A 72,089-nucleotide genomic window follows, 5' to 3' on the forward strand; every position below is an offset into this window, starting at 1 on the left:
GTTAATAAGAGACACTTCAGTTAATACACGAAATCTTGATAATTAAGCCAAGAGAAAGGAGTAATAATTTTAGAACATTACTCATCAGTTGATTCAGATTCTGAATCAGAATCAAAATCCTCTTGACTCTTCTTCCTTTTTTTGGAGACCATTCTGGAAGGCAAACAATCATTATTTAGAACATACTAAAGATATAAAATACACCCAAATGAATGCACAAGATACAACCAACTGAATGGACAATATACACCCAACACAAAAAATGAAATACACTCAACTTAATAAACAACATACACCCAAGTTGATAAACAAAATACACCCAAATGGTTTCACAAAATACACCCAACTCGATAAAGAAAATACACCCAAGTATGGTACTTACTTTTTTCCTTTTTTGCTGGGTTGTTTTCTTGGTGAATCCTCTGAATCTTCTTGAGTCTCAGACTCAGAGGTAGAACTGTCACTATCAGTTGTTTCTGTCTCCGAAGACGATGTTGAACTTGCCTTCCTTTTTTTATTTTTTTTATTTCTTTTTTTTTCTCTATTTTTTTCATTTTCTCACTTGTTTGCGCCATCTTTACAATCCCCTGAAACATTAGAAATTTTAGTTAGCAGCATTCAGGTAAATAAAATACACCCAACATATTATGTTCACTTACCAAATTTTCCTCTATTTCCGCACTCATTCTTTCGTCCAACTGCTCCTTACTCTAGTTGGCAATCCAGGGTTTTGGCGGTCTTTCAGCCCTCTTCTTGCCTTTATTTTTAGAAAGATGAAAATAAATTATCATCAGGGCAAAGAGGCAGCCATCAATTGCCTTTTTCTTTTTCTCCTTGTAGTCGGTTATGCCCTTGACGATAAAACTCAAAACATGCCCTCCCCAGTTTCTCTCTGTTATGGTGTCCATCTCAAAAATTGGGGCCAGGTGCACAGGCGAGATTTTGTTTATTGTCGTTGGTAAAAGGAACGCCATCTGTATATAGAGGATGAAAATCCTCTTGAACATTAGGCGATCCTGTTCGTTACCAGCGCCAATATCCATTATCTCATCTGTAAGACTTTTGAGGGTCTTACCCTGGAATCTTCTAAAAATTTCTTTGTCATCCTCAGAAAGTTCCTTATAATTGACTTTCTGAGGAAATAGATCTCCTACAAAAAGAAAAACAACAAAGTATGAATATCAGTTCAAATACACCCAAGCATCAACTAAAATACACCCAAGCGTCAGTTAATATACACCTATAATTTTTAGCGAGTTACCTGTTGCGTTGATGCCAAGCGCATCACCTATTTTTTTGGTGTTATTTTAAAAGAACCGTATCCGGTTTCCAGTCTGTTCTCCCCTAATTTGAAGTTGTTAGCCAGCTCCCTTAACACTTGGTGATGCACCCTTAGTGGTGGGATGTGCATCAAGCCACCGAATCCCAAATCCCTCACAATCGTTTTCTTCTCCTCACTCATGTTTCTAAATTTATCATTTAACAAATGTGTTGCACACTTAAGGTCTTTGGTTTGCTGTAAACAAAAATAAAATTATAGTCAAATATGTTTCTATTATATAAAACTGATTTTATCTAAGACATATATTTGTTCTTACATTTCTTCCAGGTTGGTTTCTCGCTGCCATTTTTTCTGAAATGAAAAATACACCCAAAGTTATCAGTAAGATACACCCATATATATGAGTCAGATACACCCATAGATATCAGTAAGATACACCCATAGATATGAGTCAGATACACCCATAGATATCAGTAAGATACACCTATAGATATAATTCAAATACACCCATATATATCAGTCAGATATCACTCAAACATGCATCAATATACAAGGTCAAGCAACATTACAAGGTCAAGCAATATACACCCATGGACAAGCAAATATAAGAACAGTTGCAACTGCTGACTATTACAGTATATCAGTTCAGAAAAATACACCCAACAATTTATGCCATATACACCCAAAAAATTACCTCATATACACCCACCAAACTACGAAATATACCCCCAAAAATTAGTTACCAGAAGAACTAGAACAATAAGAACAGTAACACCTAGAAGAACTAAGAAGAACATTGTAACATAGAACCAAGAATAATAGTAAAACCTAGAACAAGTAGAACATCATAAACTGTAAAATGAGACGTAGAGCAAGAAGAACAGTAAAACGTAAAACAACGTAGAAGAACAGTAAAACCTAGTTCTTCAATTTCGAAATGTGGAAAATATACAGGAATGGTAATGTAACGTACCTTGAGTATGATAGCTTTGTTTTCTCTGGAGATTCTTGATCGAGAGTTCTATGTTGTGTTGATGGAATTTTTGAATATTAGCGACGAGTTGTATATTTTCAGTATCGAATGATGCTCGAAAATGGAACGTTTGCTTTTTCTCTGAATGGCTTTGAGAAGTGGAAGAAGTGGAAGAGTCTGCCATTAAGGGGCGGTTTACGCGAAGCGTAACCGTTTGAGTGGAGCGCGTGTAAATGACACCCCATTCAATGCTCTTCTCTGCGCGTGTGGAATGTTTGTGGGCTGGGGGCTTGGATAACTTGTAAGGCCTTTTTGCTTGTATGTGTAGCAGGCCCGTAAAAAAAATTGTGAATTGAGATCAATCCAATTTTGCCATTTTCTTTCTATCCCTAATTTTTCTTTTGACATTTTCTTTCTCCATTCTTATCTCTTCCTTTGAACTCATCCAATAGAGTTTGATGAAAGGCTATTTTGCAAGATTCTTTCTTGGTGAACATAGTTGTTCCGATCAACGAGTTGGAAAGTAGAAGATCTGAATCCCTATTACTCTGTGACTCATTGATTTCTCAAAATGGTGAACATGGTAAACAGATCCTCCCATTGTAGAGGTCGTGGAGCTACATTGGCTTGCTCTCATTGCAACAAGCAAGGCCACACAGAAGATGTATGCTATAAGAAGCATGGGTACTCCTCCCATTTCTATCAACGGCAGCAACATAACACCACCATCAATCACGTGATCACTGAGAGGCATGATGATATACTCAGTGACAAACAATTCCAGCTCAATTGTCTCCAAGAGAACACTGGAATATCAAGATCTGGGTTCACTCCAGAGCAAAGATTTGCCTTGTTAGAGTTGATCAAAGACAAAAGTGTGCAGCAACAACCTCATAATGCAAAACAAATTTTGACTAATTCTATTCAAACTTCCATTCCAGGTAAAACCATTGCATTGCATTTTAATGCGAAAATTATGAGTATTATCACTCCAAAATCTGCACTATGGGTCATTGATTCCAGTGCAACAGATCATGTGACTTTTGACTTAAAAGATTTTGCAAGTTTTCAAAATATTGCTCCAATCAATATGATATTGCCAAATGGGACCAAAACTGTTAGCACCATCATTGGCACAATCACATTCTCTAAAAAAATTTTTCTCAAAAATGTTTTATACATTCCTTCTTTTGATTTTAAACTGATATCTGTGTCAAAGTTAACCTCAAACTTACATTGTCAACTGTTAATCAATGATAAGTGTTGTGAGATATAAGATAGATCCACATCAAAGATGATTGGCATTGCTGAGTGTATAGAAGGGTTATATACAATGAGTAGAGAACCAGAATTCTCTCACTTTTCCTCTCTTCCAACAAAGCAAGCTTCATTGGCGGCAACTACGACTACTACTCATCCCACCACACCTTCACACAGTGAGCACAACAACATTTGGCATCTTAGATTAGGACACATACCCATGCATAAATTGATTTTTCTGAAGAAGTATTATCCTTTTATAGATTGTATTGCTTTAAAACTTCCTTGTGATTCATGTCATTTTGCAAAACAAAAGAAATTATCTTTTAATCTTAGTACAACTAAAATAAAAGATTGTTTTGACTTAGTTCATATGGATATTTGGGGTCCTATTTCTGTCCCTTCCAATGAAGGACATAGGTATTTTTTTTACTATGGTGGATGGCAAGAGCAAATTCACTTGGATTTTTTTTTATGAAAACCAAATCTGAAGCATCACAATTGATTATTAATTTTGTGAATTTTGTCAGAGTACAATTTAAAAAACAAGTTAAGTATATAAGGACTGACAATGGGCCAGAGTTTACTCTAAAATCTTTTTTTTGCATCAACTGCAATTTTACACTAAACTTCTTGTGTAGAAATACCAGAGCAAAACGGGATTGTAGAGAGAAAACACCAGCATATTTTAGGTGTTGCTAGAGCACTGCTATTTCAATCAGGAATTCTACATTGTTTTTAGCAATACGCAGTTGCTCATGCCATTCACCTAATTAATAGGATGCCCAACACTAACCTGGATAATGCTAGTCATTACAAGCTTTTGTATGGTAACTTACCTGACCTTTCATATTTAAGAGTATTTGGTTCTCTTACATATGCCTCCACATTAACAAATTCAAGAACAAAATTAGACCCAAGAGCTAGAAAAACAGCTTTTCTTGGTTTTAAATTAGGAACAAAGGGTTTTCGACTTATTGATTTAAAATCAAAGGAAATTTTCATATCCAGAAATGTAACTTTTTATGAAACTCATTTTCATTTTTACATTCCACTAGCACTGACATTTTTGTGGTATCCATTCGTACTCCACAATGCATTGATCTTTTTCAATATGATACATCATCCACACATCATTTGCAATCACCCACACATACCACACTCACATATTCAAATGAACATTTCTCAAGCTCAATGCACTCACCAATTTCCTCACACACCATTGCATCCATTACCACACCACACACTAACAATGCACCTGTATCACAACACTCTGACATCACACATGACTGTATTACTAGAAAGTCTAAAAGAGTTAAGAAACCGCCTGCTTATTTGAAGGACTATCATTGTATGACAACCCACAGCTCACTCTAACAACTTTGCCAACTCTAACTCTTTATATCGTATCTCACAACACTTGTCATATGATAAACTAACCCCAAAATATAAGTCGCTTTCTCTAGCCATTACCTCAAATCAAGAACCTAGCACTTATGAGGAAGCGGCTGCACATGAATGTTGGAGAAAGGCAATACAAGATGAATTGACAGCTCTAGATCAGAACAGAACTTGGTGTCTCACTAAACTCCCAAAAGACAAGAAGGCTGTGGGTTGCAAATGGATTTTTCGGGTAAAATTCAATCCCGATGGCACCATAGAGAGGCACAAAGCGAGACTAGTTGCAAAAGGATTCACTCAAGTGTAAGGAGTAGATTATGGTGATACTTTTAGTCCAGTTGTCAAAATGACTACCCTACGAGTAATGTTAGCATTAGCAGCGGCAAAGAAATGGCATTTGAAACAGCTGGACGTCAACACTGCCTTCCTTCATGGATATTTGGACAAGGAAGTTTATATGAAGATTCCACCCGGTTTGCCTGTGTCACAACCAGGTTTGGTTTGTAAATTGTAAAAATCTCTATATGGGCTTAAGCAAGCAAGCAGGCAATGGAACATTAAGCTCACTCAGACTCTTGTGGATGCTGGTTATAAGCAGTTTTTTTTATGATCATTCACTCTTCATCAAGAAACAATCTGAAAGCTTCACTGCCATTCTAGTATATGTTGATGACTTGGTTTTAACCGGGAATGACATTGGTGAAATCAATTTCATCAAGCAAAATTTGGATGACAAATTCAAAATAAAGAATCTTGGTGATCTCAAATACTTCTTGGGAATGGAAGTAGCACGCTCTAACTCTGGAATTCACATTTATTAGCGGAAGTACACCATGGACCTTCTCAGAGATTTTGGTTATCTAGATTGCAAGCCTCTCTCTACCCCATTTGATTAGTCAGAAACTCTCAAAGGAATCAGGTACCATTTTAACAGACAACACTGTTTACAGACAGCTCATCGGCCGACTCCTTTACCTCACAAACACTAGACCCGATATCTCTTATGCTGTGGGACGTTTGAGCCAATTTTTGGACTGTGCAACCACTTCTCACCTACAGACTGCTTTTCACATACTCCGATATTTAAAAGGCCGACCTGCAACTGGTCTCTTCTTCTCCTCTTCTTCTAATCTGCATCTCACTAGATTTGCCGACGCTGACTGGGCTACCTGTGCTGATACTCGTCGCTGATGCGTGAGCATCCTTCCTATCTTTTCCTAGTGAATTTGCATTTAATTTGTTGAGTTTAATCAAGAATTAATTATCTTTTAGCCACTACGGATGCTACTTTAAGTCGTGTACAATTCTGTTTATTTTAGGTAGCATTTGGTTGGATTTGATAGAGCTTCTGCAGAAAAAGAGAAGAAGGCTATATAGGACAGGAATGGCTTAAAGGATGGAGAAGAAGCTTGCACAAATGGAATCAGCACAAGAATTAAAGGAGATGACAGCGAGGAGAGACGCGTGCGCGTACCTGACGCGTGCGCGTGATTTGGAGATTTGCTCAGCGACGCGTGCGCGTATCTGATGTGTACGCGTGACACGCGAAGAAGACCATCGATGCGTACGCGTGACATACGCCACGTGCAGAAAATGCAGAAAACGTTGATTATTTAATTAATTCTGATTTAAACTTTATTTTATTTTTAAAATAGGAAAAGATGTTATTTTAGTTTTAGAAAATAGATTTTAAATTAATTAGGATTAGATATAAAAGAGAAAAGAAACTTCTCTTCTGGGGATCCCAACATTAGTTAACTTTTTATTCCACCTCAACCCAATTTACAATCCTAGTTTTTCACTCTGAACCATGAGCAACTAAACTTCCACTGTTAAGGTTAGGAGCTCTGTCTATTGTATGGATTGATACTATTATTTTTCTATTTTAATTCACGTACTGATTTATATTTCAAGAATTGTTTTCGTTCTTTATCTTATGAATTTGGGTGGAACGGAAGTATGACCCTCTTTCTAATTGAGTTCTTGTATAACTTGGAAAAGCTCTTTACTTGAACAACAGCTTGAAAATAATTTCTCCTAAATTCTAATTATCTGGACTTAACGGGATACGTGACATATAATCCTCTTATATTTGGGTAATTAGGATTTTTGTGGCATAATAACTAGAATTAAACTTCACCCCCTAATTGGAATTAATTGACCAAGGAATTGGCGGTTGATGAATTTTAGAGGAGACTAGAAAGGTCTAAGGAATTAGGGTCTAGTCACATATAGTTTGCCATGAATTAAATCTTGCATGATTAGAATAAATTAATAAGAAAAGTCAATCCGAAAAATAGATAACTCTGAAGCCTTAACTGCCTTCTCCATATTTTATTCACAACTTGTTTACTGCTTGCTTTATTAATTTTTTGAATTTACTGTTTAATGCTTTTGAACTCTCAAACACTATTTTCTTCTTGTCTAACTAATTAAATCACTTAACCGTTGTTGCTTAATCCATCAATCCTCGTGGAATCGACCCTCACTCACTTGAGGTATTACTTGGTACGACCCGGTGCACTTGTCGGTTAGTTTGTGGTTATAAATTCTGCACCATTCGCTCTGTTTTTGGTTATTGTTTCATGCTTGGGAACTCTCTCATTAGCTGGAACAGTAAGAAGCAAACCACAGTTGCCAAGTCCTCTGCAGAAGCTGAATATAGGTCTCTTACTTTTGCCACTTGTGAAGCTATTTAGTTATCTTTCTTAATGGATTTCATTGGTTTGTCGCTTCAAAAGTCTATCATTTTATTCTGTGACAACCAGTCAGCCATTCACATTGCCAATAATTCCATCTTTCATGAAAGAACCAAACACATTGAAGTGGACTGCCATATTGTTCGTGAAAAGTATTTGTTTGGTCTCATTCATCTTATGCTAGTTCGTTCCAATGATCAACTTGCTGATTTTCTTACCAAAGCTCTGCCACCGGGTCCTTTTCTTGCTAATGTTTCCAAGCTAGAATTGTTAGATTTACACAATTCTAGCTTGCGGGAGGGTGTTACCTAGATTATTTCTTTATCAATAATAGGCTTACCATTGTAATTATTTTTTTAGTGAGAGTACATAAAGAGTACATAGTATATAAGGTGTAATAACTCAACAATGAGAAGAACTTATTTCTCTCCCTCTCTTAATCCCTTCTGGTTCATCAAATCATCAACATCACAGCTTGAACAGCTTAAGGCATGAGATTTTCTTCAACTATCAATCATTAAAATTATTAAATAATCTACATTACTTTCAAATATATCTATCTATTAACTATTGTTATTGCTGCTAAATTTGTCTTTTGTTGGTGTTGCAAATGTCTAACTTTGCAGTACCTGTATTTAACTATGGTGGGAGGCTTGGGAAGGATAGTAATGGGGTGTTGCAGTATGTGGATGAAAAGGTACATAAATTTCTTCTAACAAACTTAGATTTAGTGAACTTTTTTTATCTGAAAGAACTACTAAAGAGTTTAGGCTATGCTGATTATGCTGCAATATACTGGTTAGAACCCACAACTCGAAATTTAAAATTTGGACTTCATGTGATTAAGGGAGATTCTGAGATAAATAATTTGAAAAACAGTTTCTTGGCAAGTGACTGTCTGGATTTTAATTTATACTTTAAATACCCAGTTGGTGAGTTTTGCTATGTTAACAAGGATTTAGGTCAAGCTGCCGGTCAACTTAATGATTCTTCTTCCTCATCCTCGTCTGGTGAAGATGACGAGAGTTCCGAGGATGAGGCATACAATCCTCCTTCAGATGCATGCGATGAGAGTAGTGACACTAATAGTGACGAAGATAGAATAAAGTTGAGGACGTCTATTAAAAAGAAGGTTGATGATGGGAAAGATGATTGTGGTAATGGGAAGGGTGGTGCTGACGAGAAGGCTGCTGGAAATGTGAACATAGACAAGAAGAAGGCCAATTCAAATAAATATGCTGGGAAGAGAAAGAAACATGCTAGGCCCAATTTTAGTCATAGTAGAAAGGGTAATGTTGGAGTTGGTTCAGGGGGCAATATAGGCGGACAACATACTGGGCTTAGTAGTTCTAAGGCCCAACCTAATTCTAGATAAGATAAAAGTGTGTCAAGTCACACTAAGGGTGTTGAGCCCATTATAGAAGAGGTTGATTCTGAAGAAGAGAAGGAGTATGTTTATGAGAGTAAAGCATTTGTCTCCCCTATTTCATTAGATGATGAGAGAGGTAATAAACACAAATGGCCAGAGCACAAAACCAGTTATGGCTATGGAAAAGTGTACTTTGAGTTGGGTATGGAGTTTGACACAATGGCTGAGTTCAAGGAGTGCTTGAAGGATTACTTTGTTTATGAGGGAAAGGAATGCCGATATATTAAGAACGAACGAGAAAGAATTAGGGTGACGTGTGCTGAAGAAGGATGTCCATGGTTAATCTATACCTTATATAATTCTAGAGATGGTTCAAAACTTTTGTAAATAACCATACGTGTGGGAGGGATTTTGGTTCTAATCTGGCTTACCGCAAGTGGGCTGCAAGCAAGTTGGTTAAGGTTTTGGAAACTCGACCGGACTTGACACCAAAAGAGGCTAAGGTGCACATGGTTGAAGAGTATAATGTGCAATTGCATGACAAGATGATTGCAAGAGCCTTGAAGGCTGCAAGGGAACAAGTAATTGGAAAAGAAGGAGGACCAATACGGTAAAATACAAGACTACTTGAGTGAGCTGTTAAGGAACAACCCAGGTTCCACTGCAATAATGTGGACAATACCTCAACCAGAGGGTCTGCCACTGTTTGATAGGCTTTACATCTCGCTTGAGGCTTGCAAGCTTGGGTTCAAGGCTGGTTGCTGGCGGTTGATTGGCCTTGATGGATGCTTTCTGAAAAGATATTATGGTGGACAACTCCTATCTGCAATAGCACAAGATGAAAATAATCATTTCTTTATTATATCTTATGCAGTGGTGGACAGTGAAAACACTGAAACATGGAAGTGATTTTCTAACAAGGTTGAAAGAAGACTTGGTTGATGTTTTCAATGAAGAACTGAATTTCATCTCGGACCAATAGAAGATAAGCATTCTATAACATGCTAAAGAGTATTATTAGTGAACTTTATTAGTGAAGTTTATTTATGATGCTTATGGTGTTTTGAATTCTGTTATAATATGTTTTAAATTTTGTTATCAGAGTATGATTCGTGAAGTTTATTTATAATGTTTATGATTTTGCTTAATTCTGTTATAAGAGTTTATTAGTGAAGTTTATTTAATTGTGTTTATAAGAGTATAATTAGTGAAGGTTAGTTATAATTCTGTTATAATGTGTTTTGAATTTTGTTATAAGAGTATGATTAGTGAAGTTTAGTTATGATGTTATGGTTTTGCTGAGTTCTGTTATAGGATTTTATTAGTGAAGTTTATTTATGGTGTTGCTGAATTCTGTTATAGGATTTTATTAGTGAAGTTTATTAGTGGAGTTGTGAGGAATTGAGATGCTATATTATGTGAAAAATGGCCAATCACAAGAGAAAACTAGCTAAATACAATGGTAAATTGACTTCTGTGCAACATATTAAGCTGGAACAGATTATTATGTCTGAAAGCAACAAGTGAAATGCAGTATGGAGTAGAGATAATGACAAAATTATCTATAAAGTTCAAAGAAATTCCCACAAGCTTTGTGTAAATCTCAAAGAGCACACTTGCACATGCAATGTGTGGCAGCTCACAGGTAATTCATGTATACTATGCTATCATTAGTTATATTAACTATATATATACCTATTCATTATGGTCTTTGATTTGTTAAAAATGTATGTAGGACATCCATGCAAGCATGCAGTTGCTACAATTTCTAGATTGAAAAACATGGGATACAAATCAGAAGACCTTGTCGATAAGTCACTGACAATGGATGCTGTCCAAGCAGCATACTCTTGTGTCATCCAACCAGTAAACAGTGAGAAATATTGAATCCCCAGTCCCCACAGATTGTCAATAAATCCTCCCTTCCCCAATCGTACGTCCAGCTGGCCGGCCAAAACTTAGGAGGATGGAATCTCTTATCGAAATGGTGATTGGAAATAAAGTTAAAAGATCGTGCTAAATAACTTGTAGTAAGTGTGAAGAGAAAGGTCATTATCACAAGACTTGCAAAGGTGCACCTAAGGATCCAAATTGGCAGTCAAAGGCTAAAAGAACAAAGAAGGCAAGCAAGACTCAATCAGGAACTTCCGTTGGAGCTACAACAAACAAGCAAGGACAACAACATAATTCGATGGTTGCATTTGTTATTTTTTGTATTCTATTTTTTTAATTTTGTTAATTCTGCTAGATCTGTTATGTGTTGTTGATTGCAAATTGCTAAATCTATATATTATATTTGCATCATCATTTTCAGGCAAAGGCAAAAAAGAATAAGAAAAAGATATCAAAAGTGACAGCCTCGCCCAATGCAGATTTTGTTGAAGAGATTGATTTATCTCAATTTGCATCCCATAATGATGGACCTGTGAGTATGTTGTTGTATCGGGAATGGATCCTCTCAATTGTTAAAAAAAATTGAGAGTGTAAAGTGTGATCTCTAACCCTTTATTGTTCTCTCTCTCATATTTATTTTTGGTCCCACTTATAAAATTATTGGTGGAAGATCACACTTTACTCCCTCAATTGTTAAAAAAAATTGAGAGGATCCATTCCCGTCCCTTGTTGTATCTGGTGACTTTAGTATTGCTCATTTTTTATGCTGAAAATGGTTATTTTATCTTGTGCAGGCTACTCAGCAAATTTTCAAACCTCCTGTTGGGTTCCGAATAAAACAAACCATTGTGAAGCCTCCAATACCACCCCCTCAAAACCATCTAGAGCCACTTGGAGCAGCTACCTCAAGAACATCCGGCAGCTTGTTTACCTTTATGTCAACACCTGGTTTTAGGCCTCCAACTCACACTTGAGGAGATTTATTAATGGATTGCAAGCACCAAGTGAAGACTCATATGTATTTTGCTGGTCTATAAGTCAAGTCATATGTAACTTATGAACTCAATTAATTATCTTTTGGTTCATTAATAGTTGTAAACTTATTCGCTGGTATATAAGTTAGACAACCAGTAATTTAGAGACATTATTTTGCTACTGCACAAACAATCATACTTTGGTGCTGAGTTTATTATAACAGATTATGAAACTATTTTAAATTGTGCTTATAGTTCCATCTTTACTATCATATAGCACATATGAAAATCATATTGTAGAGACTTTTTTTAGATTGATGAAACATATATTTTAGATTTAGCTTACAATGATTGTATATCCAAATTTTTATATATTCATCCATCAAAATATGTGATTACACATTTGTAGTATAATCTAATTTCTTTCAATAAATATCATTTCAGATTAAAGTGATAGCAAATTCATTAACATAAAATATAATCTTACACAGGTTTAGTTACATCTTAAAAGCATTACAAAACAACATAATTATCACAAAATGTCACAACTAAGGTTATGACAATTACTTAGAACATGTCCTAAAGACTAAAGCAATTATGATATCAATTATACCCAAAATTATAAGCCTAAAATATTTGAAGTAATATCATTCTATGTTCTACCTCCTTCATCCTACTACCTTGAGATCCAATTTTGATTTTTCAAATTCAATTTCATCTCTAACTCCTTCATTCTATGTTCTACCTCCTTCAATCTCCTTTTTATTAAAATAGCATTTTTAGAAGTAATATTCTCATCAATATTTTCTTGAACTAATATATTTAGCCACTTGAAATACTTGCAATGTGGGATGAGTGCTTGAAAAATTAAAATTTTCAATTGTAAAAATACAAAAATTATATAAAATTTTTAAACGTAAAAAATATACAAAAAAAAAGTATAACTTCATGCAAAAATTATAAATCAATACTTACATTGTAATTAGGGCATCTCAAGAAAAACCTATCTGGATTAAGTTTTGTACAAGATTGGAAGAGAATCGCATCAGTGTCACAGTGACATTTTGGAGGCATAAATTTCTTCTTTCTTGGCTGCCCAACACTTCCAGAAGAAAAGGTGCAGCTCCTACTCTCTTCGCCAACACTATAACCACACAGCGTGCGACTCCTAGTTTCTGAAGAATAATCTCCATGGCTCATGGTGGTAGCACAGTTAGGGTTCTACATAAGGAGGAATGAGGACGAAGCACTTAGGGTTGCTCATGTTCTACGCAAATAAAACACGAAGTTCTATTTTAAAAAATTGTCAGAGAATGGGTTGGGTGATTTATTAATATGTCAATATAGGCTGGCACTTAATAGACATATCACCATCTTAACGTGCCACGTATTCACGTTTCATTAACTCCAAAGATAGATTATTGACGTAGGGGCTAATTTGTCTCACGAAAAAATTTACCAGGGACAAAAAGTGGTTTATTTTTTTCTAAAAATCCGTTGTCCTTCGAAAAAATTGTCAAATATCAAATTGGGTATTCACTCTAATATTAATTTTGTAATTGAAAAAAAATAGTATATATATTTTTTCCTCACAAAAAAGTAATAAAACTTTATTTTATGAGTAAATATGTAAATTGATCCAAAAAATTTTAGATTAGATATTTTAGACCTCAATAAATTTTTATTTTCTAAAAATTCTTAAAAGTTACTATCCGTAGTGTCTCCCTTCACTTTTAATCAATTATATGCATATTGAACAAATAAAATTTTAATAAATTTATTATAAGATAATTAGATCCTTAAAAAAATATAATCCAAGACAAATTAATTTTTTTTAAACGATCCAAAAATCATTCTGTAGAATAAAAATTTGTTAGTGGCGATAGGCCAAAGATTAACAAGTTACTACATGTAAACAAGATTCACATATTCAAGATTTGTTTAAACAGATTAGTGAACTAACTACTAAATTAACTCAATTTAATTATAAAATATAAAATTTCTTAAAATTAATTTGGATATTTATTTATTATTTATTTATTGCCCATCAATTCATAGTAGAAAATCATTAACAAGCCCACCAACCACAGCTCCACTTTCCGCCTCAACATTGTCTTACTACCATCACCCCGATAGCCTCGTGTTTTTCAAGAAAATAAAAAATAAACAAAAAAATAAAAAAAATTTCTGAATTATTCATTCTCAGCAGTCAGCACAAAATAATTAACGAATTATTGGAGAGAAACGAGGAAAAAAAAATCTCAAGTCTCAACACGAATTAGAAAATCCCATATCTGTATAAATGTTTTGTTTTGTTAGATAAAGATTGGGCACTGGAGATAGTGGGCCAGAATAATTGAATGGGGGTTGATAGAGTGGGCTATGCACGTTGAGTAGAGTGGGCTTCAAGAGTAGGTAATCTCTTCTCGATGAATGGATAGATGAATGACACGTAAGCATTTCTTCTTACCACTTCCCTTCCAACACGCTTCTCTCTCTCCTCTTCTCTCCTCTCCTCTTCCTTCATTCCCTTCTTTGCCCTAATCAACAATCTCAATTCTCAGATCTCTTCCCTCCATTTCCAGTAAGCTTTCTCTCTCTCTGTCTTTTTTATCTCTCTAACTTCTTGGCTGAGTTTTCTTTGCGCTCCTAAATGCTTACTTTAATTTCTCGTTAGTTCTTTCTAAATTGCCCTTATTCGCTTCTTGTTTGTTTTCTTCAACTGTTGCTCCTCTTATTATGATCTATAATATAAGATAATCTATTTTTTATTTATTTGTTAGTCTTTTCTGTTGGAAAAAATTATGTATTTTGGATTTTAGCTTTCTTTATTGGGGTTTCCTTTTTGGACTATGCTAGTGCTGTTGCAACATTGATGTTTAATAGTCCTAAGTTATTCTTACTTACCCTTCCCTGTTGAAGTGATACTATTTTAGGGTTAAGCTGGGAGTTTTTTATATTAAACCGTTGCTGCTTTCTGTGATGTAGAGAAAATAAATTGACTCTATTTTGGGGTTTTGCATACTGGATTTGATGTGCATAGTAAGATGTTTGAAGAGTCATGTGAATATGCAGTGTTTTCTATTGAATAGCTGAACCTGAAACGCCTTTTACCCGCCTCGAAGCCTCCACAACTTGTAATCAACCTACATACTTATGTGCTTTAGATATCAGCGAAACGTACTTTTAGGAGCCATAGGTTTTATGAGTTTTCTTCCTAGAAAGTTTTGTTGATGTCACACTTGAAATGGGCCATGATTTATTCTGGAACTCTGATCTGATGTGGACTTTCACAAAGTCTTGGTTGATACAAGGGTATATGCTTGTAAATATTGATAAGGTACACACTGCTTCCAGTTGTTAAATTGGAATGATTCTTTTAAGTATTTAAATTGCTGAGAATTTATGCTTCAATTTTTTTGTTGAAAGGGGTATCTTCTTATGAAAGCAAAAGAATATGTATGTGGTTTTCTTTATTTTAATTTATTTTTATTCTTAAATTATTGATTACTTATCTACACCTGAGGTTTTGTTGATGTGGTGTTTTTTTGGTGTAGTATGTGATCCTTTGGTAGATTTTGTTGATAATTTTATTGTGAATATCAATACAACAACAACAAAGCCTTATCCCACTGGGTGGGTCCTGCAAACACATGAATAGAAGCTTCTCTGATTTATCAGAGCCAGGTTTCAATGAAGGCTTCTTGGTTGCCCTGGCTCACTTTGGAGCTATGCAAATTGCAAACATGCTTTTGAGAACCACTGGCACACACCCACAGAAAAAATGTTTCCTAGAATTAGGTTTGGCTTACTGATTAATCTTTAATGGCTATATTTTCGAAGCGAAGTTTTGTCTGGTTACTTTTGGGGTGTTACGAGTATATGTTCTGGCTAAGCATACTATGGAGCTGATTTTAGATTGGATTAAATTTCATTTACAATTCTAATGGCAATGTTCTCTATATTAGGTTTTTTTTTTTTTTTTGGGGGGGGGGGGGGGGGGATCACTTTATTCCTTTAAATAACTTTTCCTGGATGTTGAATTTCATCAAACCATTGAATTGGAAGGTCTGACTACTTAGATCAGGTTAAAAGTTCATAGAATTTCAAAAAGGTTATGATTCTTGGTTATTTGGCTATAATAATGTTTTTAAAAATTGAAATAAATGTCAAATATTAGATTATATATCTTTCAGTGTCCTTTTCTAAAATTTTTGCAGTATGCTTGATCTTCAAGATAATATCACATGACTTAGCAGTTATCTTTCTCGGCTTCAATGTTTTTAAAACTTTTTAAACAAAATAAGTGTACAAGAGCTACTCTTGGATTAAATAAATCCCTTCCCTTCAGCACGCATTGAACATCTGTTCTCTAATCTGAATTCTGACTGCTGTTATGTTGGGATGTTATAATTTGACTTCTTCCTGTTGTCTTTTGTGGGAGATGCATATCTTAGCTTCTGTTTGAGTTAATGGTTGTTCTTTTTTCTTTTTTTGGTTCCCACGGGGGGCTAAGCCTTCTGCTTTAGTTTCTCTCTTATAATTATGAAATTCTCTTTACCTTTTCTCTTTTGAGTTAAAAGATAAGAACCTGGAGCATAAACAGTCATTCTTAGATTTTAGAAGTTCATTCTAATAATGCCATGGACCTTTACAGGTGCATCGCATCTTAGCTTTTTGACGTCACAAATTGTAGATACTTTGATACTCAATATGGAGCTGAGTACTATTAAAGATGCATTTGATCGTGTCACAAAGAAGCAAAAGTTATCTAGTGCGAAGACTCAGGAAATGCTTGATCAAATCAGACAGGAAATTGAGAGTGCTTTAGACAAGATGCAGTCAGCCAATAACTCGGACCCTGAGCACAATTATAAAGCTGTCCTCAATGAGCTCAAGGCCAATTTGCTTAAAATTGCTCCCCTTAGCCAAATGGAAGGCACACAAAAAGAGCTAAATGTAGCACTCAGCAAGTATGGGAAGCTACTTGAGAAATATTTCAATCCTGATATATCAAAGGCTTATAGAAATATTGATGTTGATACACATACGTTAAACCAAATAATTGCCAACCATTTTTATCGCCAGGAACTTTTTGATATTGGTGATCATTTTGTGAGTGTGGTTGGAGAACCAGAATCTGCTTCCACTATGAAAGCTCCATTCCTAGAAATGTATCAAATACTTGAAGCCATTAAGAACCAGAACCTGGAGCCAGCCCTAAACTGGGCTTCAATGAACTCTGACAAACTTGCTCAAAGTGGATCTGATATTGTGTTGAAGCTTCACTCTATGCAATTTGTAAAAATACTTCAAAATGGAACTAGAGATGAAGCTCTTCATTACGCCCGAACTCACCTGTCTCCTTTTGCTTCCAGTCACATGGCTGAAATCCAGAAGCTCATGGCCTCCCTCCTGTGGACCGGAAAACTTGATCGGTCTCCATACCATGCATTATTATCTGGATCTAACTGGGACAAGTTGGCCGAGGAACTTAAACGGGAGTTCTGCAATCTCTTGGGGCAGTCATACAACAGTCCATTGAGTGTGACTGTAGCAGCAGGGGTTCAGGTTTTGCCGCCTCTCCTTAAATTTATGAATGTCATGGCAGGGAAGAAGCAGGAATGGCAGACAATGAATCAGTTGCCTGTGCCAGTTGAGTTGGACCGGGAATTCCAGTTCCATTCTATTTTTGTTTGTCCTGTCTCAAAGGAACAAGCAACCGAGGATAATCCGCCAATGTTGATGTCCTGCGGCCATGTCCTTTGTAAGCAGTCTATCTTGAAGATGTCGAAGAATCACACAAAGATGTTTAAGTGCCCTTACTGTCCCTTTGATATTGATGCTGTACAATGCAGGCAGCTATATTTCTGATGTTGAATAATTTGTATGAAACTCTGTTGTACAACTGAATCCACGTGTTGTTGAATAGTTCCGTTAAAGCATGGGCATTGGCATGCCAGTGTTTGGTGACTGCAAAATGCCATGCCAAATTGTGATGTCTGTATGTCTGTATGTCGAATAACATTTGTTGTAAATAGAAATTCTTTCAAGTTGGTTATGTCCTGCAAGTTCTTAATTTGAAGTCACCTCTCTCATATGGTAAAGCATTGATACCCATAAATTTGACTTTCCTATGGTTGGACGGTCATTTTATGTGTTCAATAAAATACCATAACGGGAAAATCTCACACACCCTAGATAGGTGATTTGTGCTTGATATACGTTAATTATTTTTACCAAATCCACTCAAGAATGTAGTGGATTAAGCCTAATAATTTTGAGCAACTTGTGAGGGATAACACAATTGAAGTTTATCTTTCTGTTAATCTGTCTTTTACTTTAATATAATATATGTCAGCTAAAGTTTACAAAATATTTTTCCTCTGTTAGGCGTTAAAATATCCTTTTTGCAATGATTCATGAGGCCAATGCAATACAGATGGAACATGATCTTGAAAATAATGTTGAAATCCACGTCAAAGAATAGCATAAAAAATTAAGTATACAGTGTAATGACTACATAGCTTACTCATATGCTAATTTTATGTTTAAAACAAGACAGCTATCCAACGTTCTCAACATTTTCCTTGATGCAAATTCAGTCTAACTTCTGTGGTTCACTAACAGGCTGGCTGGGCTAGATTAGTTTGACTAGTTAATTGACCTGATTAATATATCAGTTCTTTTTTATTTGTACGGACAGCACATCCATCTATGCTTAGATAGAAGAAGTATAAGCTAAGAGTGCACCTTTATTGGGATTTACATGATAGAAAATACTCCTTTGAGATGCACAAATGAAAGTAAATGCAACAACTCAGGAGGGCCATTTTATAGCGTAAACAAAATTAAAGAACTTTATAGAGCCATGAGTGGTTCCAACTTTAATTTATTGTGCCCATGATATAATGGGATCCTCATCTCAATTAATACAAACATGTAATGCTGTTGTCAATTCTTTAATATCTTATTTTCTTTTCTTTTCCCTTTTGATTCTTTATAAGATTTTCCGAGTACTATAATAGGGGAGTGGATCCTCTCCAGTGAATAAAAAACTGGATGGTGTGCAGTGTTTAATCTAACTATTCACCACATTCTTTCTCTTATTTATTTCTGGTCCTACTATTAAAATCAAAGGTGAGAGATTGCACTATATTTTGTGAAGTGTTGAAAAAACTGGAGATGATCCATTTCCCTATAATAGTTTATGAGTAATGCGAAACAAGAATGATGATGGGATGTTGAACAGTTCGGAGACAAGGAAGCGAAGATGATGTTATAGTGCTAGCAAAATAATATCTAAAATTATTTTATATATCATAATATTTATTATTTTATATATAATATTTGTAATTAAATGTTTATTATATCTAAATTATATAATTATTTTAGTAATAATTAATAAATATTAAATAAAATAATTTTAAATCGTTTGAATTAATTTTTTATTGTCTTTTAAATATTATCGTTATAATAATATAATTACATGCCATGAGGAATGAGGTGGGATTTTGATTTGAGATAAGGATGCTGGTGTTGATATTCGTGTTTTTTTTTAAAGCGTATGAAAAAGTAAATACCTTTTGAAATACAATGATTAGCACCATATTAACTTATTAAGAATCCAAGGGACCAATAACTATAGATGTGGATGTGGGTGTTTAATATTTACAAGATATACCTAAGCGCAATACATCTAAGTGAGAAATTCAAGAGTTTTTTACTATCACATAAGTGTAATTTTTAATATCGGAAATGTTTGGTAATGAAAAAGAATTAGTCAAAAATAGTAAAAATTTATTTTATTTAATATTTATTAATTATTATAAAATTAATAAATATTAAATAAGATAAATTTTGATTTTTTTTTGTCTTTTTAATATTATTGTTTTTAATACTAATGAAAAAGTTCTTAATCTATAAGATTATTTTAGAACCAGAATATGAATTAAACTATTTTTTTTAATTTTAAAAAAATTATTGTAAATAAATATTATGTTAAGTGTATATCAAAATTAATTATTAGTATAAAATAAATATTAAAATATAAAATACATATTAAAAATAAATTAAATTATAATGTAGCTATAAAAAATATATATAATGACTAATTTTAGTATACACAATATTTTTGTTAAATTTTGTTAGCATGTATTTTAAGAATATATTTTAAAAATATTATAAAAAAAAAACAATTTACTAAAAGTAATTAAAAAAGAAATTTTTTTCAATTTTCAATTTATTGAATGCATTAAAATAAATAATATATTACTATTAAAGTACACCTTTTAAATACATGATAACTAAATCCTAATTTGATATATCATTTTTTACTTTTACATGCTTCCATAGTTCCATCATCTCGTCTTTTTTGCTTTGCCTGAGATCCGTGTCACAAGTCGGATCCCAAAATTTTCCCATCAACATATGTCTTACTGTCAAAAACTCCGTTGGTGACGGAAAGCAAAACAAAGGGAACGCGTTATCGACATTGATGATTTGTCGCACAATGTAGTACCCTTTTGCTCCTTTTCTTTGTAAAGGGTCCACACGTGACACCGTCAAAACTTCATGACCAGATAAGATAAGTACTTCCAATAAAGGTAAATATACTATACCAATGAAATACAATTTGGCACAAAATCGACATACTCAATAGAAGGAGAATGATTAAACGAATCGAAGGGACATACTTGGTGGCATGCATGCATCTTATCTTCATACATAACCTTGTATTTTCGTTTATGAAAGAAAGAATGAATCTCTTCTCGTTAGTGGAGGATGTACGTTCTCCTTTAATTTCCATAATTCCATCACATATAGTTTTAGTTGCTTGCCATAATTTTGTATTTTTATCAAGTAATTCTGTAATTGTTAGGCACGAAGGAAGCAAATAAAACCGCACTACTGCACTAGCTTATAGTGTGCTATAAGCCACAAAACATGGATATAGCACTAAGAAAAATCAAGATGACAAGATCTTTACATCTGTACTTTCAGTATACGATGCAGATTCGGTTTCAAACAAAATCTCAAATTCAATGGGCTTAGATAAGAAAAATAATTTAAAAAATTCCTATGCCAAATTTCTTAAAAGGAAAACAACATCAATTCTGAATTGTTCACTCCGTAAAGTGCCAAAGTACTTGACATTATTCTTTGTCCGTATGTGAAACGAGACACACCACCTTGCTTTGAACCCACCAGACACAAACAAAAGAACTTAATGGCTCATCGTGCAGACGTACGAAATTGCTAAAGCAAATTATATCATTCTCCTTCTTCAGAGATCAGACCCAAACGGCAGTTGCAATTTCACGATAGCGAAAATACATAACATGAAAACAATGGCTACAAAACTTTAACCTAAAATCAAATAGTCTCATTTCTTTTTCTGAATTTACTCCATACCCAATCACTCGAAGTGCTTCACTCTACAATGATTTCTGACCCCCTTCTATATAGAAAAAAAAAAGGGTCACCAAAAAAAAAAAAAAAGGGCCTAGCCGTTTGCTACTACTTATCCCTATTATTATGTTGTGGCTCTTGCTCCATCTCCACCACCGTGACTACAACTATACCATTTATTTATTTATTTACATACAAAAACTATATATAACTTCTATATTATATTTTTTTCGGAAACAAATGAAAATTACATTTAAAATCTGGCATTCTCAAATCCGTGCAGGTCACTGACTCTATTCATGGACTTTCTCATCTTAGCCAATTTTGCAAGTCGCTCTGCGGCACGCCAAGCTGACATTGGTGTAAACGGCTCCAGCTTCTCTTCCAAGCAATTGTTTGCACACGACTTTTGACTCTGAATTTGGCGCTTCAGCTGGCCTTGTTCAGCTTCAAGCCATTGCAGGAACTCATTGTCTTTGGGGCAATTTGATTCACGGCTTGGCTGAATCAGCAGGGTTTGAGCTGATGAGAGCAAGCGAACGGCTCCAGCCAAGTCATTTTTAGCCGACAATTGTCTTGACTCGGCTACAGCTCGACTGCTGATGTGGAGACTTCTCAGCCGTTCTATTGTTGTATCCGAAGATCCAACGGCATGAGGACGCGGAACCCTGACGGCACGCTCCTTTGAATGAACAAGCTCTTGGGTGAAGGGGTCGCGGTGTGAGCAACGTACGGAAATGATGTGGTGGTAGGTCCCACGGGCGATGGTTCCGGCTGGGACTCTAAACTCCACCACTAACTCCCTCTCTTCTTCGGCGTGGAGATCTCCAATGACGACGGAATCCGGTGAGAGAACGAGAACACCCGCAGAAACAGAATACACGGCAGCAATCTCCGTTGGCGATGAACGCGACGACACTCTCAATTCGAGTTTAAGGTCCTGAGCTGCCAAATTCAACACATTCCCTACTCGCTGAGCCAGCGCGCTATCCTGCCAACACGCGCAGTTGCGATCTGCTATTTCAAGATGAGAGAAACTCGTGGCAGATAACAGGCGGTCCTCACTATCGTTCGAGATGAGCACGATCTTTCCAACGGGATTCTTCTCCCTCCGGTCTTCCAGAACCTTTGCGGCCTTCTTCAGGGCGTCGTTCCTCGACGGAGCTCGGCCGCGGCTCCGCTCTACTGCAGCAAGAGCATCCACGACTCGGCGCGCGGCCCTCTGGCCCTTTCCGGCCATCCTCCGCAATGGAAACAGCCGCTTGGATCCGCCGGAGAACGCCACGACAGAGAGACGGTCGGTGGAGCCGAGCGACGATATCACGACTCGCATCGCACGCTTGAGCGCTCGAAGGTCCTCGGCGGACGAGACCCCGCCGACGTCGATCACCGCTACCAGATCAATCGGCTGACGAGGTGCCGCCGAATCACACGCCGGAGCCTTCACCTTGAGAACAGCGACGTAGGTATCATAGCTTCTGTTAGAGGCAACAATAGCAGCTTCCGGTGAGAAGCACACTTCAACCGTTCTTCTGGTTTTCAACGGCGAAGATGGGGACACATGGAAGCCTGGGAAATGCGTTGATATTTGATTTTCTTCGCCTTCGTTTTCTTCTCCGGATTCAGGTATGGGGACGAAGGCCGAAACAGAGGTTGGAGAGGCAAGGGGCTCGTCGTCGTTGTAGAGCTTAACGGACGGCGTCGTTTTGGCGTGTTGGTTGTGGTGCGGCGGGGTGTTTTCATCTGCTACGGTAAGCTGCTTCCAGGTGGCACTGCATACGGGACACGTGAGGAGCTGGCGCATCCTCACGTGAGCAGCGATGCATGGGAAGTGAAAGGTGTGAGAGCACTCCGCTGTGAAAATTGCGGTTCCTTGTCCAGCTTTGACCCCCTGCGTACATATTCCACATCGGTTCTGAAAAATAACAACAGAACGTTAGAATTATACTAAAATAGTAATAAATAATGAAGCGTGAATGTGGTGTGTTATTAAATTGGTACCTTGGAAAGGCGTAAGGTGGATTTGAGAAGGTATGAGAAAGTTGAGGGAGTAAGTGTAAGAGTGGTGTTGTTGGTCAATTGAAGTTGACTGGGGCTGTTGGGAAGGGAGCAAGTGGTTCGGCATTCAAGTTTGGGGCTGTAAGAATCTGAGTTTGGAGTTGATGGGTTGGAATAAAAAGTGAGGTTGGGATCGTGCTTGTGGGTTAATGCATTGGCTTTGGGCATGGATGTGCAAAACGTCTTTCTCCACCCTGTTACCATTCTTCTTCAGACTCAGCTGGATGACTAGACTCAGACAACACTTTTCTTCTTTTATCTCCCTATTTTTCTTTTCTTTTTCTCTTCTCTATGCCTTCCTATACTTCCCTACCGTCCTCTATTTATATAATCATCTTATTCAAGTCTTTATTTTCAAACTTTCAAGTTTCAACAAACCAAAATAAATAAACAAAATAAGTAAAATAAAATTAAAAAGAGCCCATTTGCTCACTATGTTTGGTTTAAAAAAAAAGGACTAGGGTCAGCAACTTTGTTAAATTTTGGCCAGCATGTAACCAATAAAGAAAAGTGAGCTATTGAATGAAATCTCACACCATTAAAACCATCATTGATGGCTATTTGATGGTTACAAATCACAAAAATTGATGGCCCTAATATTTCTCTTAAAAAAAATAAGAGGAAGAAAAAAAAATGAAAGAAAAATTAATAATTTTTTTTGTTTGGATGCTAAAAAAAATGAAAAAGAAAAAAAATTTTATGTAAGTCCTACTAAAAATTTTTTTTATCCATTATAAGTAAGAAAATAAGAAAAGAACAATTATCTTTTATGTATTTATAATGTTACCTATATTATATTATTATTAATAGTTATCAATATAAATTTAGTTTTAATAATTTTAATATATTATTATAATAGAGATTTATATTTAAATATTATATATGTATTAGATAAATAATTTAAATCAAATATAAATAAATGAAAATATTTATATTTTATTTTATTATAAAGATATTAATGTAATTTTATACTATTATGATTTTTTTTTTATTTTTTTTATTTAAACAAAAAAAATTTTTTTCTATTTTTTTTTATTCATTTTCTCTTCATCTAAATCACACACAAATAATTTTATTTTTCTTTTTATTTTCTCTCTTCTCATTTTTTTTCTTCTTATTTTCTTTCCTATATCCAAACAAAATCGCATTTCACTTCATAATATCCTTTATTTTCCGCTTATCAATACTATAGAAAATCAACAAAATATTAGGTAATCTAGTTAAGCTGAATCAGTTTATAATATAATTCGTTTTCAAAGATCGGTTGAACTTAGCTAATGAGTTATAACTCAAATGGCATAGACTCTCCATACTCAATTAAGAGGTCACGAGTTCGAGTCATATATCGTTCGAGTCTTCATATCTTTGGTAAAAAAAAAAATCGGTTGAACTTTTATTTGAACTAAGAAAACAATCGATATTGATTAGTAAAATTAAAATTAATTTACACGAAATTTTTTTATTTTATTTTATTTTGTTTTGTTTATTTGGGTAGTATGCATAACTGCCACTATACAAGTTAAAATGACACGCATTGATTAGTGAAAGCTCAGTGTTATGGTTTCATGCCTTCATCCCCTTACAAAAGTTTCTCTGATAATAAAGAATAACAAATAAAACAGTTGAATTAAAACCATTTGTTAAAAATATTTTAAAAAGTACTCAATTAAGGTTTTCAAGAGGAACAAATAAAAAAGAAATCGGAGTATATTTAAATAAAAAAATACATTAAAAATTTAAATTTTTTATAATTTTTAATAAACTTTTTTTTTAATTTATAATCTTAATACGTATACTTAGAACACAAGTTAAATAAATCTAATAATAATTAATATATTAAACCATTCTTTGATTTTGTTATGTTAAGTTTACCATAAATTTAAAAACTAAAAGACAATATTTTGAAAAGAAAAAAGTACTAATATAAATCCTGTTTAACAAAATTCTTATACTAATGCTATACAAATCTGTCTTAATAATTGTTTGTGATTAGCTTTAAATTTAACTAAATGGCTGGCTACCCTTCGATCCTAGTAAATCAGTTTAGGATATATAAATTGATTTATATAAAATAAAACATCTTATTAAATCAGTTTAACATAAATTAAATTATAATAAAATATTATTTTTTACTAAATCAATTTAATTTAAAACAATTTACATGATAAGAGTAAATCAATTTAACTGAAAATAATTTACCATAAATATATACTAAATTAGTTTAAATTGGATTAATTTTTATAAAAATAATTTCTAAACAAAAATAAAATCAGGATAATTGAATAATATTAAATATCAAACAATTTAAAATAGTGATTTACTAAAATTAACCAATTACCCATTATAAAGTTTAGAAACACGTGCCCTAACGTGAGTAGTACTATATTGGAGGTAAGAGTAAAACGGAGACCAGTGCATTGGTATTAACATGGCAACTGTAAAGTGAGGGTTAATTAAGTACCTAAGTTACATGTAAGAGAAGATTTTGAATATCCAAATACTAATATTTTATGTGAAGAACATTCATTTTATACATTATTTTTAAATTTAAGTATATAGATGTTATTATATAAAAGTAAAACTTTTATCTTCTCCTTATAAACATTCATAATATTTAAAAAATAAATAAATATATATTCAATCTAACCTATAAAGTACGACGCTTTGCTTTGCTGAGTTATTGTATTTACATATCGGACACATTTTAGACAATACTTTTTGACATTTGTCCAATACGCGTGTCTACTGTAGCCAATTGTATCTTAATAAAAAATAAAAAACTCTTCTTCAAATATTTTTGAACACACTTAAATACTATCACGTATTTACGTGTCAATCTAATTTTATTATTAACACATATTTTTAAAATAAATTAAAAAATTAATTTATATTTTAATAAATATAAAAAATTAAAATATCATTAAAATTTATCTAAAAAATACTTTATATGTATTCGTGTTATTATACCTTATCAGATTTTTAAATTTCTGTGTTAACACTTAACGTGTTCTTTATATATTGTCTATCTTTATATAAATTATGTAATTATCAATAAAAAATATCTCAATTTTTTTATAAATATATACTTATCTTTCTTAACTCAAAATTATGCCATTTGGAGCGATCAAATAACCCAAACTTTTGACAACAAAACAGTTTGATTTAGATTAAAAACAACACATGTATATATCAGCATATAAATAATTAAATGCTATTTTATCATTTATTTTGGTTAAGAGTTATATGGTCATAGACAGAAACCAAAATTAGGAATTATTTTAAGAAAAAACACTGAATAAAGTCAACGTGCCCTCCTTGGAATTATGGATTTTGGCAACAATAGGGCTGTGAGTTAGATAGTAATTAATCTAATTTCGATTTTCTCATCTTTATATACATTATTCCTCAACGTTATCTAATAATTTCTGTATAGCTGGGTTCTTTATAGAGTATAGAATTAAATAACTCCCTTAGTACTCTTCGTGAAAATTAGTAAAATTAATTTTAGAAAATAAATAAATAAATAAATAAATAATTAAATAAAATAAAAGATAATAAACAATTCTAGTTTATAATTTTAGAATTTTAATGGTTGAAAAAAAGAAGAATTATATACTTCTAATTGACGGATGGTTCATATTGAAGAGAATCACCTATAAATTGAGTTTTTCTTTAATTCATTTCAATCAAGTCATTCAAATAGAATAACATAATATTTTTTTGAGTAATTTTCTCCTATATATGATAGAGAGAAGTGTGTTCTCCTTTTATCAAGAGAGAGTGTTATTGTAATCTCCTTCTGATAGAAAGAAGTTGTAATTTTCAAAGAAAGTTATTCAATTGTTTCTATATTTTATACAAATTTCTAATTTTTACATCTCTATATTTTACTGTGTCATTTGTCTGGTACCTAACAGTGGTATCAGAGCCAAAGGTTGCTGATTAATATTTTTTTTGCTGCGAGTTACCGTCTAAAAAAAATGGCAGCAAAGTATGAAATTCCAAAATTCAGTGGGAGTAATTTTTTCATATGGAAATTGAAGAATAAAGCTATTATGAGAAAAGACAATTGCGTTACAGCAATTGAAGGTAGACCCACTGGAATTACAAATGAAAAATGGAAGGAGATGGACAATAATGCTTTGCAAACTTACACTTGGTACTAGCTGACTCAGTTTTATCAAGTGTAGCAGAGAAAAAGACAGCAAAAGAAATTTGGGATACTCTCACCAAATTATATGAAGTCAAGTCACTTCACAACAAGATATTCTTGAAGAGAAGACTTTATACTCTTCGAATGAGTGAGTCCACATCGGCAACGGATCACATCAACAATCTAAATACGCTATTTTCTCAACTCTCATCGTTGGAATATACCATAGCGGAAAACGAACGTGCAGAGCTCTTACTTCAAAGTCTACCAAATTCATATGATCAGCTTATCATTAACTTAACTAATAATGTTTTGACTGATTATCTTTCTTTTGATAACATGGCTGCTGCGGTTCTTGAACAAGAATCTAGGCGCAAGAATAAGGAAGATAGATTAGAGAGCTCAAAACAAGCAGAGGCTTTGTTGATGAAAAGAGGAAGATCAATGGAGCGTAGTTCCAGTGGGAGTCAAAGTAAGAAGTAGGTCAAATGCTACAATTGTGGTAAGAGATGGCACTTCAAGAAAGATTGTTGGAATAAGAAGAGTATAGAGAAGGTTCCAGAAGGATCAAGTTCTCAAGGATGTGTTGCGAGCACCTCTGATGATGGAGAAATCCTGTATGGCGAAGCAACAATTGGTTCTAAAGGCAGTAAACAGCTCACTGATGTTTGGATTGTTGATTCAGGAGCAACATGGCACATGACTCCTCATCGTGATTGGTTTTGTACATATGAACCAGTCTTGGAAGGATTGGTATTTATGGGAAACGATCATGCCTTAGAAATTGTTGGAATGTGTACTGTCAAAATAAAAATGTTTGATGGTTCTATTCGTTCACTTCAAGGGATAAGACACGTGAAAGGCTTAAAGAAGAATTTGTTGTCGATTGGGCAATTGGATGAACTTGGTTACAAGACCTATATTAAAGGTGGGATCTTGAAAGTTGTTAAAGGAGCTCTTGTCGTAATAAAAGCAGAAAAGATTGCAGCAAATCTATACATGCTTGTGGGAGATACTTTGCAAGAGGCAGAGGCATCAGTTGCTTCAACAAGCCAAGAAGAAATGACAATGATATGGCATTGCAAACTAGGCCACATGTCAGAACGAGGCTTGAAGATTCTTGTAGAACGTAATCTCATTCCCGGGCTCAAATTGGTAAACTTACCATTTTGTAAGCACTGCGTTATAAGCAAACAACATAGATTGACATTTGGTGGATCAACTGCTCGGAGCAAGCACATATTGGAGTTGATTCATTCTGATGTATGGGAATCGCCGGAAATGTCCCTAGGAGGAGTAAAATATCTTATATCATTTATTGATGATTACTCTAGGAGGCTATGGGTGTACCCGATCAAGAAGAAGTCAGACATATTTGCGATGTTCAAAGAGTTCAAAGCAAAGTTAGAACTTGAATCTGGAAAGAAGATCAAGTGTTTAAGGACAAATAATTGAGTAGAATATGTCAATGGTAATTTTCTAACATTTTGCAAGTAAGCAGGTATTCAACGACAATTCACAGTTGCATATACGCCTCAGCAAAATGGTGTAGCAGAGCGAATGAATAGGACTCTCTTAGAAAGAGCACGAGCTATGTTGCAAACTGCAGGCTTAGCCAAGTCTTTTTGGGTAGAACTGTTAAAACTATCTGTTATGTGATAACTCGGTCACCACCAACTGCAATTGGGTTGAAGACACCAATGGAGATGTGGCAAGGTAAGCTACCTAATTATTCTTCTTTACATATATTTGGTTGTCCTGTGTACGTGATGTACAATTCCCAGGAAAGAACAAAGTTGGACCCAAAGTCTAGAAAATGTATATTCTTGGGTTATACTGACGGAGTTAAGGGGTATCGCCTGTGGGACCCCACTGCCCGCAAGGTAGTTGTCAGTAGAGATGTGATATTTGCAAAAGATGAATTGCAAAAAGAACAAGAAAATGAAAGCACTGTTAAAGAGATAACCACTATTCAAATAGATGAAAAATGCAGAGAAGATGATCTTTCTGAAGTAGAACCACAGCACGAAGAACAAGAAGCAGAGGCCAATGACATAGAAGTTCGTCGATCCACTCGACAAAGAAGAACACCATCATGACACTCAAATTATGTTTTGACAAACCATGATGCATATTGTCTTTTGACAGAAGATAGAGAGCCAACAAATTTTGTGGAGGCTATTTGCAATCCAGACGCTTCTATGTGGATGACAGCAATGCAAGAAGAAATTGAGGCATTACATAGAAACCATACTTGGAAACTTGTTGAACTTCCATCAGGTCGAAAAGCCATTGGTAACAAATGGGTTTACAAGATCAAACGAGATAGTAATGATCAGGTGGAACGATATTGTGCAAGATTAGTTGTCAAGGGATATGCTCAGAAAGAAGGTGTTGACTTCAATGAAATATTTTCTCTAGTGGTGAGACTAACTACTATTAGAGTAGTTTTGGCTATGTGTGCTGTATTTGATTTATATCTAGAGCAATTAGATGTAAAGACTGCTTTTCTTCATGGATAACTTGAAGAAGAGATATATATGCTGCAACCAGAAGGTTTTGAAGAACAAGGAAAAGAAAACTTAGTTTGCAGGTTAACTAAATCTTTGTACGGTCTAAAGCAGGCGCCAAGGTGTTGGTACAAGAGATTTGATTCTTTCATTATTAGCCTTGGATACAACAGACTTAGTTCAGATCATTATACCTATTATAAGAGGTCTGGTGATAATGATTTCATCATTCTGCTGTTGTATGTAGATGACATGTTGGTGGTAGGTCCCAACAAAGATCAAATCCAAGAATTGAAGGCACAGTTAGCTAGGGAGTTTGATATGAAAGACTTGGAACCAGAAAACAAGATTTTAGGGATGCAAATTCACCGAGGCAAAAAAGATAGGAAGATTTAGCTATCGCAAAAGAATTATTTGAAAAAGATCTTGCAATGCTTTAACATGCAAGAATGTAAGCCAATTTCAACCCCACTTCCTATGAATTTTAAAAAATTATCCTCAAGTATGTGCCCTAGTAGTGAACTAGAGATGATGGACATGTCTCGAGTGCCGTATGCATCAGCAGTGGGAAGCCTTATGTATGCCATGATCTATTGATGAGCGGATAATTTATACGCTTTTTGGCATTATTTTTAGTATGTTTTTAGTAGGATCTAGTTACTTTTAGGGATGTTTTCATACATTTCTGGACTTTACTATGAGTTTGTGTATTTTTTTGTGATTTCAGGTATTTTCTGGCTGAAATTGAGGGACTTGAGCAAAAATCAGATTCAGAGGTTGAAGAAGGACTGCTGATGCTGTTGGATTCTGACCTCCCTGCACTCAAAGTGGATTTTTTGGAGCTACAGAACTCGAAATGGCGCGCTTCAAATTGCGTTGGAAAGTAGACATCCAGGGCTTTCCAGAAATGTATAATAGTCTATACTTTGCCCAAGTTTAGATGACGCAAACTGGCGTTCAACGCCAGCTCTCTGCCCAATTCTGGCGTCCAGCGCCAGAAACAAGTTGCAAAGTGGAGTTCAACGCCCAAAATGACACAAAAGGTGGCGTTCAACTCCAGGAATGACCTCTACACGTGTAACACTCAAGCTCAGCCCAAGCACACACCAAGTGGGCCCCGGAAGTGGATTTATGCATCAATTACTTACTTCTGTAAACCCTAGTAACTAGTTTATTACAAATAGGACTCTTTACTATTGTATTAGACATCTTTTGATCATTTTTAGATCTCTAGACCTCCATGGGAGGCTGGCCACTCGGCCATGCTTACCCTCTATTCACTTATGTATTTTTAACGGTAGAGTTTCTACACTCCATATATTAAGGTGTGGAGCTCTGCTGTTCTTCAAAGATTAATGCAAAGTACTACTGTTTTCTATTCAATTCATCTTATTTTGCTTCTAAGATATTCATTCGCACTTCAACCTGAATGTGATGAACGTGACAATCATCATCATTCCCTACGAACGCGTGCCTGACAACCACTTCCGTTCTGCATTAGATTGAATGAGTATCTCTTAGATCTCTTAATCAGAATCTTCGTGGTATAAGCTAGATTGATGGCGGCATTCATGAGAGTCCGGAAAGTCTAAACCTTGTCCGTGGTATTTCGAGTAGGACTCTGGGATTGAATGACTGTGACAAACTCAAAACTCGCGAGTGCTGGGCGTAGTGACAGACGCAAAAGGATAGTAAATCCTATTCCAGTATGATCGAGAACCTCCAAGATGATTAGCCATGCAGTGACAGCGCATTGGACCATTTTCACAGAGAGGAATAGGATGCAACCAACGACAAGGGTGATGCCTCCAGACGATTAGCCGTGCTGTGACAGAGCATTTGGACCATTTTCCCGAGAGAGATCAAAAGTAGCCATTGACACCGGTGACATCCTTACAAACAGCCAGCCATAGAAAGGAGTAAGACGGATTGGATGAAGACAGCAGGAAAGCAGAGGTTCAAAGGAACAAATGCATCTCCATACGCTTATCTGAAATCCTCACCAATAATTTACATAAGTATTTCTATCCTTCTTTTATTAATTAATTTCGAAAACCCCATTACTATTTTATATCCACCTGACTGAGATTTACAAGGTGACCATAGCTTGCTTCATACCAACAATCTCCGTGGGATTCGACCCTTACTCACGTAAGTTATTACTTGGACGACCCAGTGCACTTGCTGATTAGTTGTGCGAAGTTGTGAACCATGGTATTGGCATCATGTTTTTGGCGCCATTACCAGGGAAAGAAAGAGCAATGAATTTTACATAATCAAAGTGTAATCACAATTTCTGCGCACCAAGTTTTTGGCGCCGTTGCCGGAGATTGTTTGAGTTTGAACAACTGACGGTTCATCCTGTTGCTCAGATTAGGTGATTTTCTTTTTGTTTTATTTTCAAAAATTTTTCAAAAATCTTTCAAAAAATTTTCCCTTGTTTTCGAAAAAAATTTTTAAAATAAAAATGTTTTCAAAAATATATTTTTATTCAAAATTTTTAAGAATGAATTCTAGTGTTTCATGAAGCATGTGAAGCCTGGCTGGCTGTAAAGCCATGTCTAAATTCATTTGGACTAAGGCTTCCAATTTGTTATCAAGAGCAAGCTAGTTGGTGCTAATCCACCTACTGCTGTTCATGATCTACCTGTTACATGCTAAAGCTTGGCTGGCTATTAAGCCATGCCTGACCCTTTGATTGGAGCTTTAGACTAAAGAGCATAAGATTCCTGGAATTCATATTAAAAATTTTGGAATCCTTATTTTTGTTTTTCAAATAATTTTCGAAAAAAATACAAAAAATTAGAAAATCATAAAAATCAAAAATATTTTTGTGTTTCTTGTTTGAGTCTTGAGTCATGTTATAAGTTTGGTGTCAACTGCATGTGCATCTTGCATTTTTCGAAAAAAATCATGCATTCATAGTGTTCTTCATGATCTTCAAGTTGTTCTTGGTAAGTCTTCTTGTTTGATCTTTGCATTTACATGTTTTGTGTCTTTTCTTGTTTTTCATATGCATTCTTGAATTCTTAGTGCCTAAGCATTAAAGATTTCTAAGTTTGGTGTCTTGCATGTTTTCTTTGCATTAAAAATTTTTCAAAAATGTGTTCTTGATGTTCATCATGATCTTCATAGTGTTCTTGGTGTTCATCTTGACATTCATAGCATTCTTGCATGCATTCATTGTTTTGATCCATAACTTTCATGCATTGCATCATTTTTCTTGTTTTTCCCTCTCATCATAAAAATTCAAAAATAAAAAAAAATATCTTTCCCTTTTTCTCTCTTAAAATTTCAAAAATTAGATTTGACTTTTTCAAAAATTTTTAAAATCTAGTTGTTTTTATGAGTCAAATCAAATTTTCAATTTAAAAAAATTTTATCTTTTTCAAAATCTTTTTCAAAAATCAAATCTTTTTTCAATTTTTTTAGTTATTTTCGAAAATTTCAAAAATATTTTTCAAAAATCTTTTTCTTAATTTTACATCATATTTTCGAAAATAACATCATCAATTAATGTTTTGATTCAAAAATTTTAAGTTTGTTACTTACTTGTTAAGAAAGATTCAAACTTTAAGTTCTAGAATCATATCTTGTGATTTCTTGTGAATCAAGTCATTAATTGAGATTTTAAAAATCTAACCTTTTTCAAAAACTAATTTCGAAAATCACTAACTCTTTTTCAAAAATTATTTTCGAAAATTCTCTCCTCCTCTCATCCCCTTCTATTTATTTATTCATCTACTAACACTTCTCTTCATCTCACATCACTGCTCCTATCCTCACCCTTGTGTTTGGATTCTTCATTCTTCTTCACCCCTATTCCTTTTCTTCTTCTACTAACAATAAGGAACCTCTTTACTGTGACATAGAGGATTCCTCTTCTTTTCTTTTTCTCTTCTCTTTCTTATGAGCAGGGACAAAGAAAAAGGCATTCTTGTTGAAGCTGATCCAGAACATGAAAGGACTCTGAAGAGGAAACTAAGAGAAGCTAAATTACAACAATTCAGCAAGGACATTTCAGAAATTTTCGAACAAGAAGAGGAGATGGCAGCCGAAAATAATAATAATGCAAGGAGGATGCTTGGTGACTTTACTGCACCTAATTCCAATTTACATGGAAGAAGCATCTCCATTCTTGCCATTGGAGCAAACAATTTTGAGCTGAAACCTCAATTAGTTTCTCTGATGCAACAGAACTGCAAGTTTTATGGACTTCCATCTGAAGATCCTTTTCAGTTCTTAACTGAATTCTTACAGATATGTGATACTGTTAAGACTAATGGAGTAAATCCTGAAGTCTACAGGCTCATGCTTTTCCCTTTTGCTGTAAGAGACAGAGCTAGAATATGGTTGGACTCTCAACCTAAGGATAGCCTGAACTCTTGGGATAAGCTGGTCACGGCTTTCTTAGCCAAGTTCTTTCCTCCTCAAAAGCTGAGCAAGCTTAGAGCGGATGTTCAGACCTTCAAACAGAAAGAAGGAGAATCCCTCTATGAAGCTTGGGAAAGATACAAGCAGCTGACCAAAAAGTGTCCTTCTGACATGCTTTCAGAATGGACCATCCTGGATATATTCTATGATGGTTTATCTGAGCTATCAAAGATGTCATTGGATACTTCTGCAGGTGGATCCATTCACCTAAAGAAAATGCCTGCAGAGGCTCAAGAACTCATTGACATGGTTGCTAATAACCAGTTCATGTACACTTCTGAGAGGAATCCTGTGAATAATGGGACACCTATGAAGAAGGGAGTTCTTGAAATTGATACTCTGAATGCCATATTGGCTCAGAACAAAATATTGACTCATCAAGTCAATATGATTTCTCAGAGTCTGACTGGAATGCAAGCTGCATCCAACAGTACTCAAGAGGCTTCTTATGAAGAAGAAGCTTATGATCCTGAGAACCCTGCAATAGCAGAGGTAAATTACATGGGTGAACCTTATGGAAACACCTATAATCCATCAAGGAGAAATCATCCAAATTCTCTTGGAAGGATCAAAAGCCTCAACAAGGCTTTAATAATGGTGGAAGAAACAGGTTTAGCAATAGCAAGCCTTTTCCATCATCCACTCAGCAACAGACAGAGAATTTTGAGCAGAATTCATCTAGCTTAGCAAACTTAGTCTCTGATCTATCCAAGGCCACTGTAAGTTTCATGAATGAAACAAGGTCTTCCATTAGAAATTTGGAAGCACAAGTGGGCCAGCTGAGTAAAAGGATCACTGAAATCCCTCCTAGTACTCTCCCAAGCAATACAGAAGAGAATCCAAAAGGAGAGTGCAAGGCCATTGACATAAGCACCATGGCCGAACCTGTAAGGGAAGGAGAGGACGTGAATCCCAAGGAGAAAGACCTCCTGGGACGTCCAGTGATCAATAAGGAGCTTCTCTCTGAAGAACCAAAGGACTCTGAGGCTCATCTAGAGACCATAGAGATCCCATTGAACCTCCTTATGCCATTCATGAGCTCTGATGAGTATTCCTCTTCTGAAGAGAATGAGGATGTTACTGAAGAGCAAGCTGCCAAGTTCCTTGGTGCAATCATGAAGCTAAATGCCAAATTATTTGGCATTGATACTTGGGAAGATGAACCTCCCTTGTTTACCAATGAACTAAGTAATCTGGATCAACTGACATTGCCTCAGAAGAGACAGGATCCTGGAAAGTTCATAATACCTTGTACTATAGGCACCATGATCTTTAAGGCTCTATGTGACCTTGGTTCAGGAATAAACCTCATGCCCCTCTCTGTAATAGAGAAACTGAGAATCTATGGGGTGCAAGCTGCTATAATCTCATTAGAGATGGCAGACAATTTAAGAAAACAGGCTTATGGACAAGTAGAGGACGTGTTAGTAAAGGTTGAAGGCCTTTACATCCCTACTGATTTCATAGTCCTGGATACTGGAAAGGAAGAGGATGAATCCATCATCCTAGGAAGACCTTTCCTGGCAACAGCAAGAGCTGTGATTGATGTTGACAGAGGTGAATTAGTCCTTCAATTGAATGAGGACTCCCTTGCGTTTACAACTCAAGGTTACCCTTCTGTAAACATGGAGAGGAAGCATAAAAAGCTTCTCTCAAAACAGAGTCAACCAAAGCCCCCACAGTCAAACTCTAAGTTTGGTGTTGAGAGACCATAACCAAACTCTAAGTTTGGTGTTGAACTCCCATATCCAAACTCTAAGTTTGGTGTTGGAGAGTCTCAACAAAGCTCTGCACATCTCTGAGGCTCCATGAGAGCCCACTGTCAAGCTATTGACATTAAAGAAGCGCTTGTTGGGAGGCAACCCAATCTTTATCTAATTTCTATTTTTATTATTTTTCATGTTTTATTAGGTTCATGATCATGTAGAGTCACAAAATAAGTATAAAAATTGAAAACGGAATCAAAAACAGCAGAAGAAAAATCACACCCTGGAGGAAGGCCTTACTGGCGTTTAAACGCCAGTAAGAAGCATGTTTTGGGCGTTCAACGCCAGAACAGAGCATGGTTCTGGCGCTGAATGCCATAAATGGGCAGCATCTGGGCGTTTGAACACCAGAAATGCACCCTGGAAAAGAGCTGGCGCTGAACGCCCAGAGTTGTGTGCAAGGGCATTTTGCATGCCTAATTTGGTGCAAGGTTGTAAATCCTTGAACACCTTAGGATCTGTGGACCCCAAAGGATCACCTCAGGATCTGTGGACTCCACAGGATCCCCACCTACCTCCACTCACTCTCTTCTCTCTTCTCAATCATTCTCTCTTCCCAATAAACACTCTTCCCCAAAACCCTTCACCAATCACCTCAATCTCTCTTCCCCATCACCTCTTCACCACTCACATCCATCCACTCTTTCCCATAAACCTACCTCATAAACTCCACCTACCTTCAAAATTCAAAATCAATTTCCCACCCATACCCACCCTAAATGGCCGAACCTTCACCCCCCTCCCAACCCTATATATAACCCTCTATTCTTCCTCATTTTCACACAACACAACCCTCTCTTCTCTTCTTGGCCGAAACACAACCCTTCTTCCTCTCCTCCATTTCTTCTTCTTCTTCTTCTATTCTTTCTTCTCTTGCTCGAGGGCGAGCAAAATTCTAAGTTTGGTGTGGTAAAAGCATAAGCTTTTTGTTTTTCCATTACCATTGATGGCACCTAAGACCGGAGAATCCTCTAGAAAAGGAAAAGGGAAGAAAAAAGCTTCCACCTCCGAGTCATGGGAGATGGAAAGGTTCATCTCCAAAGCCCATCAAGACCACTTCTATGATGTTGTGGCCAAGAAGAAGGTGATCCCTGAGGTCCCTTTCAAACTCAAAAGAAATGAGTATCCGGAGATCCGACATGAAATTCAAAGAAGAGGTTGGAAAGTTCTAACAAACCCCATCCAACAAGTCGGCATCCTAATGGTTCAAGAGTTCTATGCTAATGCATGGATCACCAAGAACCATGATCAAAGTAAGAACCCGGATCCAAAGAACTATGTTACAATGGTTCGGGGGAAATACTTAGATTTTAGTCCGGAAAATGTGAGGTTGGCGTTCAACTTGCCAAACATGGAAGAGAACGCACGCCCCTACACAAGGAGAGTCAACTTTGATCAAAGGTTGGACCAAGTCCTTATGGACATATGTGTAGAAGGAGCTCAATGGAAAATTGACTCAAAAGGCAAACCGGTTCAACTAAGAAGACTGGACCTTAAGCCTGTGGCTAGAGGATGGTTGGAGTTCATTCAACGCTCAATCATTCCCACTAGCAACCGGTCTGAAGTTACTATAGACCGGGCCATCATGATCCATAGCATCATGATTGGAGAAGAGGTGGAAGTTCATGAGATTATACCTCAAGAACTCTACAAGGTGGCTGACAAGTCCTCCACTATGGCAATGTTAGCCTTTCCTCACCTCATTTGCCACCTATGCAATTTGGCTGGGATTGACATAGAGGGAGATATCCTCATTAAAGAGGACAAGCCCATCACTAAGAAAAAGATGGAGCAAGCAAGAGAGCCCATTCATGGAGCTCAAGAGGCGTATGAAGCTCATCACCATGAGATCCCGGAGATGCCTCAAATGCATTTTCCTCCACAAAACTATTGGGAGCAAATCAACACCTCCCTAGGAGAATTAAGTTCCAACATGGGACAATTAAGGGTGGAACATCAAGAGCACTCCATCATCCTTCATGAAATTAGAAGAAGATCAAAAAGCAATGAGGGAGGAGCAACAAAGACAAGGAAGAGACATAGAAGAGCTCAAGGACATCATTGGTTCCTCAAGAAGGAAACGCCACCATCACTAAGGTGGACTCATTCCTTGTTCTTACTTTCTCTGTTTTTCGTTTTCTATATTATGTGCTTATCTATGTTTGTGTCTTCATTACATGATCATTAGTAGTTAGTAACTTTGTCTTAAAGTTATGAATGTCCTATGAATCCATCACCTCTCTTAAATGAAAAATGTTTTAATTCAAAAGAACAAGAAGTACATGAGTTTTGAATTTATCCTTGAACTTAGCTTAATTATATTGATGTGGTGACAATGCTTCTTGTTTTCTGAATGTATGCTTGAACAGTGCATATGTCTTTTGAAGTTGTTGTTTAAGAATGTTAAATATGTTGGCTCTTGAAAGAATGATGACTAGGAGACATGTTATTTGATAATCTGAAAAATCATAAAAATGATTCTTGAAGCAAGAAAAAGCAGCAAAGAAATAAGCTTGCAGAAAAAAAAATAGGCGAAAAAAAAAGAAAGAAAAAAAAAGAAAAAGCAAGCAGAAAAAGCCGATAACCCTTAAAACCAAAAGGCAAAGGCAAATAAAAAGGATCCCAAGGCTTTGAGCATCAGTGGATAGGAGGGCCTAAAGGAATAAAATCCTGGTCTAAGCGGCTAAATCAAGCTGTCCCTAACCATGTGCTTGTGGCGTGTAGGTGTCAAGTGAAAATTTGAGACTGAGCGGTTAAAGTCAAGGTCCAAAGCAAAAAAAGAGTGTGCTTAAGAACCCTGGACACCTCTAATTGGGGAGTTTAGCAAAGCTGAGTCACAATCTGAAAAGGTTCACCCAATTATGTGTCTGTGGCATTTATGTATCCGGTGGTAATACTGGAAAACAAAGTGCTTAGGGCCACGGCCAAGACTCATAAAATAGCTGTGTTCAAGAATCATCATACTGAAATAGGAGAATCAATAACACTATCTAAACTCTGAGTTCCTATAGATGCCAATCATTCTGAACCTCAATGGATAAAGTGAGATGCCAAAACTATTCAAGAGGCAAAAAGCTATAAGTCCCGCTCATTTGATTGGAGCTATGTTTCATTGATAATTTGGAATTTATAGTATATTCTCTTCTTTTTATCCTATTTGATTTTTAGTTGCTTGGGGACAAGCAACAATTTAAGTTTGGTGTTGTGACGAGCGGATAATTTATACGCTTTTTGGCATTGTTTTTAGTATGTTTTTAGTAGGATCTAGTTACTTTTAGGGATGTTTTCATTAGTTTTTATGTTAAATTCACATTTCTGGACTTTACTATGAGTTTGTGTATTTTTCTGTAATTTCAGGTATTTTCTGGCTGAAATTGAGGGACTTGAGCAAAAATCAGATTCAGAGGTTGAAGAAGGACTGCTGATGTTGTTGGATTCTGACCTCCCTGCACTCAAAGTAGATTTTCTGGAGCTACAAAACTCGAAATGGCGCGCTTCCAATTGCGTTGGAAAGTAGACATCCACGTCTTTCCAGCAATGTATAATAGTCCATACTTTGCCTAAGTTTAGATGATGCAAAATGGCGTTCAACGCCAGATCTCTGCCCAATTCTGGCGTCCCGCGCCAGAAACAAGTTGCAAAGTGGAGTTCAACGCCCAAATGGCACAAAAGGTGGCGTTCAACTCCAAGAATGACCTCTACACGTGTAACACTCAAGCTCAGCCCAAGCACACACCAAGTGGGCCCCGGAAGTGGATTTATGCATCAATTACTTACTTCAGTAAACCCTAGTAACTAGTTTATTATAAATAGGACTCTTTACTATTGTATTAGACATCTTTTGATCATTTTTAGATCTCTAGACCTCCATGGGAGGCTGGCCACTCGGCCATGCTTACCCTCTATTCACTTATGTATTTTTAACGGTAGAGTTTCTACACTCCATAGATTAAGGTGTGGAGCTCTGCTGTTCTTCAAAGATTAATGCAAAGTACTACTGTTTTCTATTCAATTCATCTTATTTCGCTTCTAAGATATTCATTCGCACTTCAACCTGAATGTGATGAACATGACAATCATCATCATTCCCTACGAACGCGTTCCTGACAACCACTTCCGTTCTGCATTAGATTGAATGAGTATCTCTTAGATCTCTTAATCAGAATCTTCGTGGTATAAGCTAGATTGATGGCGGCATTCATGAGAGTCCGGAAAGTCTAAACCTTGTCCGTGATATTCCGAGTAGGACTCTGGGATTGAATGACTGTGACAAACTCAAAACTCGCGAGTGCTGGGCGTAGTGACAGACGCAAAAGGATAGTAAATCCTATTCCAGTATGATCGAGAACCTCCAAGATGATTAGCCATGTAGTGACAGCGCATTGGACCATTTTCACAGAGAGGAATAGGATGCAACCAACGACAAGGGTGATGCCTCCAGACGATTAGCCGTGCTGTGACAGAGCATTTGGACCATTTTCCCGAGAGAGATCGAAAGTAGCCATTGACACCGGTGACATCCTTACAAACAGCCAGCCATAGAAAGGAGTAAGACGGATTAGATGAAGACAGCAGGAAAGCAGAGGTTCAGAGGAACAAATGCATCTCCATACGCTTATCTGAAATCCTCACCAATAATTTACATAAGTATTTCTATCCTTCTTTTATTAATTAATTTCGAAAACCCCATTACTATTTTATATCCACCTGATTGAGATTTACAAGGTGTCCATAGCTTGCTTCATACCAACAATCTCCGTGGGATTCGACCCTTACTTACGTAAGGTATTACTTGGACGACCCAGTGCACTTGCTGGTTAGTTGTGCGAAGTTGTGAACCATGGTATTGGCATCATGTTTTTGGCGCCATTACCAGGGAAAGAAAGAGCAATGAATTTTACATAATCAAAGTGTAATCACAATTTCTGCGCACCATCTATACAAGGCCAGATATTGCTCAGGCAGTTGCGGTGGTAAATCGATTTATGGCAAATCCAGGTAAAGAGCATTGGAATGTTGTTAAGAAGATCTTGAGATAATCAAAGGGACCTCGAATGTTGCATTATGTTTTGGAGGATCGGAATTCATTGTCAATGGATATGTCGACTCAGACTTTGCAGGTGATCTTGATAAATGAAAATCTACTACAGGCTATGTGTTTACACTTGCAGGAGGAGCTATGAGTTGGCTATCTAAATTACAGACTATTGTAGCTTTATCTACTACAGAAGCTGAATATATGGCAGCTACACAAGCATGCAAGGAAGCTATTTGGATCCAAAGGTTGATGGAAGAACTCGGGCACAAACAACAAAAGATTTCTGTGTATTGTGACAGTTAGAGTGCCTTGCACATTGCAAGAAATCCTGCCTTTCATTCAAGAACAAAACACATTGGAGTACAATATTACTTTATTTGAGAAGTAGTAGAAGAAAAAAGTGTTAATATGCAGAAGATTCACACTAAAGATAACCTAGCAGATGCCATGACAAAACCAATCAACACAGAAAAGTTTGAATGGTGTAGATCCTCATACGGCCTATGGAATACATGAGCAACATGAATTTTAAAAATTTAGTAAAATCAGCTTTAAGTGGGAGATTGTGAAAATTAGTAAAGCTAATTTTAGAAAATAAATAAATAAATAATAATTAAATAAAATGAAAGATAATAAACAATCCTAGTTTATAACCTTAGAATTTTAATGGTTGAAAAAGAGAAGAATTATATACCTCTAATTGACGGATGGTTCATATTGAAGAGAATCACCTATAAATTGAATTTTTCTTTAATTCATTTCAATCAAGTCATCCAGATAGAATAACACAATATTTCTTTGAGTAATTTTCTCCTATATATGATAGAGAGAAGTGCGTTCTCCTTTTGTCAAGAGATAGTGTTATTGTAATCTCCTTGTGATAGAGAGAAGTTGTAATTCTCAAAGAAAGTTATTCAATTGTTTCCATATTTTATACAAATTTCTAATTTTTACATCTCTATATTTTGCTGTGTCATTTGTCTGATACCTAACATGATATAGTGCCTCTTTTACCTGTTCTGGTTGTTAATATCAATTCATCTTTCAACGATTGCATGAAAATGTTAATCCCAAAGATAGATAGATAAATAAATAAATAGAGAGACAAAACAGACTAAAAGAGAGTAAATTGAATGAATGGGTTGTTTCATTTTATTTATTTATTTGTTTTTTTTTATTTATTAAAAATAATTTATCTCATAAAATCATTTCGAAATAAATTTTAAACTAATTCCTGAACTTCCAATCAAACTTTGAATTCGTTCTTAAACTTAAAATTGTCTCAAATTTGTTTCAGAATTTAATAACGGTCGTTTTCTAAAGTATTTTCTGGCGATAAATTAATGACATGGTTGGATGAAAATTACGCTGGACTTATAAACATTGTCGCTTCCTTTCTAGTCTCCAAATACAACTGAAACGATGAGTTTTGAGAGGAGCTTAATGCGTTAGTGTTAGTGTGTCTCTGTCCCTCATGAAGTCTCTTCCCCAATTCACAAAATTTATGTACCATAATTCTTGTAGCTCTAGGTACCCTAATGAAATCTGATAACACATATTCACTTCCATCACTACCACCATCAATTTTAATATACTTCCCATCAACCTCTTGGCAAGCATACAACACATCCTTAACTAAAATCTCTTGAAAACTTATTCTCTTCTCTAATTAAATTAGAAAAATCTATAAATGCAAACTTGTTCCTATTCTCGGGATCTTTTGGAACTAATAGAACCTCGTTAACCTAACTTATTATCGAAATTTTGCACCTTTGCAATCTTCGGAAGTGATCTTGACAAGATAGATGACGGTCCATTTATTGTTGATGCTACTAGAGCTGGTATTGGAGGAGAATTTGGCAAAGAGATTGGCAAATGAGAGAGCGAGAGAGGAGATTTTGTGGAGGCAAGGTGGCACTTGACGGAGTCAACAATGGTAGTGGCCTAGAATCAGAAACGACGGATAGAATGAGGCGGCTACAAAAGATGCGTTGGGCATAATAGAAGGAGTTGATGAAGTGAGGGTAGTTAAGGTTGGGTTTGAAGTTGGTAGTGGTGGAGCCGTCATCATTGGAGGTGGAGAGGAGGTGTATTACGATATTCCGCACTAAATCTGAAATATTCAGTTGGATTTGAGCGCTAAAAATGAAACGACGACGTTTACATATACAAGTTCATGTGGCTTTCATCCAACCATGTCATCAATCCATTGCCAGAAAATATCTGAGAGACAATGACCGTTATTAAGTTCAAGGATAAATTTGGATTAATTTTAAGTTCAATGACGAGTTTGAGACTCGATTACAAGTTCAGGAACTATTTTAAAATTTAATTCAACCATCTCTCTTAAAAACTTAACCTATAAAAATAGAAATACATAAATTTAAAATGTTTCATCTAAAAAACTTTGATATCATCTTTTAAAATTATCTTTATTAGTTATTGATGTATGTACGAATATTAAAAAAGAAAAACCCCAAAATTCAAAAACAAAACACAGAGAAGCTAAGGAAAGTTCATTTAGTTAATAATATAATTTTCTATTGAGCATTATTATTGGAAATAAGATGGAGTTATATATAGGTGCATGCATGTATAATAAAAATATTATTTATACATTAATTAAAATTAATTATTATGTATTTATGTATAAATATATCTTATTTAATTTATTTTTAATATATATTTTATATTAGTAACTGATTTTGGTAGTTAATTTTAATATATATCTAATATAATTATATTTATATAGAGATGTATAAAAAAAAACACGGATCGAAAACATAATCTATGGTTGCACTTAAACGAAATTTAATTTATACGGAAATTGTTGCCCATTTATATCTAAACCAATCAATATGCGTCATACTATTCAATACACAACATGTTTGTGTGCGCACTAGCTGATGTTACTTCCACCCCTTTCATTTGTAGCTTAAAATTAAAAGCTAAAAACCTAAGGACCCAAAAAAAAGAGGGGGGGGGGGTGTGGAAGTAACAGTATTAATTAGCTCTCTGCAGTTATAGCCACAATGGATCATGGATGAATATTTTGATTTTGATTTGATCACTTCGATCCAATCACGTACCGAGAAATTTAAGTGAAGTTATCTTTAATGTGTCTAGATTAGAATTTGAGTCAACCATAAAAACTTATACGGTTTAGATAATTTGGTACTACTTCTTTACCTCCTAAAAGATATCGGATTTTAGGGTTAAGTGTTGTAAAAAACACTTTTTTTATGTGTTATAACAAGGTGGATTGATTTAATTCAAGTGATCATGAGGATAGATTTTTTAGATATATCTCGTCTCGTGTAATAAATTTTTTGTTGTCCAATTTTTAAGTATCACTCGAGTATTTTAAAGAGCACATAATAGGTAGAATTTCTGTCAATACAAAGACACTTCAACGTTGAAGGCAATATGTATTTAAATGAGGAATAATAATGTAACATGGAAATTCATTCACACATATCTTTTTCCTTTTTTAATTTGATGTTTTATAGTTTTATTGGTGTTGTATATGTTGGTTGGTTACAATTGCAATAATAACATAGAACAAAAATGTTAACGTTATAAAAATATAAATCAATAGCTAAAGCAGAGTTATAACAGGTTGATGATAGCCTCTAAACTTGACTTGAGAAGATTTTTAATAAAGCAAGTTAAAGCTTTTAATCATCTGACATATAACTTAGTTGTTTTTAGGAGGAATTACAAGTCATATTCGTCGAGAGAAAATATAAATTCCATTGATAATAATTCAAATCAAAAGATTAATTAGTTACGATAAAAGTTTTTATTTTCTTTTTTCCCTTAAAAGAATAATTAATATAATGCATTAATGCCTGGGAAACTTAGTTGAACATGATGTATAATGGTGTGAGAGAAAGGGTTTGATGATTATAAAGAGGCAAGAGGGGTCAACACTCAACACTCTTAATATAAGATATCTTAATTAATAGAATTATTCAATTCTAATCAAAACGACAAAAGTGAATGCCTTATCGCTGTAAGCCTAGTCCTTCAATAATTAGTATCATTGTGGTAGGGCAATCCTATTCAAAGAATTAACTATACTTCATTCTAAGCAATGCAAGCTACCATTTCTTTTCTATGCATTCTTAACAATTGCGTTGTCCGATCCCGATCTCGGTCTCATTGGTTGAATTTTGTTATAATGACTAATGACACGGTACAATTCTGTTATTTGTACAAAATTATTATTCGATGTATATATTAAATGAAATGTAAGATTAATTTGATATACAATTTTTTTTTTGAAACAAAGAAAGCTCAACACATTAGAGTGGAACAGAAAAGAAACATAATATAAATAAAATAGAACACACATGAATGAATCTCGGTCATCTCCAGCAGAGCCATCAACAACGAAAAGGATCAGTACCAGACCACTCTTTGTAGCTCAAAAACGTCCTTCCTTGGATGTCCTCAACACTTGCTTCTCTGTTGTTGAATATTCTGTCATTTCTCTCCATCCAGATATTCCAAATCACTGCAAAGAAACTGACCAATAACGTCCGCTCCTCCTGCTTTATGTTATACTTGCCTATCCAACTCTCAAACAATCCTTTCATGGTTCCTGGGACCGCCCACTGTCTATCAAAGTATCTGAGCCAAGCGCTCCATACTTGCCACGTTAAATCGCATACAAGAAACAAATGATGAACAGATTCCGTTTCCTTTTTACACAGGGCACACAAGCTATCATTTTGATGAAGCACGCCTATTCTGCTCAATCTTTCTTTAGTGTTTACCCTGCCAATCAGAACGAACCAGCCAAACAGCTCAATTCTCGAAGGTACCAACCCTCCCCAAATTGATCTAGTAAAACTGTAGCTCGTAATCTCTCCCGTGAGAGTCTCCGATTACAACACCTGCAGAAAAGAGTTAGTAGAAAAATCTCTTTATTATCAAATTTCCACACAATGTTATCCTCTCTGCCAATTGAAAGTCTTACTGGCCTTAATCTCTCATGAAGCTGATTAACTAATTGCAGCTCCCATTAGAACAACTCTCTCCTCCAATGGAAGTCCCAGATCCAACCTATCCCATCCCAGAACCCACAGTCCCCTATCACTGATCCTTGCTGGTTTGAAATAGAGAAGAGCCTTGGAAAACTCACTTTAAGAGGACCACCTTACACCCAATTATCTTTCCAAAACTGCGTCCGTCTTCCATTCCCTACTTCCATCGCCAGACCACTAATCAGTTTTTCTTTCACCTGTTGTTCTGCTATATTCAACTGACAGATGTCTTTCCATGGACCCCCCTTCACTGGAAGAGATTGAGTAGATAGCATAGCATTAGGGGTCAAATTATTACATGAACACATAACCTTCTTCCACAGTGGGCAATCCTCCTTTGAGAAATGCCACCACCATTTGAACAACAGCGCTGAGTTTCTGAGTACTGCATCTCCTACCCCCAATCCTCCGGCCTTTTTTGGGGCCTGGACCACTTCCCACTTCACTAGAGGCATACCATAGTTACCGTCATCCTTACACCACAAAAAACTTCTCTGGAGTGCAATGAGCTTGTTAGCCACTGCCTTTGGCATCTTGTACAGACTGAGGTAATAAACCGGTAAGCTATTCAAGACCGATTTAATGAGAACTAGTTTACCTGCTTTATTTAAAACCTTTGCTTTCCACAAGCTAAACTTCTCTTCCACCTTGTCTATGATCGGCTTCCAAGTCTTTACCAACCGAATGTTCGCCCCTAGAGAGATACCGAGATACCTAATATGTAACGCCGCTTGTTTACACCCCAGAATACCACACACATGCTCTACCCACTCCTGCTCACAATTAACCAGGATCAAACTCGACTTATCAAAATTGATGCTCAACCCAGACATCAGCTCAAAACAGCGCAGCAGCCTCTTATAGTTCGCGATTATTTCTGTCTCCGCAGGGTAAAACAAGATAGTATCATATGCGAACTGTAGATGAGACAATTCAATATGATCTCTCCCGACCAGCAACGGAGCAATGCGCGCATTCCTCACAGCTTCCTCTAACATTCTATGCAATACATCAACCACTAGCACAAATAGCAGAGGAGAGAGTGTATCCCCTTGTCTTAAGCCCCGCTCCATCTTAAACGCCTTGGAAGGTGAACCATTCACCAGGACAGACATAGAGGCCGTACTGACACACACTTTCACCCAATTCCTCCATCTTTGTCCGAACCCCATCTTCTGAAGCACAAGATCCACAAAGCTCCATCTAACTCTATCGTAGGCTTTCTGAAAGTCGAGTTTAATGATTACCACTTGCTTCTGCCTCGTCTTGAGCCATTGAACCGTCTCATAAGCAATGAGGGCGTCGTCATGTATCTTCCTTTCCTTAACAAAAGCACTCTATGTCTCTCCTACCAAATCCGGCATTACTGTTCGCATTCGCCGCACTAATACCTTGGAGATCACTTTATACACGCAACCCACCATACTAATAGGTCTGAAGTCCTTTATCTCTTTAGCACCCACAAACTTCGGAGCTAGTGCCACCCATGTTACATTTGCATCATTCGGTAGCTTAGCAATTTGGAAGAAGTCCATCACTACTGCAGTGAACTCCTGACCATTATCCTCCCAGCATCGTTTGATGAAGTTCATATTGTAGCCATCACTACCCGGGGCTTTAGAGGATTCACAGTCTCACACGGCCTGTCTAATTTCCTCCACGGATGGCATCACCTCCAAAGCTACGGCCTCCGCTCCATCAATCTGCCTTACCAACCCATCCCGAAAATCAATCCTCGGAACATACTCCTGCCGATACAGGTCCTTGTAAAACCCTCTAATTGCGACCTTTATGCGTGTTGGATTCCGCACTAATCGTCAATGAATCATCAGAGCATCAATCATGTTATTTCGTCTTCTAGCCGAGGCAATGTTATGGAAGTATCTAGTATTTTTATCCATGTACTTAGCATGCTGTGACCTCGACATCTGCTTCCAGTGTACCTCCTTCCTATCATACCACTTCTCGCAATAACGCACCAACGCCTTCCTTCTAGCCTCCATCGTACCATCATAAACACCTTCACTAACCATATCATCAAGTTTCTTAATTTCCTCCTCAAGCGACTTCAGTCTCTTATCCATGTCCCCGAAGTTGTTCTTGTGCCATAGGCGTAGGGGACCCGTCAAAGCCTTCAACTTACTCGTGAACTGAGCCTCTCCCAAATTTCTCCATTCATTTTTAACCATACTCAGGAAGCCCTCATGCGTAAACCAGGAATCCAGACTTCTAAACTGTCGTGGCCCCTCACCAACTCTCTTATCCTCCATAATCAACAGACAATGGTCTGACAGCCCTCTAGGCCCACCTTTTAGTCTAACATCAGGGAATTTCTCAACCCATTCTATGTTGACCAAAACCCTATCAATCCGACTGCACGATCGACCCCTGAACCATGTAAACTTTCTATCATTCAGAGGCAAATCCACCAACTGCATATCCTGTACCCAATTTTTAAACTCATCCGCTGACCCCGGAACACTAGTAGCTCCTTTCCGCTCTTCGAGATGAATAATCTCATTAAAGTCCCCAAAGAAACAGAATGGCACCTGACACAGACCCGGAATATAACTCAGCTCCTCCCATACCCCTCGCTTCTCCTCCCTCTCATGCGCCCCATACACCAAACAAAAAGCACATTTAAAATTATTTTTCATCATCACTCCTTCAACACATAACCATCTCTCCCCCTTATAACAGTTGTTGGCTTTGAACAGATCATTATCCCAAATGAGCAACAAACCTCCAGAGGCCCCTGCCGACTCCACATACTCCCATCCCACAGAACTATAACCCCAAATTCTTGCAACATCAAATTTAGTAACAACCTGCCTCTTAGTTTCAATCAACCCTAACAAGTTTAGCTTAAAACGGTTCTTCAAAGATTTTATCATACTCAATTTGTCGTCCCCCTCAACCCCCTCATATTCCAACAGCTAAAAATCATTTAACAACATTTTTACTCACCTTATTTTGATATTTAGGCCGACTTCTCCGTGCCTTTTCTTTTTATTTTGCCATCTTTCTCTTCACCGTTAATTCTTCATTCTGCGCTTGCAAGATTGCCATAGTATCCACCTCTTCATCATATAAAATAGCACTGGACTCCACTGCTAATGCCCATGTTTCCTCATTTTCTTTCATCTGATCTAGCACCACAATTCTGCCTTCAACCGTCCCCTGCCCTACCTCTGTCCCTGTCTCGGATTCCACATTAGCCCCCACACTTCTCTCCCCATTAGGCACCTCTTTCCCCGCATCGTTCCGTGTAGCTAGTCCCGATGCATTCGGATCCTCGTACACCTTATCCGGGTTTGAAAGTTGGTTGCCAGAATCGATCCCAGGCCGTCCATCTCCGTCCAGTTCCATAAGCGTCCCTGCCCTCGTCACCAGCGGCGACTCCACCTGATCTCCTTCGCTGGCACCAACACTCCCTGGATCGCAGCACTCCGCCTCGGCCATGGCGTCTCATGCGTCAGCCATCCAAGGACCCAGTTTGACCAGCGCATCCCTCCTCGCAGCCGCAGCCTCCAAACTGGGCGCTCCTGGGCAGTGTCGCATGGAGTGCGAAACCTGCACCCCTACCTGCCTCGTACCCGCGTCAGCATTCTTGTTGACCATCGATACTCCAACCCGACCCGGTATTGCACTCCGCCCAGCCCACCTTAACCCCGTGGAACCTCTAACACACCCTGAGTCCATGAATCCATCCGCAGTAGGCCCTTCATTTTCCACCCAACTCCTTTTTTGGTTGACCCTATATGCTTGGCCTTTGGTACTTGGGCCACTTAACACCAAGCCCAGATCACTCTCATCCGCCTTTCCTTCCTTAGTTTGGGCCTTATATGGGAAATCCAAAGCATTCACACCACCTAGCCTTGTATCCACACGCATCACCCCTCCTTCACAGCCGTCCAAAGCCTGTGTAACCGTTCTCTCCGAACTCTCCTCCACAGACAAACCGAATCCCCCAAAATCTTCCTTTCCATTACACTCAGTGCAGCTATCCAATCAATTACGTTCAATGCTTTATTCAAATTCTGATATTTGAAATTTAAATCGTTAAAAAGCACCTCATCAATGACCATTCAACCCTCCTCACCGCCGATGATGTTATCCTTGAAAACCTTCAGGTCTGCGCCGGATCCCACGTCCCCACTTTGTTCAACTGACTATTACCACCATCAATAGATTTCTTGATCCCAGCCCATTCAACTTGGTCCTGCATCATGCTTTTTGCATCACAAGCCTCATAATCCACTTCTTTAACATAAACATCAAACCCACTAGCACCGATTGAGAGGTGGATCCATTCTTGTATGACGTTAAAGGTGCGTGTGTCAACTTGAATCCGGCCAGCTCTAAATGATGATCCTACTCCTGAGCTTATCTCACATCTAATCACGTCCCCCCAAAGTCCACCCATGGCTTTAAATGTTTCTGATGACCACACGTGTACCGGCACCCCATAACATTCCAACCAAACCCTTCTTGTCTCACAACGATCCGACTCCTCCCATCTCCAAACTTTATGAAAAAATTGTAACAGCATATCCAACTTGAACGTGAACATCTTGTCTGCATGCTCCACAGAATCAAACGTAATTAAAATCTTACAAGCACCTAACTCGCTTACTTCCACAACATGAGGCACATTTTTGCATATTGCTCTTCTCAACGATTTATGGTCAAGAGGTTTCAAAGTGGTTCCTACTAAGCTCCGCACTAGCCAGTCCATATTTTCTGCCGCTATCGACACTTCAGTCCTCTTCATCCGTCCATTCGAATGTTGGTCAGAGACGTGCTTATCATCCGTCGTCACCTCCAAATGTGGTACTCTAGCCACCTCTTTTCCACCACGACATTCTGTAGGCTCCTCCTCCTGCTGAACTCTTCGCTCCACCTGCACCCGCCGGCCCCGCACCTGATGTTGCCTGCGAAACCTAGCTTCACTGATAGATACGATCTTCCCTCGTAGTCTCATATTATTCATCTCCGTAATCGCCTTTAGCGCACCGCCCTTCATGGTGTATCGGATAAAAGCAAACAGATACACCGCTTCTAGTTTACGTTTACGGGCAAGATAAATATCGTTAATTCTTTCCGTCCAACAGAACAAATGATATAATTTCTTCTTTAAAATATCCTCCGATAGGTTATCCACAAACACAAAAAAAGACTCGTTTTTCAGGCAATAGTATTCTTCTCGATTCCAAACCTTAGGATCTCTTCCGCGTGTCCCACCCCTCCCGGTGTTTCCCCCTCTCATTCTCTCGCTCTCTCATCCCTAACCGTTTCACATTTTAATTTGTTTGCATAACAAGTTTTGAGTTGGTATATGCAACTTTGTCATCATGGAATGAGAATGAAAATTCTGATATACAACTTTTATAATTAAGTATCAATCGACGTAGAATTTTACTGTATACACTTCAAGATTTTGTGAAATGTCATTCATCAACGCTTAGTCAGATTAGGGACATTTTGAATGAGATCGATTTATTATGCTAAACATTGCTAACTTAATTAACCTGAATCTCTCACCAAAGCAAATAGTTAATGATATATTGATGATCACCTTAAAAAGTAAAGAATGAACTTTCAAATTGATAATATTAGAGAGATAAAAAGAATTGTCTTATTTAGTATTTATTATTAATTTTAATAATAATTAATAAATATTAAATAAAATAAATTTTAATTATTTTTTACTAATTTTTTTATTATTAAATCAGTAAATAATTAAATTAGTCTCTGAAAGATTCTTTAAATTGGTTTTCGAAATTTTGTTTGATTAAATTTGTCCTTTAAAGATTTTAAATTAGTCATGCTAGTCCTTCTGTTACTTCTATTACTAATAGCGTCAGAATTTGTTGATGTCGTACATTGAGTAACCTCACAGGACACACCTAATAATCCTAGCTAATTGATTATTAACATTATTAATTTATGAAATTAGATAAAGCAATTCTAAATAGAGAAATTTAAATGCCTCAGCAAAAAAAAAGTGAAAAAAGAACTAACATAATTAATTTAAAATCTTTAAAAATAAATTTATTTAAAAAAATTAAAAATTAATTTAAAAATAAATATTTTTTATGGACTAATTTGACTATTCACGCAACTTCGCCTTTATATATATCCTTATCCTTTAGCCTAATTAACGTAACTCTTACAGATTAAGGCATGAAGAAGCTTCCTAGTTAACTATTATCAGCATGTTCGGTGACTTCATAAATCAATTAACTGGAAACAAATTAAATTAACACTTCCCAGCCCTACTTATTACCAAGGATGTGATGCCAAACCCACCATCATTATGTTTTTCTCATTACTCTCTCTCAAACAAGAGAAATAACCTTTGACATCTAAATCCTCTAATTAATACTTTGTTGACATTGACAGATTGACTTCACTTCACTGTTTTTTTAATATTGTCTGATTTCTACACTAGCAACTGAATTCTTATCACCATATCTAGTTTCAATTGTGTTATGATGGATAAAAATTGGTGTCTAATTATTTAAAAAATTAAATACTTCATATTTAATTTAAAAATATAAAGATTAATAAAATCTAAATATTTAAAATTATTATTAAAAATTAATTAAATAAAAGTTAAATACTAAATAAAAAAACACTATAAAATTGGCCATAATTTTAAATAAGCGTTTGAAAACTGTATGTGATTTGGATGGTTCCACCTACTTTGGATGGCAATGTGGCAAATAAACCACACTCCACAAAGGTGGAGATCCCATTAAATTTGTCAACATTTAAATTATTAAAAAGAACAAATATATATAAACAAAAAATGAAATTAAAGAAAGAAAAAGAGAGGACCGACCTCTCTTCTTCCATATAAAATTTGAACCGTTTTTCAGATGATGACTGCGATATTAAAAATTGCAAGTTGTGCGCAGCAAATGGAATTGGAAATCTTTCATTAGATTTGAATAAGATAAAAACTCAAGTGCAGTCGACTTCATGTGAAGTTGATACTTGAGAGTCTGTTAAATGATTTAACTAAATTTTTATATAACGGCTCTCAGGTATCAACTTCAAGTGAAATCGACTTCACCTGAGTTTTCACCTTTCAATAAAAGCCAGCAAGTAATATTATTGCCATCCTCTCTCAGCAAGGATCTTATGTTTCATTCACAAAACATAAATTGATTATAAGATCACATGTACATTACATCATATAAATTATAGGCTTCAACTACGAGACCTAATTAATATATTATTTCCAAATGAAAAAAGCATAAATTAAAAGTCCACATCTAAGTCAATTTGATTAGCTCCAAATTCTATAATTGTCGAATTGTATATATCATTTATATTGTATAATTTGTCCTTAAACATATATGTAGTTTTTGACCTAATTAATATAGTAATAATAGATATTTTAATTTTTACTCCACTAATAAAAGTTTTTTTTTTTAGAATATAGATGTGTAATGTCTAAGTCTCAATTCAATACTTTTTTACAACTACAACGAATAATAATAACAAATAATAATTAGAGATTTATTGTGACAAAATCTTTTCCCAATTGGCCATTTCTTTTGTACTCATAATAGGATAGTGTACATGATTGGCCTTTAGAAATTGGGGATATCAATTAATTATGTAACTTATATTCATCACACGAGAAGCAAGATGAAGAAGCATTGAGGATATTAATTAGTTCCACAAATCTAGTGTATTTCGGACCAATAATAATCATTCAATAATATTATATTCTAAAAAATGAGAGAGATCAGAGGCTTTTTCTCAAGGTTGGAGAATCATGATTGTGTGGCTGCAATAATTGGGCCACATGCATTCATCCCATAAATATAAGCTACAATCCCCACCAACCACAATTATATATAATTAATTTCTCAGATATATTACACATGCACTAACCTATAAAGCACCCCCACGTAATTATTTGAATCATGAAATTCTATGGACTATATGGAAACTTGTTTAAATAAAACCAATCATGACTTAGGTTCCTCATCTTAAGTCTTAACCCTTTAATATAGAAGACAAAAACTGAAACATTTTATCTCAGCAGAAAATTCCAAAAATCAGGTACAATATTATGGTTAGATCTCATCCTTTCATCATCAATATATATTATACATTACATGTATTCCTTTTCAATGAGTATGAATTCATGTCGTATTCATTTTGGTTAAAGGGAGTTGATACTAGAATAGTTTCAATAAATAATTGCCGTACCACAAACAACAAACGGTCCAACCATAATAAATTCTGCCACAACAAAACCATTATAGTAGATAGAACCATTAAGTTGGTAACCTTATTGAATTAGAATATATATAGCGTTGATGGAATCAAACTAAACCAACAATAATATTTAATATTGAGAAAATGACGAGAGTGCTGCACGAGTGGTGACATTGATATGCAAACATATGACATTTCCGAATTGGCGTGGCTGCAGAAGAAACGCGTGGTTTCGTTTCTTTAATAACACGAAACAAAGTATAGATCGGAGGAGGAAGCTAAGGTTTGTAGCCTTATACGTATATGGCTTTGTATTGAGCAATGTGGCAGCATGCAACACATAGATATATCAACCATCCTATGGTGTACTTATATGTATGGTTTCAATTCACATCGATCTAAATATCTTGATTCATCAAGTGCATGCGTATGCATATATGTGCTCTATTTTGTTGTTCAATTGCCATAAAAAAACGAGGAGATAGAACACTCTAGAAATTGATTGATGGTGAAACCAAACACAATCTCAACTATTTCAAAATCTCTTCATTATTGCTGTTTTAGTGTGGCTTCACTAGTGTCACATGAGTTAAAACTTAAAACATGTGCGCAAAAAAAAAAATTGGAAGCAGTGAAAAAATTGGAAGAAGGACAATTTGAGAATCGGTACTTCAAAAGGTGATTAATTAGAGTGTTGGATTCATGTGTCCTGTCTCAAACACGTGACACTAGATGTTACTGAATCAATATCATACTTGCAGAATTTTTATGAGGTTACAAATTGGTTGGCGTGGCAAGATTATTCAGACAAGAAAATCTTTTACACCAGCGTATGGTGGTACTCTTATTAAATTATATCAAACATTAATAATTATTTATGATGCAAGAACCATTAAGTCTTCTGTTAAGTACATACATTTTTTGAGTCTTGATTCACATTGAATTAATTTCTATGGCTCTTATTTGTATTATACATCTCAGAAGTCGTAGCACGTGAATTTTGTTAAATTAAGCATCTTGAAACTGCAATTGACAAATTTAATGTACATAGTGAAAAAATTAAAATTAAAATTAAAATTGAATTTCGTACCGAGGAAAAAGTGTAGATTATTTGTGGAGTCCAAAATATTCAAAATGTCTATGGCTTTAGACTAATTGATTCAAATTTAGGTTCTTTTAACTTAAAAGATAACATGATTTTGTGCTGCAATATAATTAATTATCCAAAAAAAAAAAAAAACTAGTCAGTACCGCTTTAATTTTCTCCACTAATGAAGTAATGATTACAAATAAATCTTACCAGCACACAATTAAGCTCTTCCTTTAAGATTGTGGTTATATCCAAAGAGCATGTGAAAAAGGGGAATTGAGTCACATCAGCAGGAATGGAAATAAAGTTCATGTAATATTCAAAAACAATTCGTCCAATGCACTCTCTCCAAAAGTTTCAAAAATAAATAAATGAATAAATTACTATTTGTATCCATAAAGATACAAATGCTGATAAATATATCCATATAATAATTGTATCCGCGGAAGATAACTTCTGTGTGCCAAGAATACCCTAACGGACCAATTGTGTAACCAACGTCCGGGTACTCTTGGCAGACGGAAGCCAATCTTCCGTGGTCATAATTGTGTCATTTTATTCTTGTATGGGTACATTTGTCAGCATGTATCTTAATGGTAATTTATTCTTAAATAAATAAATTAGAAAGAAAGAAAGAAGTAATGTCTAATGTCATTTCCTGTGAAAAAAGAAAAGAAAACTATGCGCCTATTGAGCCATCATGCTCCTAGCTGTTAAATAATGACCCTTCAGAGCAACACTTGCCATATAAAGTGAATAACGGACTTTCTCTAATCTTTAAACAAGTCAACCATGTAACAATGAACTGTTTTGTGAAAAATTATCAGCGTTAAAAATAAATACATATACTATCAACTGTTCATATAATCATATATATTTCATTATTCGTGATTTTAGGAGCTATGACCAAAGTAAAATATATTTTGAATTTCACAACCCTATATTTTATTTTCTTTTTTGTGCAATTCTCTGGTTCAAAGCACTAAGTGGTACAACATTCATGTGTAAAACAAGTATTGTCCATTTTGACATGTATCTAACAATACAATATAAGAAATTAATATTAGAGCAATGGTAACAGTATTATTCTTACTCCAATTCTACTTCCACATTGGATAATATAAATTTATTTATTTATTTATTTTTGGAAAAAAAGGGAAGAACAAATTAAAAGCCCAGCCCCTAGTGCCTTATGTATATCTTTGATTTTTAACCAAACTATAAACCCTACGATTGATGAGTATTTAATACTTGATTTTCAAGGAACATAATTAAATAGATGCAGTCATACACCCGGTGGAGGGATCCAAGATACCTTGATATTAACACCCATATAACTGAATAACAAGTGAAAGTAAATCTTTACTTAATATTAATATAAGGAGTATATTAATATTGGGTTCAACCGTTCAAGGAATGGGTCCTAACACAGGAATTAAGAAGTGGGCATGAAAGGATGCCCTTCATAAACAGAAGGAAAAACAGTGGAATAATAACAAATCACTTAATATATTTAAGAACAATATGGTGGCTGTAACACACATTCAAATCATCCAAACAAACAGGCTCCTATAACACAATTACAGACTTCATAAATACTAACCTTCAAGGTAAGCTTCATAAGGTATTAGTTAATGACAATATATAACACTAATAATAAGTAATGAAGAAGAACACATGGTTCATGGAATTAATAAACAAACATAGATGTAGATGACAGCTGAAGCAAGTTTAACCATCAAAACCAGGGCATTCAGTCATTTATACCACACAAATCTCAAATCCAGCATTTAATTATATATGAAATGCAGTCAAAGTAGTCCAAATACCACCTAGCTCCTGCTCCTGGATTTTTCCACAGCCCTGGGAGCTGCATAGTAAAGAAATATTACTTAGCCAAACTTCATAGCACATTAATTGGTGTATAAACCACATTACTAACTGTGTAATATTATCTAAGAGTTAAAATATTGACTGATATTATCAGTGTCATATCCATAGTACTCAACTGCAGTCTGCAGACATAGATCAGTTAACTCTTTCAGACATGTTTTCCTTGTGTTACAATGAAACTCTATCAACTGCAGTGTTAAATTCGGTTTCTTGAAATAAAATTGTGGTCAACTTAGTACTATGTAAAATAAATAAATAAATAACTTAGGCTTGCTAGCTAGAGCTATTTACTGGTGTATATTGACTAGCTGTGTTTTTTCCCAAAATAAAAATAATAAGAGAATAAAAAGAAAACAAAAGACTAGCAGAAGATGTATATCTATCTTTTCTTTTTTTCTAACACTAGTTTGATGATTATTGACAAATCACAGCACAAACTACTAATAGTTTCACACTTCAGTGATCATAAGAAAAATTTGTTCTCCAACATATATTATCAATACATTCAAATTAACCATCTAAGTAAATACCACCTATTGGGCTATAATCACTGACTTAGCTTCAGTTGCCTCACTTAAACGCATCAGAATCATAAGGTATTGCACGAAATTAATCCTTAAATAGGGCTACTGTCACATGCAAAGAGAAGCTCACACTCGACCAATTTATATGATAGTTTTACTGATATGTATAATGACTGTAAGATGAAGCAGAACCAAGAAAACATACCTAAGCCAATGGCATCAGAACCCTTCATGATTTTCAGCCTCTTGCATGTGTCAATGAACATCCTGCAGGATTATCACAGTTAGGAATGAAGGCAAAACATTGCTCAAAAATGTGTTCCAATGGTCTTCTATAGCTGCCACTTTCTTAACACAAACAGCAGTAAAGCATCAAACTTCATGCATGGCTGCATGGGAATGCATAAGAACATTACACATTCCCATAGGAAGCACTCAAAAACAACAGTCAACAGACATACACAAATGAGAAAGATTATGAAGAGACATATAAAGGCTGAGCACAGAATATAAGAGAGACACAACAGAATAAAAGATTGAAAACAATGTCTGGCTTGGCATTGAAGATAGAAGCAAAACAGCAGAAACAAAAATATTTAAGGTGCAGAACAGTAAGCTTCCCTATTTAGAAGAAGCCCTGTGCAGTAAAAATGCAGTAATCTGCTCATGAGATGATATCAAAAAGGAGCAAGCATGATGTAACACAGAGAACTTAAACTAAATTTGCAGGTTGGAATTGCTTGATGATATTGTTGGCAGTATATTTCATATCTCACTGATTCAACTATAATTATGACTCTGCATAATTTCTAAAGCACATTACCTTATCATCTTAGATCTTAAAAATAGATGCAATCACTGCTACAAGAAAAAAAAGCATAACGGCAACATACAAAACAAGTTCGGTAGGTTTAGAAACACTTACTCCCAAGGCACATCTCCTACGAGCATCCAGTCGCCATCTTTGTCTTCATAAGTAAGTACATATTCTGAACCATGCAGGAGATCCTTCAGCTTGCTCTCACTCATCATTTCTCTTCCTGGAGCCCCATGTGAACCACACTGACCTGAAATGGTCAATATGCGTAGCAAATCCATGTCAAAGTTCAACTTCAGAATCAAATATAAAAGCCATCACAAAATTCATTGAAAGAATCCCTAACAAGAAATAATTTGCTTAAATAATTCAATATTGCAGCAGCTCACCTAAGATAAAACAGCTGAACATCTTCTCAAGGGCAGAAGACAGTTCCTGGTATGTCGTATAATTCCTCAGATCAACCTTCCTCAGATATGGAGCACCATCCATGCTCACCTTCACGAAGAGCACCGCCGGGCTTGGTTTTCCATCTACTTCATCATTGTTCTTTGAAGTGGTAGCCAACGAGTTTTTCCTAAATGATCTAATAGGAGGCCAACCAACAACCTGTGCCCTGCCAAAGATAAGAAGCAATGAGCACAACAAGAAACCACAGAACAACCACTTTAAGATCTTTGTTCGACTTCTAAACTATGTTGAAAATTAGGGATCCTTCATCTAGCAAGTTACACCTACTTAGAAGCCGGTGAACTGCCACTGACAGCACCTCCTGTTCCACTGACTGCGCCGGTCTGTCCTTGTAATACCTTGCTTGGTATTTCCTTCTTTGCAGTTGGCTGCAGTCCAGCAGGTCTGGGTGATAGCATCACATTTATCGCTGCAGTACCAGTAAACTTTCCCTGCAACACAGATTGTAGGGAATCAGACTTAGAAACAGCACATAACATTCATTTACCCTCAATAAAATAATAGCATTTTTACCTCAGAGAATCCATCCATTGCATCAGCAAAACCCCTTTTGTTTCCCGAAACTACAGTCTTTTGAGTTGATGAGCAGATTCCATCTTTCGTAGGGAGCGGGAGCAATGGGAACAGTGGTTTCTCATCAAGCTTTGTTGAGCTCAATGAGAAGATGTCTGGACCCCTTTCAGGAGATTGGGATCCAGGAAGGCCGAGCCTCAACTCGGTGGCCTTCAAATTCAGATTGTCCTTTTTCTCATCAGACATGCCTGGCGCAGCTGAACTGTCTACCGATGAGCAATCAGACAAACCCAAGTAGTTGCGTTCTTTCAAGGAAACCCCTCCATTTTGGGAGAAGCAGTCCAAGGATTGTGGCGAAGATGCAGACGCTACAGTTGAAGCGTTGCTCAGCCCTTCCTCCCTGGTAACCAGCAGGGGCGGAGCCATCAAACTCCAAATTCACAAACTGCCTTACACAAAACCAAAGCAGAACTCACTCAACATTGTGCCATAAATAATACAAGATCAACAAAAGATGAAAAGAAAATGTGTTCTAAACTTCTATAGGAAACGGATTCTAAAGAATCAATCAATCAGAATTAACTAGAAGTCATCTATACTCTATGAACAAAAATGTTCCGGGAGAATAGTTATCACAGTAATAGCAGGCAATTTAAACAACATGGATCAAAAGAAATTGCTCAACAGTAAAGAAAAAATATTTCCGAATAAGGGACACAAGCAAAACAGTATTATGACAACATGCAACCCTCAAAAATAAAATAAAAATATTGTGACTCTGTAACCAGTGGCTCAGTGGCAGTTATCATATGGCACTTGCAGTAGCTGAATCAAGGCCCCAAAAATGATCAAGTTAACAAAATACCCAAAGAAAAAGGAAAAACCATGATTATCTCAGCAATATTCATTAGCACCCGATTATGCAATAAATGAATAGGAAAAAATGTTAGAAGAATTGCAGCCAATTGATCACAATAGCATGCCTTCTTCTTCTCCCCCCCCCCCCCCCCCTTCTCCATACCAGGTTTAACCTTTCCTTTTGCTCCTTCTTTACTAACCTGTGTGGGATTCTTAGTCATATATACCACTTGAGCTCGGTTTTCTTTCTCCCAATGAAAAATACCCAAAAGAGAAAAATAAAAATAAAAACTAAAAGAAACCAAATTGCAAGGATGATGAACACGCCACAGCACAACAGATCCACACTTAACCATACCAACCATTTTTCTACTGTGTAATAAAAAAGAAAATCAAAAGGTAAATAGGTATTCCCAAACAACCCCTCCCCTAACCCCAAAAAAAAAATGAAAAAGAAAAAAAATTTAGAACAGCAAGCGTGCAAAGTTGAGAAATTTAAAACAAAAAAATATTTAAGGGGAAAAAAAAAAGACCAAAGCATGAGGGGTACATTCCATTTGTAAAAGTGAAACACACAAGGAATAAATCCAGCAGAATAGAAAGAAGAGCTGAAATAATAATAAAATAATAATAAAGTGCATTTTGAGAGGAAATAAGAGTGACGGACCTGTGGGTTAATGTCTGGCAGAGATGACAGAGAAGAAGAAGAAGGAAGAAGAAGAAGAAGAAGAAGAGAGATTATTCTCTCAAATTTCTATTTTCTTATATTCCTGTTGGTTTTGCAGTCCAGAAAGAAAGCCACAAAAATGCAAAAAGAAACTAGTAACAGAGTGTTAGTGTTCTTCTGGTGAGTGATTGAAAGGGGGTGAATGAAGAACAGAGCAGAGAGAGAGAGAGGAAGCTCAAGGGCCTTCCATTAAGCACAAAGCAACAAAAGCTTTCAGGTTTGTGCAGAGAACACATAAACACAAACTCAATAAATGAACCCCTTTTCTCTCCTAACACTGTTACTATTACTGCTATTACTGCATCAAATTTAAATTTAAATTAAATAAACCACATCAGAAAGGGGCAAAACAAAACTCATAATATCGCTCATGTTTTATTTGGATAAAGAAAAAATAAATAAAAAAAAATTTTATTTAGATAAAAAATTATAATAAAAAAATTATATTAATAATTTTATGTTTTTGTTTTTTTAATTGATCAAAAAGTGAATTAATAAATTTATACTCATTTACACATTTTTTTTATTTTCATCTCATTTTTGAAAAAAAAAAATATTTTGATGGCTCTCACACTATTTTTTTTATTATATTTTTTTTCACATTTAAATAATAAAAAATTTATATTTCCATCTTTTTTTTTTTCTTAATCAAAATAAAGTGTAAATGGTATGTCTCATTGGTTACACATTTATTAAGTTGCTAAAAACGTGTAATTGTCTCTATTATGTAGAGAAGTATTTTTTTTTTTTTTAATTTGTCAATGTATTATTGTATGTTGAGATTTCAATTTTGATTTCTAATTCTTATTTAAGTAGACTAATAAACTAATATAGTATTAAATCAACCGAAATATATTAGAAGAATTATTTTACTTGTAGATTATGACAAGGACACTGGTTAAAAAATAAAAACAATAAAAAATTAAATATTTATAAAAAAATTAAATTGTGATATTTTTAATATAATAATATTTTATAATTAATAAAATTTATTATTTTTAACAAATATTTAATCAATACTTTTTTTAAATAAATTTAATAATATAAAAATAAAATATTACAAAAAATATTGATTAATATTAATAAAATTATTGTTTCCTAACAATTTTTTTAATATACTAAATACATTAAAAGTTTTAAAAGTCATTATTTCTCTCTATTTAATTTTCTTACCTTATTATACGTACCAGCTTATGAACTCATGATAAATTAATAAAAATTTCTCGGTTTTGAAATTTATTATTTATTATATATTACTAATTTTATAACTAAAATATATTATATATCATTTTTTTATTGTAATTGAAATTAAATATTGTTTTAAAATTAAAGAGTTCTTTTTCTCTTTTTTTTCTTTATCTTTCTCACTCTTTTATCCATTATATCTCTTATATATTATGATTAATGATTAATTATAATTTTAATAATCAAACTATAGAATATGACATTTTCTAATTCTAATTAAAATTAAAATGGTAAAAGTAAAATTGAAATATAACTATATTATATTATTAATTTAACAACTAAAATTTGTTACATAACACTTTTTCATTAAAAATTAAGATAAAATTTTTATTTAATTTCAAATTTGTCCCCTTATCTTTCTAATCTATATTTTTACTTCTTTTTCTTTCAAATATTTATTACATATAATTTGAAAAAAATCACTAATGCTGTGAATAGTAAAAATTAGAATCAAGAATCAATTATTTCAAAAAAAATTAATTTTAAATTAATTTTATAACTATCAAATAAATTTTTTTATACTAACATTTAATAATATTTTTATATATATAAAGAAAAAAATATCATTTTTAAATAATAAATATTAAAGTTAGTTATTTTTATTTGTGCAATAGACTTAATACCTAATCAAATATAAAAATATACACATTAAATTTTTTCAAGTTTTAGATAATAAATATTAAAATTAATTATTAATAAAAAAATAAAGTCTTTCACATGAAAATAATAACTAAAAAGCTTATTATTTAATTTTTTTTATTTACAGAAACTTTGATCTTCTTAGTCGATGAAAAATTTGGTCCGTACGACCTTTTATAAAAATAGTTTAATTTTATAAATTTTTTGTGTCATAATCTATAATATTAGGACAAAATCAACATAATTTTAAATTATTTATATTCTCGTATTGTTATTATGGACAAAAGTATTAATAATTCTCTATTTTTAAATATCAACATAAATTAAGAAATAACTAAAATATATTACGATTACAAATGTCATAAAGTTGTTTTATAAAATTATCTTTAATTATTCTTAATTTATTTTCTCTTCTATTATCGTATTAATAACTCCTTTATACACTTACTCAATACAATAAGAGTACGATTGAAGGGGGAATAATATTTAAAAGATATTCAATTATTTAATATAACAGGAATTTTAGAGGGTGAATAAATATTTTTTTGTCAAAAGTTCCTTGATAATTTAATTTAAGAGTAAAGTATTATTTTTATCCCCAACGTTTGAAGTAAGTTCTAAAGTTGTCCTTAAGATTTTAATGTCTTATTTAAGTCTCTAACATTTTAAAATTATCTCAATGTTGTCCTGCCATTAGAGATCCGTTAACAGAATTGACGGCAGGACAAAATTGAGACGATTTTGAAACGTTAGGAACTTAAGTAAAACGAAAATGTTGAAGACAAAAACGATACATAGAAACAAATTTTAATTTTATCCTTCAATAATATCAATTTTTTACTGTACATAATATTCAATTATTTTTAATTACATCTAAGTAAATTACACTTAATCACATTACTTTCATTCTAAATAAATTTTTTTATATTTTTATATTAACTTATAACTTTAAATGTAAAATTATAAAAAAAAAACAAAATTATTTAAAATGAAAGTAATGTGATTAAAAAATAATTGAATACTATGTACAGTAAAAAATTGATATTATTGAAGGATAAAACTAAAATTTATTTCTATGTATCGTTTTTGTCCCCAATGTTTTCGTCTTATTTAAGTCCCTAACGTTTCAAAATCGTCTCAATTTTTGTTCTGTCGTTAATTCTGTTAACGAATCCCTAATGGCAGGATAATATTGAGTCAATTTTAAAACGTTAAGGACTTAAATAGGACGATTGAAACGTTAGAGACAACTTTAAAATTTATCCAAAACGTTAGGGATAAAAATAATACTTTACTCTTTAATTTAATATACTAAAATTTTGACTTTTTATCGGTTTTTGCACATCAACGTACATATACTAATCAGCATTAAGAAAAATATATGAACCAACTCTAAATCAGCCAAGAATGAAACCACTTAATTAATTATAAATATAGTAATTAGTTTTATTTATTTATGATTTAAAATATTGGTTATTAAATGTTTCACCACATTCAAATTAGGAGGAGATACGTTCAGTATCATTGCAACGTGAATCACAGAAATTGATTCAATTAGCTTCCGTCTCTTCACCCCTCCTTCCCTCTCTAAATGCCTAAAATATGATAAATCAAAAAACAGATTTAGAACCATCCAATTTACAAAGAAAAGAAATATCCTAATGACTAGCATAAACACCATCTACGTAGAAGTTTTAAATTTATCCATAAACATTTGAGTGGTTTTTGGTTGAAACCATCTTAATTTCTAGCATTGTTGTAATCATTATTACTTATAAATCTACAGATACAAATTGATAGATAATATATACACATAAATATTTGTATTTTACACTGTTATGAATGTTGATTATATGTCAAGGAAGAAAACACCGAAAAAGAGAAAGTTGGGAGCTAACATTTTTAGTATTAAAAAAAAAGTTAGTTAATATTAGTTAAAAAATAAGAAGAAGAACCAATAATTTAATTAAAAAAAAAGCTAATTATTTGGGGAATGGCCTCAGGAAAATAGAAGTAAATATCTTGTGGCTCAAAACGTGCCAGAGATAAAGTCAACTCTTATAAATTCTGTTGTGTCATTGTGTGAGATCAAAGGGGACAAGGGAGAAGAAAATAAAGAAATCTGTGAGCAGATGAATAATGAGACAAAGAGAGAATTATGAAAACGAACTTTATTGAATTTGAGCTAAGAACTACAATGGCAAATTCTCCCTATACTTCTCCAATTATTACAAAATTATACTGTGTTCACCCAAAATAACAACTAATCTAACGGAGAGAACACCCTAACTATCTAGCTACTAAGTTAGCATAAATAACTAACTACATATATTTGAAATAGAAACTCAACAAACTTACTTATCAGAGTTAGCAAAATAATATAATCAACTTAAAGGTTAATAGTTAAATTAGTTTCTGAAAAATAAGATATTTTTTAAATTTGTTTTTAAAAGATTTTTTCAATAAAATTAGTTTTTTAAAGATTACGAATTAATCATATACGTCCTTCAATTACTCCACTCACAATTTCGTCAACAATTGATAATGTGAAATGTTAACTGATAGCATACATGACACATAATATGTTCAATTAGACGTTGACTAAATATGTTTACGAAAATCTATCAATTTAGTTACTAGGTCATATTAGGACTACGATTTTTTTAATTGGAGAAAATGACTAAATTAATAAATTTTCATAAATACATTCGGTCAATATCCAATTAAACATGTTAGGTATTATATATGTTATCAATTAACGTTTTACAATATCAATCTTTAAAAAAAATTATTAACGGAATGAATGGAGGACAAATATAATTAATTCGTAATCTTTGAAAGACCAATTCAATTAAAAAAATATTTCAAAGATGAATTTAAAAAATATCTTATTTTTTAGAAACTAATTTAATTATCTATTAACTCATTAACTTAATTTATTGCATAAACCCCATGTGTTACATTTTCCATACTTTGTTTTAACGTGCACTTTTTTACCATCAAACTATTATATATATTAATGTATCTTTTTCTATTTGGTTAAACTCTTTTAGAAGAAGTGATTTTATGACGTAATATAAGAACTTTTTATTAATAGCATAGATATTGGAACAAAAATTTCTGATTTTATGAGTAACTTATTTGTTTCAAACATTTACGTTCTTGTATAAAAACAATATGGATAATCTACTGAAGTTACAAAATTAGGAAGCAGAGTTGGCATGGATGCATGGTTGTGATTGAAAAGCAGAGATTGTGAATGAGAGACAAAATAAAAGAAAAGAGAAGTAAATATGTTGTCGTTATTAGCAGGTGCTATAAATGATGAGCAGAGCCTGGCCTATATTTTAATTTTGTCTTTTGTTTCATCGATTAAATTTAAATATGGTGTGTTCTATAGCGTTTAAATTTTACTCGTATAATTCAAAAATAAAAAAATGAGTCCCGCTTGTGTTTATCTTTATTTTTAGACAAATTAGGACACAATTTTCATAAACACCAAAAAGGTAAACTAATTAATTAATGAAAAAAGAAAATACATAAAAGCAAAGCATGATATTAGAAGGAAGATAGCTATGATGATTTCCAGATGAGGACAACATATGATGAACTACAATTATGGTACTCAAACTTTATAGCGTGACATGCATGATTATTTAATTTAATTTAATTTACGTTTAATTTCACCCCTGCCATATTTTGTGCAACATTCATGATGAATGATGGCAAGGAATTATGTTTGAGGGACGGTGGAAGCTAAGATGTATGGTAAAAATAAAAGGGACAAAGAGAACATTGAGAAAGATACTTCCATTCATTCACATGATGTCTATCTAAAAAGGTTAAATAAATAAAATGAGAAAGAAACGCTTCATTTTGTACGTCCCTTTTCTTTGCTAGCTCAAAATATCATGATGAAAGACACCATTCAATGTTTCTTCGATGTTGACACAGGCCAAGAAATAGCTAGAATTATACTCATTTACCTTGGAATCAAATTCAATTCAGCCATCATATCAAAAGAAAATTCAATTCACTTCAGCAACCTCTGATCCCTTTCTCTTTATTTATTATCTTTTACTATAAGTGACTGTTTAAAATTTTTTGTGGCTCAATTATTTAATGTAACTTGAAACTGAAAAAATCAGTTTATAAAGAGGTGAATTTTATAGTGTTTATAATTTACTGCACAATTTATTTTTTATGATAAATTTTGAATATTTAATGATTATTTATTTTTATATTTTTAAAATTAAATATTAAATTTTAACATTTTTTAGTAAGTTATACAAATACTTTTAAGCATCATAGTATTCATTTTATAAAAATGTGGATAATAAAATATTTTTTTAATATCAGTTAATTACATTATTTTTGTGTAACTTTAAAGTCACGATTTAAGTTATGAAAACAGTCACTAATATATAATTATCAGGTTAGATTATATACATTACATTTTTTGAGTGTGGTTCTTTCTCAAACCTTACATTAATACATGCGGGACACTTATGTATCGGATTGTTTTTTGTTATATTATTCATGTCACTCAACATATACCATCATACAAAACATACTCAAAAGAAACAAAAATGCTATATATACAAAAAAAAAATTAATCATTATTATTTATTTATTTTTAATTTATATTTTATATTCTAAAATATATTCTATATAGAAATTACTAATTTAATAACTAATTTTAAATATATATATATATATATATATATATTAATTTGTTTGGCAGTTATATTTTTTTGTTTTTGTCACAAAAATTTAAATTTTTAGATAAAAAAATATTAAGATTTGTAATATTAAAAAAAATATCTACGATTTTTAAAGGAAAATTCAAAATTTTTGCGGTACTTTGTATTGAAATTAGCGACAATTTTAAAATCGTTGAAAATAAGTTTGTAAATATCCTAAAATTGCGGCGGTTTATATTTGTCAGTAAACATGTGCAAAACCCTGACATTTGTATATCACAGCGGTTATAAACTGCCACCAAATTATCTACCACAACATATTAATTTAGCTGCGATTATACCAGCAGTGGCTAGAAACTGCTGTAAAAACAACTGTCCGCATCACTGACCAAGGCAAATCATTCAACTGCTAGTATTGATTTTTGCGACAATTTTAAACTGCTGCTAATCACAGAAAAAACTGTCATAAATCTCTGCTATTCTTGTAATGTATGTAACAAAGTTAAAAAAAAAAATAAATTCAAACATTTTCATTGTCAAATCAATCCTATCTTTTGTACTTAGATGTATTTTATCCAAATGCATTAAGTTTTGGATAAAAAGAGAAGAGTACAATAGAGAATTAATTTAAAATAAGAAAAAATATATTTATACAGTTATATTAAAAAATAATTTAAAATTATTTTATTTAATTAAATATTTATAATTTATATATATGATATTTATAATTATATATTTATTCATTTAATATTAATATATTATTAGATTATTCCAGTAATAATTAAAGAAAACAAAATAAAATAAAAAAAATTATTTCCTATTGTGGCGGAAACATTTTTGTTTAAGTAAACTGATGATTTATTTTTGTATTGGAAATTTCAGATTATCATCAAATTATCGATACCACAATTTTAGTCATTATTATCAGTATTGTTAGTGATTGAACTTATGTATGTATATAGACATAAATACAAAATTAATGATTAAAACTGTAATATTTATGGTTTAACCCTAACATTTATATAAGTTGAATGAAGCAACAAGCATGAATTATTATTATTTGTGAGAGTAGCGAGTGGCCATACCACCGCGGAGCTTAGGTACAAATGATAAGGACAGAAATAATGATATGTTCTAAAGCAACACGCAAGAGAATCGTTATTGTTTGTCTTTCTTGGGAGAGAATTAATTGAAAGAGAGAAGGTGGTGGTTGTGGAGGAGAAGGCATGCAATGTTATGGCAGCAAAACCAGTGGGCAATAGAACACATACTCACATATATAGCAGAGCAGTTTTAATTTTACTGACATATATGTATGTGAATAATGATGATCGAGTGAGCGACTATCATAGTACAAATTCAAGGGGTAAAGAAGGAAATAAAAATAATGCATTGCATTTTGTTTTGTCAACTCATCAACCGTTGCTAGTGTTTGAAAAAAAAAACATCATTATCCTTACCGAATACTTAAAACATATGAGACAAAAATGTTTCCAAAGGAGATATTTGAGTATCTGAAATTGTGAAAACCAGCGGCACTAGACAGCAAAAGCAATATTATTATTACCTTTGCTTGGCAGAAGAAATGATGAGCTCATGCAATGCATGTCTCATGGATCATTTACCTACCTCTAACTAAAAATAAATGATACTAATTAGGGCAGGAAATTGTGCACAACATATTAAGTTTCAAATGAGATATGTATGACTACACTGACTGTAATAATTATGTATATACATATATATTTGGCTAAGATCAGTGTTTTTCATATCCTTGAATTCTTTTTTGGAAAAGTCTAGGGCCAACAATTTTTGTGTTTTGTGGCTAGCACTTAACCATCAAGAGAAAAGTTAGTGATCTCCCACTATTGAATGTAATCTCACACTATTAAAAAGACTATTGATGGCCAATTGATGATTACAAAACACAAAAATTGCTGGCCCTAGCACTCATCTTCTTTTTTTAACTAATAAAAGAAGAAAGAAATGAGACACACTAGGGAAGATTATTAAGACAGGAATTCAATCACTTTAACTGTTTTGTTTTTTATATGGTCACTTTTTTTATTTAAAATGCTAAAAATTATATGTTATTTAAAAATATATAATGGACGAAAAATGAATAATTTTAAAATTTAGCTTTTTTTTCCCTCTTAATAAACTATTGGTAAGCTTATCAAATTTACAGCAACAATAACTTTATTATTAGTACATTAAAAAAGAAATGTATCTAAACACATTTTTGTAAGCCATAATCAATTTGAAATTGAGGAAATAAAGTATGAGTTAATCATATGATAATCGAGTTATGAATAATTAATTTAGAACAAGGAAAAAAAATGCTTCCTCATTCTATATATAACAATAAGAATCTCTTTTAGTGTTTTTATTTTTTGTAAAATTGTGTTGCTTTCAAATTTAATAACTCATTAGTAAATTTATACTTATAATATTGTTCAACTATTTATTGAAAAAGAAAATAATAAAAATTACGACGATAAAAATAGGAAATGTATTATGATTAATAAATAATATTTTGTTTAAATTGTAGCAATTTAATAGAATTTTGTAATTATTTTAATAATTATGTACAATTAAAATGAGAGACAATTAATACACCTGAACTTATTATACATAAGTTTCTGTAAATATATGATTATTTTGTAACTAATACTTGGAATTAAAAGTGAGACGTAACCCTAAAAGAAAGATGTGAATAGTAGTTTAGTTAAAAGAAAAATGATAAAAGAAAGTTAAGGGAGGGGCGTGGGAGAGGTGAGAAGGAAAAAAGGCGACAAAAAAGGTTGGGGAGAGTTGGGTCAAAATGAAGAAGAAACCATGGAAGAAAGAGAATAAGGGTGTTGTTAGTGTGATTGGGAGACAAGAAAGTGGCAATAGTTGTGCCTTTGCCGGGTGCTGACCAAGACAGGGGCCTCTTCCCATCACTACTTATTAATAACCTTTTCCTTTTCCTTTTCCCTTTCCCCATCATTACTCTTTCTCTCTCTCTCTCTTCCTACACACACTTGCCCTCTTTTTATTTGCCCTACTTCATTTTCAATTCTTTCCTGCCACTATTCACTACCTAATATATTTAATAGGATTTTTTTGAGCATTTCTTAAGATGATCTATTTCCCAATATTAGAAAATATAATCAATAATATGTAATCATTTATTCATTTACAAGACTTTTTAGTAACAAAAACGTAGAGCATAAACTAAATCTATAATACAAAAAAAAGTGTAGGTAATTAACACTTTTTTCAATAAATTTTTATAATAAAAAATCTAAAACCAAATAAAAAAATATTCAAAACTTACAAAAAAATAAAATATTAAAAGAAAATATATAGAATCTAACAAAAAATATTTAAAATCATTGCAAAAGAATATTAGAATACGTGAGAAGCTTCGATTAGAGGCAATTACAGCGTATTCGACAACGAAGAATGTGTTTTGCGCTGCGACAGTAACATTATTTTGGGATTGAACGACGATACAGAAGGAGAAATAGCAACTCTAGACGAGAAATAAAAAAACCTCACAAAAAATAAACATTCAAAACCTGACTAAAAGAATATCCAAAACCATTTTAAAATAGAACATCCAAATTTAAGAAAAAGTATTCAAAATCTAAAAAAAATATCTAAAATCTAAAAAAAAAAAAAAAACCGAACGTCTAAAATCCAATTAAAAAACATCTAAAATATAACAAAAAATCATCACAAACATAACAAACAGATGAAAAAAAAAAAGAAAAAAAAAGGATGAATGAGAATAATGAGAAAAAGAAGAAAAAAAAACAATAACAACAGAAAGATAAAAAAAAGAAAAATATGATGGTGAAAATTTAATTGTAGTATGATGATAGAAATAATCGTGTAGAAGAGTGTTGTCATTAGAAGAAATCACGAGGGAAAAAAAATATTTTAGTTATTTTTTATTGTAAAAATAAAAATAAAATAAATTTAAAAAATTTAAAATTTTATTTTTTATGATAATTTAAAAAAAATATTCAAATTAACTGATATTCTAATTGACTATCTAAAAAGAGTGTAAGTAATTGTAGTTAGCTCACATCCTAATTATGTAAAA

General features: G+C 34.1%; 3 protein-coding genes across 9 annotated transcripts; 1 reads left to right on the top strand and 2 right to left on the bottom strand.

Annotated features, from left to right (window-relative positions):
- Positions 1-14,000: 14,000 nt before the first annotated feature.
- Positions 14,001-17,912, top strand: LOC112733798 (protein RMD5 homolog). Of its 6 annotated transcripts, none has more exons than XM_072212671.1 (4): positions 14,288-14,435; positions 14,840-15,191; positions 15,409-15,652; positions 16,509-17,912. In XM_072212671.1, the coding sequence occupies exons 3-4, from the start codon at positions 15,505-15,507 to the stop codon at positions 17,723-17,725; spliced, it is 1,365 nt and encodes a 454-aa protein (XP_072068772.1). In that variant the 5' UTR covers positions 14,288-14,435; positions 14,840-15,191; positions 15,409-15,504; the 3' UTR covers positions 17,726-17,912. The 6 variants fall into 6 exon arrangements, with proteins under 6 accessions (XP_025638669.1, XP_025638668.1, XP_072068774.1 ...); XM_029291735.2 differs by having other exon boundaries at positions 14,313-14,435; positions 14,944-15,191; XM_025782883.3 differs by lacking the exon at positions 14,840-15,191 and having other exon boundaries at positions 14,080-14,435.
- A 3,302-nt stretch (positions 17,913-21,214) lies between these two features.
- On the bottom strand, positions 21,215-23,788 carry LOC112733799 (E3 ubiquitin-protein ligase WAVH1). The gene is made up of 2 exons (XM_025782886.3): positions 23,264-23,788; positions 21,215-23,177 (listed from the first exon to the last, which is right to left on the bottom strand). Exons 1-2 carry the CDS (start codon positions 23,522-23,524, stop codon positions 21,516-21,518), a joined length of 1,923 nt encoding a protein of 640 aa, XP_025638671.1. The 5' UTR covers positions 23,525-23,788; the 3' UTR covers positions 21,215-21,515.
- A 33,305-nt stretch (positions 23,789-57,093) lies between these two features.
- Positions 57,094-61,752, bottom strand: LOC112733801 (auxin-responsive protein IAA9). 2 transcript variants are annotated; one of them, XM_025782888.3, is made up of 7 exons: positions 61,347-61,752; positions 59,822-60,266; positions 59,576-59,739; positions 59,227-59,453; positions 58,946-59,087; positions 58,226-58,287; positions 57,094-57,473 (listed from the first exon to the last, which is right to left on the bottom strand). In XM_025782888.3, the coding sequence occupies exons 2-7, from the start codon at positions 60,245-60,247 to the stop codon at positions 57,436-57,438; spliced, it is 1,059 nt and encodes a 352-aa protein (XP_025638673.1). In that variant the 5' UTR covers positions 60,248-60,266; positions 61,347-61,752; the 3' UTR covers positions 57,094-57,435. The 2 variants fall into 2 exon arrangements, with proteins under 2 accessions (XP_025638673.1, XP_072068775.1); XM_072212674.1 differs by lacking the exon at positions 61,347-61,752 and adding an exon at positions 60,843-61,017.
- Positions 61,753-72,089: the final 10,337 nt, after the last annotated feature.

This window comes from Arachis hypogaea, chromosome 13 (assembly GCF_003086295.3).
Source record: "Arachis hypogaea cultivar Tifrunner chromosome 13, arahy.Tifrunner.gnm2.J5K5, whole genome shotgun sequence".
NCBI classification, from domain to species: Eukaryota; Viridiplantae; Streptophyta; class Magnoliopsida; order Fabales; family Fabaceae; genus Arachis; species Arachis hypogaea.

What these genes read in the sequence shown, in the direction of transcription:
- LOC112733798 (XM_025782883.3), top strand. Translation starts at nt 15,505, where the DNA reads ATGAATAGAAGCTTCTCTGATTTATCAGAGCCAGGTTTCAATGAAGGC. An exon ending in AAAATGTTTCCTAGAATTAG is followed by an intron (nt 15,653 to 16,508) that starts GTTTGGCTTACT and finishes GGACCTTTACAG; the next exon opens with GTGCATCGCATCTTAGCTTT.
- LOC112733799 (XM_025782886.3), bottom strand. Translation starts at nt 23,524, where the DNA reads ATGGTAACAGGGTGGAGAAAGACGTTTTGCACATCCATGCCCAAAGCC. An exon ending in CCACCTTACGCCTTTCCAAG is followed by an intron (nt 23,178 to 23,263) that starts GTACCAATTTAA and finishes GTTATTTTTCAG; the next exon opens with AACCGATGTGGAATATGTAC.
- LOC112733801 (XM_025782888.3), bottom strand. Translation starts at nt 60,247, where the DNA reads ATGGCTCCGCCCCTGCTGGTTACCAGGGAGGAAGGGCTGAGCAACGCT. An exon ending in GGCAGTTCACCGGCTTCTAA is followed by an intron (nt 59,454 to 59,575) that starts GTAGGTGTAACT and finishes TATCTTTGGCAG; the next exon opens with GGCACAGGTTGTTGGTTGGC. An exon ending in GTTCAGCTGTTTTATCTTAG is followed by an intron (nt 59,088 to 59,226) that starts GTGAGCTGCTGC and finishes TGACCATTTCAG; the next exon opens with GTCAGTGTGGTTCACATGGG.